The sequence below is a fragment of the Ananas comosus genome, linkage group 2 (genome assembly GCF_001540865.1).
Source record: "Ananas comosus cultivar F153 linkage group 2, ASM154086v1, whole genome shotgun sequence".
Classification (NCBI taxonomy): domain Eukaryota; kingdom Viridiplantae; phylum Streptophyta; class Magnoliopsida; order Poales; family Bromeliaceae; genus Ananas; species Ananas comosus.
Window position 1 is genome coordinate 2,908,736 of NC_033622.1, and position 72,089 is coordinate 2,980,824.

The window sequence follows — 72,089 nt, forward strand, 5'->3', positions numbered from 1 at the left end:
AACAGCTCTCAAGTACGTCATACACAACATGCCGCGACCACAATTTACAGGTCACCAACAACATATTCATGGCATGATTACTGTTACCGCATTTAGTAATAGGCAATACAAAATTGAAATTATACCACTTCTTCAGAATAAAAAAGTTGAATAGAGTGACAAATTAAAAAAGCTAACTCACTGTCTCTGCGCTTCTTCGATCTTTTCCACATACTGATTTGTCCCAATAATATCCTCCAGATATTCTAAAAAGCCCTCATCATGGGCCCCTTGAACCTTGGGTTTCATTAGGGAAATCTGCTCGACCTCACCCTGCACAGAAACCATATAAGGACCCTAGACAGCTAAAGTTTGTCATCATAGTTCATTAGTAAAATCAAAATTTGTCCGGTTGCATCTAACATCTTCAAAACTTTTAAACAACACGATCACACGGTACACACCCACACAGCTTTTGAGTTGCTCGGCGGTGTGTTTTTTTATAATTATAGTACTAAATAACTTGCCAAGCTTTAATTTGAGAAAGTCTCAGAATGTTCATTTTTGACCTGTAGAATTAGAAAGCGGTTGTTGTCCAGGTCCACCCCTTTCCCTTTAAGCATTTTGGTGACTTCGGTGAAATTACTTGCACGCTCGTTAATGTAGTATCTAGAAGAGTTGTCCCTAAAAGCAATCCTTGTAACGACAAAGTCACTGCCCTCGACAGCCTCGTTGGTTCCGTCAGCCTGGTATAACCGCGCAAATGAAGTTCTTTTTTTTATGATGATAATAGATAATCGATGTCGGCTTAACAGAAGCATACCAGATCGACAATTTCTTGGAAGTGGACGGAAACTGCAGCACTGTCCAGGTTTTGATGGTCGCTAGAATTGTGTATCAGCTCCGATACCTTATTCAGACGCATCTAGGGTGAAGAAGAAAGGCAAATGTTTTAATTTTCCTTTTTATTGTAATTCATGCGCGGTCCAAACCAACACGCACGACATCGCGCTCAATTGGAGGAGGAGGAGGAGAAGAAGCGAGGAGAGAGGTTTACCTGCTTCGCCCGCTTCCCAAACACGAAGAGCATCGCGTCTATGACGTTGCTTTTCCCGCTGCCATTAGGGCCCACAACTGCCGAGAAGCTCTGCTCAAAATAGGTAAAATAAGAAAGAAAACAAAAACAAAAGAAATGCTGAAGCTAGGGTTTTGCCGAGGAGGAGGAGGAGGAGGAGGAGGAGGACGATGAAAAGGGTGAAGAGAATTAGGGAAAGGGGAGGGTGGGGGACCTTGTGGAAGGGGCCGATGCGCTGCTCGCCGGCGTAGGATTTGAAATTGCGGAGCACCATCTCCTTGATGAAGAGCCGCGGCCTGCTCTTTGGAGGCGCCGAAGGAGAGTGGCCGCCGCCGCCGCCGCCGGACGCCGCCGCGGTCGGACTGGTCGACTCTTCCGGCATGGGAGCGGAGGGAGGGGGAGCGGGGAAGGAGGGTTCGAAAAAGGAGCGTTGTGGTTTGGGAGGGAAAACAAAATTCTTCCGGAGGGAAAAAAAACGAAAAGGAATAGTACTCTCTAGTCTCTACTCTCTACTGAAACGCCACGAGTAGATCCGGCAATCTCTTTCGTACCCGCGGGTACCCACAAATTACATATTATATTGGATATTGGACTAGTTTTATAAAAGTTCATATCTAAGTAGGGGTGTAAAACGGGCCGGGCGGCCCATGGACGGTCCGGCCCGGCAGACTGCAGGCCGGACCGTGGCCCGGCACGACTACTGTAGCAGCCGTGCCCGGCCGAAGGGTCGGCCTGCAGCCCGGCACGGAACGGCCCGGATACATTTATTGGCCTGGCTAGGCTTTAGCTAGGCTTATAAAAGGCTAGGCCTGCCTTTAGCCTTTATTAGAGTTTGTAGCCCTCTACCAAAGTCCCACTGTCCAACAGTCCAAGTGTAGCCAGGCCTTTTTCTTTTCTTTTTTCTGAAAAAATATTTTTTTATTTATTATTTTTTAAAAAATGGGTTAAAAAATTTAAAAAAGATTTTTTTTGATCAAAATGACCACAATGCCCTCACTAACATTCAAAAATTTGACTGTTAGAGAGGGCATTTTGGTCAAAAACTAAAAAAATATTTTTATATTTTTTAAAAAATATTTTTTATATCTATAAATATTACTAAAAACAGCCAAATTCACCACAACAAACTATTAGTCATTGCGCCTCTTCTTTTTTATTTAGTACCACTCTTTAGTAGGTGTAATGAAGTAAAAAATTATGTTTGATTTTTTTTCTTTATTGTTTGCTAGTTGGTTGTATAAACAATATTATTTTATTTTAAATATATTTTAAATTTTTAAAAATTTTGTACTTTTCTCTAATGTAATTATATAATAAGATTAATTCAAATTTTAAATATTTTTTTGTATATTTTTTCGAATATCAATTTCTCTTCAAATAATAAAAAATTATAAAAAAAAAACTAATATTAATTTTATATTAGAAAGTTAAATTTATTGTGATTTTTTAAAATTTATAAAAGTTTTAAAAAGGTTGGGTATAATTATGTAAATTAAAAATTATAAGTCAAAAGGCTATAATTTAAACTCTTTTTTAAAAAAGAAATTTTAAAAAATACAAACTTTATGTAATATGATTAATACAAACTTTATATATTTTTTGTAATTATTGTTTTAAATATCAATTTCTCTTCAAATAATAAAAAATTATTAAAAATATTTAATAAAAGAGTTTTCAAAAAGTTTGGTGTAATTGTATAAAGTAAAAGCCATAAGTTTATAATTTAAAAAGAAATTATCTCTTTTTCTGAAAAAAAAAATTTCTGAAAAAAAAAACTAGGAAAAGAAATTATTTTAAAAAATTTGGACTGGCACGAAGCCTGGCCCGGCCCGACACGGCCCGTATTAGGCGGGCCAGGGGGCCGGGCCGAGCCTACTACTCTAGCTAAAAGGACCGGCACCGCCAGACCCGAATTAATAACCGGGTCGGGCCGGGCCGACCCTTGGCCCGAAATGGCCCAAAAAATGTGGGTCGTGCCAACCCAGCACGGCCCACATTACATCCCTATATGTAAGTATAGTAAATTATAAATATATTTTTTAAAAAATTTAATTTTTATATATTGTTTCTACGAAAAATCTAATATTTTTAAATATGTCTTTCTAGTTTACTAGCGTTAAAATACTGTCTATTTATAAATAAAATGCCTTTTTGCCATCATAAATATGTCCCTCTAAAAGTCCGAACTGTTAATTGAATACGGTAGAAAGATCAATTCACCTCGTTAACTAACTAGGGTTAAGTATTTAACTTATAATTAACTAAATTTTTCTAATGGAGGGACACATTTGAAAACATCAGAATTTTCATAGGAACAATATATGAAAGTTGAACTTGATATTGATATATTTGTAATTCACTATATTTGTAGGATCTTTTTGAAATTAATCCTATTAAATTTATAATTGCGGATCATAAATACTCGTTGAGATGTGAGTATTTTGAGTAATCCATGGACACCCACAAATATATATATATTTCGAAATTTATTTTCTAAAAGTTTTCTATAATCTAGATCATATTTAACGGAGTGGATCGTTGATTCGGAAGCTCCATCATTGAAAACAACTTATGAGTACGAGGGCTCCAATACTCATAATAGTATAGTAGCCATGGCCTATATATATATATATAGTTCGGCTGGAATACTATCGATAGCACCAAGAATTTGGTGCTATCGAATTTTTCATCGTTAGATTTAACCATTTGATTATTTTTACCCGTTAGATTATACTATTCAACAAACCACTCACTCAATCTTAGGGGACCCACATGATTCTAACCACACATTTCTCAATTCAAGGGTTAAAAAACTAATAGCACCAATAACTTTGTACTATTAATAGTGTTCCAGTCTAGTTCTATATATATATATATATATATATATATATAGAGAGAGAGAGAGAGAGAGAGAGAGAGAGAGAGAGAGAGAGAGGAGCTAGAATACTATCAATAGTAAATGGGCTCCGTTGCCATCTATTTGTTTTCGATGATAGAGCCTCCAAATCGATGATCGGTACCGTTGAATATGATCTATACCCCTTGAAGTGTTTAGAAATAAAAGCTCAAATCATTTCGACATCATTTGCCTAATGATCAATGAGTTTCAAAATTTTTAATTTTAATGGTCGATATGAGGCGTTTTCTTGTTTAACGGCGTAAAGATATTCAAATCAATTGAATTTTTGTTAGAAAAAATTTTAAACTATTTAAAACAAGATCTATATTCTTCATCTTGATTACAAGACTCCTATTATCATTTTTTAAAGAATATTCATTTTCAGCCCTTTATTTTTGTGTCCACTCGATGGATAAGAAACAATATCGAAACTATATGAAATTTGATTTCTAAACACTTCAGGTAGTATAGATTATGTTCAATAGTGCCGATAGTTAATTTGGAAGCTCCATCATCGAAAACAAATGGATGGCAACGGAGCCCGTTTGCTATCGATAGTATTCTAGCTCAACTATATATATATAGTCCGCTACTCTTATGAGTACGATCGCCTTTGTACTCATAAGTCGTTTTCGATGATATAGCTTCCGAATCGACGATCCATACCGTTAAATATTTTCTAGAGCATTTAAAACTTCTAGAAATCAAATTTCATAATTTGTCGACATCATTTACCTTACGACCAAAAGCTCACAAAATTGACAATTTTTAACGACCGGTATGGAATACTTACTAGTTTAACGGTGCAAAAGAATCAGAATAGGTTGAATTTTTGATAGAAAATTCTATTCGCTACCTAAATAAAGATCACTAACTCCGATCTTAAATTGAAGGATCCGATCATCCATTTTTAAGACGTCGTTCGATTTTGACCGTTCATTTTATGCCCGCTTAATGGACTTTATTATGATTTCGAAAAATTACGAAATTTATTTGCTAGAAGTTTCAAATACTCTAGATCATATTTAATGGAGTAGATCGTCGATTCGGAAGCTCCATCATCGAAAACAACTTATAAGTACGAAGGGTCCAATACTCATAAGAGTATAGTAGCTCTACTATATATATATATATATATATATATATATATATATATATAGATTATATATCTATAATATATAGTTATATAATTGAGTTCTCTGTACTTTTAAAAAGTACCAAATCACTTGGTGGCTAGTAAGTTTTTTGGCCCCTTGGAATTAAAGATATGGCGATTAGATGATGTGGGCCCCGCTAGGGTTGATTGGGTGGTGTGGCTTGAATAGTACTATCTAACGAATAAAACATGATCAAAGGCATAAATCTAACACGTAAAAAAATTCTAACAAGCACAATGTGCTTTGGTGCTTGTACAAGCCACCTATAGCGGATATATATATATATATATATTATGATAGTATATATATAATATCATATATATATATATATATATGAATTAGGTGCTGGCAAACCTATTAATAGTAAAACGCCTTGTTGCTATCAAGTTTTTAACCCGTCGGATTGAAAAATTGTAGGGTCTGGATGAGTATTAGTCGATTAGAGTTGCAAGTGGTCCCCTAGTGGTTAAGTGGTCCCCACTGGGTTATAGTATTTAATCCAATGCGTTAGAAAAATGGAAAGAGTGATCAAGGTTTAAAAAACCTGTCAGCACAATGAGTATTTTCCTACAATAGTTAGCCCAGTCCAACTCTCTTCTCTCTCTCTCTCTTCTCTCTTCTCTCTCTCTCTCTCTCTCTCTTCTCTAATATATATATTAGTATATATATAATGAGGCTACTGTGCCTTCCTGAAAACACGGAAGAGCTTCCATGCTTCCAAGTCGTTTTCATATGTTGCGCTTTATTGAATCGTCGATCGGCTCCGTTAAACTTGATCTAGAGTATTTGAAGTACCTAAAAAATAAATTATGCGATTTTTTGATATTATTTGCCTAGTGAACGAAGAGGCTCAAAATCAACGACTGAAAATAAAAATATTACAAAACGTGATAATATGACATTAAAACTTTAGATCAAAGATATTGATCTTGTTTTATATAGTATAAAGAATTTTCTATCAAAATTTCACGTGATTTGGATATTTCTACACCGTTAAACTTGCAAACGGCTCACTATGGCCATTAAAATTATTGATTTTGAGCCCCTTCGATCACTAGGCAAATGATATCGAAAAATCATAAAATTTATTTTCTAGGTACTTCAAATACTCTAGATCAAGTTTAACGGAGCCGATCGACGATTCGAAAGTCGCAACATCGAAAACGACTTGGAAACACGGAAGGCTCCGTGCTTCCAAAAGCATAGTAGCCTCACTCTATATATATACATATATATATATATATATATATATAGAGAGAGAGAGAGAGAGAGAGAGAGAGAGAGTAGGGCTACTATTCTCTTATGAGTATAGAGAAGTTCGTACTCATAAGTTGTTTTCGATGATGGAGCTTCCAAGTCGACGATCCGCTCCGTTAAATATGATCTAGAGTATTTGAAACTTCTAGAAAATAAATTTCGTAATTTTTCGAAATCATAATAAAGTCCATCAAGCGGGCATAAAATGAATAGTCAAAATCGAACGACGTCATAAAAATGGATGATTAGATCCTTCAATTTAAGATCAGAGTTATTGATCTTTATCTAGGTAGTGAATAGAATTTTCTATTAAAAATTCAATCGATTCTGATTTTTTTGCACCGTTAAACTAGCAAGTATCCCATACTGACCATTAAAAATTATCAATTTTGTGACATTTGATCGTAAGCTAAATGATGTCAAAAATTATAAAATTTAATTTCCAGAAGTTTAATAATATTTGACGGTATGGATCATCGATTCGGAAGTTTTATCATCAGAAACGACTTATGAGTACAAGAGTGATCGTACTCATAAGAGTATAGGAGCCGAACTATATATATATATATATATATCTATATAATATATATATATATATATATATATATATATATATATATATGGTGTTAAACGAGCCGAACACGGACGAGCTGGCGGTCGGCTCGTGTTCGGCTCGTTTATTGGCTCCGAGCTGGCCAATGAACAATAAATTAAAAATAATTAGATAAATATATATAAAAAATAAATTTATCAAATCTTATCTATATAGACTTTTGATCTAATAGTTGAATCTTACATATAAATGAGTCTTTTTATAATTAAGCTCGTATTTATATTTTATTTTGCTAAAAATAAATAATAAAAAATATATTATATATAATTATTTATTTATATATAAAAATAAATAATAAATTATATAAAATATAAAATATATGTATTCGAGCTGTTAGCGAAGCCGAACACGAGCTAGCTTACCCCAGCTCTAGTGTTCGGCTCGTTTATTAAACGAGCTGAAAAAATCCAGCTCGTGTTCGGCTCGTTTACTAAACGAGCGAGCCGATCTCGAGCTCATTGCGAGCCGAACACAAGCTGGCTCGCGAACAGCGAGCTGGATTGCCACCATATATATAGTATATATATATATATATATAGAGAGAGAGAGACGAGATCGACAGAGAGAGGAGAGAGAGAGAGAGAGAGAGAGAAGAGAGTTGAGCTAGAACTACTATCGATAGTAAACAGCCGTTTTACTACCGATGATAGAGCTTTCCAAATTGACGATCGGCTCTGTAATATGATCTAAACCATTTAAACTAGCTAGAAATCAAATTTCACGCATTTTCGATATTGTTCTTTTATCCATTAAGTGAACAAAAAAATAAATGGCTGAAAATAATATTCTTTAAAAATGATGATAGGCATGTGACGCCACCGACTTCCCAGGGGTCACCCATCTAGGACTACTCCCGTCCAGCAACGCTTAACTCTCTTAACTTCTTGGGTCTTGCCACCACCCAAAATGCTTAAGCCGGGTTAAGAGTTTAGCCCTATTATATATCTTATATATGACTATCTGGGGTCTCACAATCTCCCCTCCTTTAAGGCAGCTGAGTCCTCGTATCTCAGATATCACAAGTACCAGGCGATGTAGACTCATCTCGCTAGCCCCGTCATTCAGACCTGGCTCAGCGAGACTATCTCACACTTCCGGCTGGATATTGTCCGATACCATCTGTGACGCCCCGACTTCCCAGGGGCTCACCCATCTAGGACTACTCCCGTCCCAGCACGCTTAACTCTCTTAACCTCTGGGTCTTGCCACACACCAAAATGTTAAGCCGGAGTTAAGAGTTTAGCCCTATTATATCTTATATATAGGACTATCTGGCGGGTCTCACAATAGGAGTCTGTAATCAAGATCAGAGTATAGATCTTGTTTTAAATAGTTTAAGAATTTTCTAACAAAAATCAATTGATTTGGAATATTTTACGCGCCGTTAAACGGAAAAAACGCTTCTTGTCGACTATTAAAATTACAAATTTTGAACCCTTTGATCATTAGGCAAATGATGTCTAAAAGATTTGAAATTTGATTTCTAAACACTTTCATAGTGGTATAGATCATGTTCAACGGAGCGATCGTCAATTTGGAAAGCTCTATCATCAAAAATAGGTAGTAAAACGGCCGTTTACTATCGAAGATATTCTAGGCTCAACTTATATACATAATATTATCTATATTATATATATATATATAATATATATATATATATATATATATATATAGAACTAGGCTACTATTACTATCGTAGCACGGAGCGCTCGTGCTACAAGTTGTTTTCGATGATGCGGTTCCAAATCGACGACGGACTCCGTTAGACTATCTACACTATTGAAAGTATTTAGAAACTAATTTATAATTTTTCGATATCAGTTACCTATCAACACAGTAGTCTAAAATTGAACGCTGCAAAATAAAAATCCTTATAAAAATGATGTAAAAGATTTAAATCAAGATCAAATATACTGATCTTACTCTAAATAGTGAAAAAAATTTTCTATAAAATTTCATCGCATTGATTGTTTTACACCGTTAAACTCACAAACAAACCACATCGGCCCATTAAAATTGTCAATTTGAGATATTTTGATCACTAGTCAAATGATATCGGAAGAAATCTGAAATTTAGTTTCAAATACTTTCAATAGTGTAGATCAAGTTCTAACGGAGCTGATCGTCGATTGGAAGCCACATCATCGAAACAACTCTGTAGCACGGAGCGCTCCGTGCTACCATAGCATAGTAGCCGGACTCTATATATATATATTATAAGACGAGAGAGAGTTGGTCTGGGCTACTATTAGTAGTAAAATCCCATTGTCCGCTACCAGTTTTTAGCCTTTGGATAACTCTTTTCATTATTTCTAACCATTGGATTAAATACTATAGCCAGTGGGACCAACTCACCTAGGGGACCACTCAACTCTAGCCGACTAATATCATCCTGACCCTACAATTTCATACCAAGGGTTAAAAACTGATAGCAAAAGGAGCGTTTTTACTATTATAGTATTCCAGTCTATATATATAATATATATATAATATAATATATATTATATTATATAGATATATATATATATATATATATATATATATATAGTAGGGCTACTGTGCTATTAGGAGCACAACAGCCTTTATGCTCCTAACCTTCTAACCACCTATCAAGTTTGATGGGTTGTTTGAATGAGAGAGGAAAGAGATATTAGAGAGAAATTCAAGAATAAGAGAATTAAGACATCCAATTTCTCCCCAATATCTCTTCTCTTTCTCATTCTAAACACCCATCAAATTTGATGGGTGGTGCGAAAGTTAGGAGCACAAGGGTTGCTGTACTCCTAATGGTACAGTACCGTTGCTTTCTCTCTCTCTCTCTCTATATATATATAGAGTCCGGTTGGGATACTGTCGATAGCACGAAACATTTTGTACTATCAAGTTTTCTGCCATTAAATTTTCCTCTTTATCATTTTCATCCGTTTGATTATACTATTCGACTAACCACCCACTCAACTCTATGGGACCCACATCATTTTAACCACACATCTTTTAATCTAAGGGCAAAAAACTCAATAGCATCAAGTCATTGGTGGTATTAATAGTATTCCAGCCTAGTTTTATATATATATAGAGAGAGAGAGAGAAAGAGAGAAAGAGAGAGAGTAGGTCTTGTGTGCTATTAGGAGCACGGAGGCCCACGGAGGCCTTCGTGCTCCTAAGCCGTTTTCGATTATGGAGCTTGTGAATCAACGATCGACTCTGTTAGACTTGATCTAGCGTATTTGAAGTATTTAGAAAATAAATTTTGCGATTTTTCGATATTATTTACCTAGCGATCAGGAGGGCTCAAAATTAACAATTTTTAATGGTTGATATATATCGTTTGCAAGTTTAACGGTATAGAAGTATTCAAATGAGATGAAATTTTGATAGAAAATTCTTTGTACTATTTACTGTAAGATCAATATCTCTGATTGAAAATTTTAGTGCTATATCACCACTTTTTGTGAGATATTTATTTTCAGCCGTTGATTTTGAACACTTTCGATTGTTAGATAAATGATATCGAAAAATCGCAAAATTTATTTTCTAAATACTTCAAATACACTAGATCAAGTCTAACGGAGCCGATCGTCGATTCGCAAGCTCCATCGTCGAAAATGGCTTAGGAGCATGGAGGCCTCCATGCTCCTAATAGCACACAAGACCTACTATATATATATATTAGTTAAAAAATATATTTTTTATGATATTAATTTTATAGTTATAAAAATTTTATTAATTTTGTATCACAAAAATTTGAAATGACAAAATACTTTTATATAATATAAAATTTTATATTATTTATTATAATATTGTAATATTTTAAACAATAATTTATCTTATATTTCTGTAAATTATATAGGCTTTTTATATTTAGAAAGTATAGGAATAAAAATATATATCTTGCGGGTAACCTGCATACCTGCATGCCCATCTACGGAATGGTATGGATAAAAGTGTTGATTAGCCAAAATTTATATGATCCACTCGTGGGTTACCGAACTTGTCTGTTTGTCAGGTCTAATCACAAGGCTTCTACACTCTACACTCTAACCGCTATATTCTATCATTTATATCCAATTAATTATATTTAAAAAATAGTACAATCAAAATATTTTTTTAAAAATTAAAATAGAACAAGTGAATTCTAAAAAAATAATTTGATAGGTTGAAGATACCACATCACTCCAAGTGACCGACAAATTTTTGGACGGAAACTTGCGAAACTTGTGCACATGGATACAAACGGGGCAATCGAAATGGCTTGATTTTTTTTTTAAGATTAAGTTTTTAAAAAGAATACACTTTAACACTTATCTTACTTACCCCCTGTATAAAACACTGTATCAATTATTCTACTACACTTTGTTATTATCTCAAATAAGTCCAACTATTTGAGATAATTAATTGAATTATGCTATACAATTTGATAAAAATAAGTTTACGAATAAAGTTATCTATAAGTAATGCAAACGAATAATATAAATTAAATAAATTGCTCAATAAAATATCAATTTTAATAGTAGTAGCAAAGTAGAAGATTTTAATTATCTAAATTTTAATACAATTAGTTTTTTCAGTTGCAAATTAAATGTATGTTGAGATGTGAAACAATGGGTATGCCAACTCGTTTTAGTGATTACCGCCTAATTTGTCAATTTTGCAAATATTCAATTAAATAATAGTGCGAACGAAACATAGAAAATATATAATTTCGATAATATCATTTTTATGAATGAAATTTTCCTTAATCTATCAATACTTAGAAGCTATTTAGTTGCATGCATTTTACTGCAGTTCAAAATGCATGCAACCATAAATTTTTTATTTGGTTTGGTGTAATTAGGCCTAACAGTTGCAGTTCCATTCGTACGAAAAGGTTCAGTTATAGAAGTTAGAGCGGAGTCGGCTCACATGTTCAAAAAAAAAAAAACAACGCGTGATTTTTTTTTTCGTACCTTCACATTTTCTTTTTTTTCCCAAAAAAATCTCGTCACAGGATTTTATTTGCACCGTCCTCTGAAGTCTCTGTCATCTTCTGCCAAACAAGGATGGTGAGTTTATCTATTGTCAATTATAAATGTCCGATGAATTTTTTCCTTCGATGACGGTGTTGAAGTCGTGGCACAACTTGTGGTTGCAATAGCCTATACAGTTTTAATTTGGTACTCGCACGAGGCCCCCGCAAAATGCGGGGAGCTCGCCGCAGGGCGGGGGTTCGCTAAGGAGGCGACGCGTGGCATGTTGAGGGTTCGCCTTTTATTATATGTATTGATAGGTATCGTTTAAACATTATTAAGAAGCCCGTGACTAATTAAGGAGCCCGTGACTAATAAAAAATCTGAACGAAGTACTTAATTATACAGAGAAATTATTCTATGGAACCAATGTTGCATGTCTAAATATAGTTCGAATGAGGAGGGATCTCTTTTTTCGACTATTTCAAATATTTTTCGACATAATTTTAGGAACAAAATAGTTAGGCATAGTTCTATTTGTTTTGGTGAAACAGTTAGTTGATATTTTAATCAAATTTTACGTGCAACTGATGAGCTTCACAATGACGTAAAAAGACCACCAAGCACGATAGTGCATCAACTAATTGCATTGAACCGTAGGTTTATGCTTTTTTCAAGATAAAATTCTCTCCTATAATACAAAAGACTATGATTTTTTTGTATAGGTTCATGTCAAAGTTATTGTTAACATCACATGAATGATGTGCAAGCAAAATGCTTTGTGGCAAAGCCTTTGGAGTTGCACATGAAATGGATGCAACAATTTTGGGGAACTAGATTCTATTCTAACGAGGATGAGCCAAATCCTAAGATTCAAGAAAAAAGAAATTTTTTTATAGAAATAAAGCCCTTATGGTTATAACTTAATTAGTTTTTGTCATTTCAAAAAATTGTTGAATATTTTAGGAACTCTATTTTTGTCATTTTAAGTATTGTGGAACTTGACATGAGTTTATTCTATATTTTTATTTGTTAGCTCTATTGTGGATCAATTTACATTCAGTTTTATAGTTCAATAATATCTTACTTTTGTTAGAGCAAATCTATTATATGTTTGCATTTAAAATTCACTGAATTGTTTTTTTTTTTTTACATTTCATATATATTCATCTATAAATATATAATTTTATAATATTAATAATCATCTATAAATATATATTTTATAATATTAAAAATTATATATAAATATAAAGTTTTAATTAAAAAAATTTAAAAATCGCATGATTATTTTATATTAAGGGGGAGGTAATCTCACATCTTTATCTAAAAAATGGCAGAATTCACAAATACAAATTTCAACTTTAGCCTACAGAATAGAAGAAATGTAACTGCAACAGTTACAATTGCATAGAATCAAACATGCTAGGTTACGATTGCAGTATTTGCAACTGCATGTATTTTCAACTACATAATTATTGCAACTATATCCAATCAAACTGCCGCCCCTTAGTAATCTTATATAGCACGGCCCAAACAACCCCTTAGATTTATTTGAGATGGCGACAAAATATCGGGTTCTAATTAGCACAATTTTTAATGCAGGGGAGATTGAGATTGGCTCTAAAATGCAAGGAGGCTTTTGATAATTTAACATATTTTTACTTCTGTTTATTATTTTCCATGTGTTACTCAAGAGAAAACAAATTTTTAGCATATTTTTAACTGATGAGAAAATAAGGATCCCTCACCTTCTACTCTATTTTCATAACCGACCGAGACGGATTCAATACAATTTTTTTTTTTTTTGACTCCTACTTACCGCTCCATTTGGAATGGAGTCGTTACTTGAACTCATTATATGAGCAATGTGGTGCAATCGTTCCTGTGCCAAAGTGATAATGGGTCGGGTTGATCAGTGCGGGTTCGGGTATGGTTGGACTCCCGTTTCACTGGATTGAAGTACGGAGGAGTTCGATCACAGCAACCTCGGTTCAAATTATTTTGAATCGGAATCTTAAAATGAAAATTACAATAACAAAGGAACAAAAAATAGTTCATTTCTATATTTGGAAAAATATTTAAAATTAAATTACAAATTAAATTAATAATTACATTTATAATTCAAAACAAATTGAGACTTAAAAATTGAAAATTTAAGAACAAAATTTTAGCATGAGAAGTCATAATTTAAAATGATAATTTTTTGGGGAACGAAATTCAATGTTTAATGTATAGTCGGCAATTAAAATATAAAACTAATTTACTAGCTATTTGAATTCACATTCATGCAAACTTAGAGATTATAACTTGATTTCCAATTTTACTTTTCAACTTCAACTACAAATTCAAATTTAATATTTTGAGTATAAAATTTTATTTGAATCCAAATTAAATTCAGACAAAATATAATTTGCAACCTGCAATTAAAATTCAAAATAAAAATAAAAATCTAATTTGATAAAAGTTCCGTATAAAAATTGAAATCTAAAATATTTGATTTCTTAAAATTTTCACACTCTAAGCTACATATATTAGTTTTTTTATTTAATATTTTCGAGCCCTTTTTTTCACGACAAGAATGTTTCTTGATATTTCATAGTTCGAACTTATGTTTGGTACAGTTGGTTTTTTTTTTTTTATATAAAAAACTAATTCTATATAATTTGATGCGTTACATGCCAGAACTTTTTTTTTTATATTGTTATAGTTGGTTAATTTAAGTTACAATACATCAAAAAATTTGTTTAAAAAATTAATTTCAAGTTTTTCTTTTCTATTATTAAGTAAATGCTTTGTACGAAAATATTGCAAGCATTCTATTGTTCACTCCTATAATTTTCAATATATAAAATTGGGGCAATAATTATGTATATACCTTTTTATAAAAGTTTTTGATTTTCTTATTTACCTCTCTTAAAAGGTTAATATTAAAAATATTTTTTTAATGTTCCAAAGTCTTTCAAATATATCCGTAGAGTTAAATTTTTTTAGTAAACGGTTACGAACAACCTTTATATAAGTGAAATTACCATTTACATTTTCAAATATACTCTGCAACTGTCATCAACTTTTCTTATTTATTCTTAAGTTAGAGGCAAATAAGTATTTTGACTTTTTGCCATTTCAAATATATCTTTCTACCGATCACCAACTTTTCTTATTTGTCTTAAGTTAGGGACAAAATAAATATTTTAACTATTTTAATTGGATTAATTCAAATCTTAGAATGATATGACATTATTGTGACTGATAACATGACAGTAATTAAGATATCACATCACTTTCATATTAAATAGCTATATATTAATATTTAGTTACTTAAATAATAATTTATAAATTTGTGGTGATATATAAACTGACACCTTTTAGTTTAACTAATTTGTGACACGTTTCTCTTTCTGCCACAGTATGTGACCATATGGCTTGATAATAAAATAGATATTTAGTGGCGAAAGTACGTAGTTGAGGCCAACTCGTGTTACTTAATCTGTGACAAATTTTTTGGTTGCCACCATACGTAGCTGGGGGTGTCAACGAACTAAAGACGAGTGAGTTGAGGCCAACTCGTGTTTGACTCGTTTTATAAACAAGTCGAATTGGCTCGTTAAAATATCGAGCTGAAAAATTCAGTGTGTATTCAAGCTAACTCACAAACAACAAATTAAAAGGATTAGAAATAATATTTATAGAAAATAAATTTATGAGATTTTACCTATTAGATTTTGATCTAATGGTTGAAATTTTACATGTATATGTGTCTTTTTATAATTAAGTTGGGCTTTATATGTAGGTTAGGCTAAAAATCAAATAATATAAATTTGTATTATATATTATTTATTTATAAATATAAAATATAAAAATATATGTATTCGAGTTGTTATCGAACTGAACACGAGCGAGCTGATTCTATCTCATGTCTAGCTCGATTATTAATCGAGCTGAAAAATTCAGCTCGCGCTCGGTTTGTTTGCTGATTGAGCGATTTCGAGCTTATTTTGAGCCGAACACGAGCTGGCTCACAAACAACAAGCTAGATTCACTACAATAAAAACGGTCTATAGCGACACTCTTAAATGTAGGTACATGTCAAAAAAGTGCTGCTAGCTAAAATTACCGACACTTTTAAAAAGTGTTGCTATATGTGGGGTCGCTAGGTATATAGTAACAGTTAAAGAGTGTCGCTATAACATAAAAGAGTGCTGCTAATTTACCAACACTTATTTAAGCATTTAGCGACCGTCGAAACTCTATCTCGTTGGCTGCGGTGGCGGAGGAGGACGACAGTAAAGGCTCTTCGTCTAGAATTTCAGTAGATTGAGTGAAGAGAAAAGAAAAGTTGGTAATTGTTTTATCCTTTTTTTTCTGTTTATAATCGGGCCAAATGGACTGGGTGTGGTGGGTTGAGTAGAGCAATCTTTTATTTTTGGTTGGATTGTGCTTTATATTTAGGCATTAGTAGATATGTTTTTAAGTTTTAGCATAAATGGGACACTTACTCAAAAGTGTCCCAAATATGTGTCCCTATAACCTAATTCTGTTGTAGTGATTGCCACTCCTATACGAAACTATACAGTGGTCGCCACCTTATCTTTGGCACTGATAATCTATTTTCTTCTAATAAAAAAATGAAATAAAAAATTAAAATTTGATGTCTCTCTAGCCAAAAGTAAAATGCAATAGATTAAGCTTTCCCCATATTTACAAGTTAATTATTTACTCTAAAGGTGATAGATTCAAAGCAGAGTAGATGGCAAATCTAGATAGATATATATAGAAGGTCACATTTGTGTAGGGGTATATATGGAGGACCACAGTCCAGGCAATAATTAGGGAGTAGTGGTTACAACTTCTTGTTGGATTCTCTCCTAAGAATCTCAACCATGGTCCCTACTAGAGCAACTGCAGGGTTGGCAGCAACCTTGCTAAACCTCCTGCACACCTCCATGTGGGCCCTGAGCGCCTCCTCTTTCACAACATGCCGACGCAGCTCCTCCGCGACCGCCTCCGAGCAGAGGCCGCAGACCCACCGCCCGCAGAAGCCACTTCTCACCCGCGCCACGTACGACCGCGTGCACTCCTCGGCCAGGCCGCAGCACTCACAGTTCACCACCGTGGCCACTTCAGAAGCTGCAGAGCGGGAGGGGAGGCTCGAGTCCTTGTGCCTGAAGATCGAACGGGGTTCGACGGAGGCGTCGGAGGCCGTGGTCGTGTTCCTGATGAAGTCTAAGGACATCCTCCTAGAGCTTGTTCCTGGAGCCATTAGCTAGTAGCTAGTGCAGTTCTAGGAATAGCTAGGGTGGTGAAGTTAGGGCTTTTATAAGTTGAATACACATTATGAGCCACATATGATTGTAATGTAAAACTGCCCTTCTATGTTTATGGAATTACATGAGTGACATTTTTTTTTTTGTTGCAAAAAAACAGCTAAAACACATGCATGCTGCATACTAAGGGTCACATGTGTTGCATACATGCGTGGTACGTAGTTTTCAACTTTTCATCTTATATATGGTATGTACGTTACTTTCCCTAGTAAACAGGATCTTTAATTATTTGTGTTATTATTAATTAGTATACACATTAATAACTTTTTATATACAATTATGTTCAGTTTAATATAGAAAATATAAGTGGTGATCATCATTACAATCACAATCACCTTGCAAAAATCCATGCGTACGTATATATACATTACCTAAACTGATTGATTATACACACATACACGTAAGTAATTCACACAAAATAAATTTGTAATTGTGGTCAAATTAAAACCATGTCCATATATGCACCATTATTCCGGAACGAGCTATGAATAATATTTACTCAAAAGAAAACTAGAAACCAAGCAAGCCCACATGTACATGTGGGCAATATATATATAATATATCTATACGATCACTTATTGTTCTGCACATGTAGTTCAAATTGAAAACATCACTAGTTATTCATTTCTCTTAATTTACTGAGGCTCAAAACACATATATTACAATTTGCATGGAACTAGCTACAACTATGTTAATTAATGTATGTATGTGATGTAATTTATCCCAACACTGGGGCTCGAGGCATTGACATATGTGCTAGTTGAGATAAGTCACGAGTTGATATGCAGCCACCACAAAGACATGGACAACAGTTAGTGGCTAATAAGAGTTTCTGGGGAGTTTGGTGACCAGGGGCCTCCTCGGGGTCAGATCTTGTGGCTAGAGTTGAACCCGACAGATATTTACGAAATTATGCTAACAAGAAATTAAAGAATGAAAATGACATGAGTGTAAGTAAAGAGACGAAATTATGCTAAAAAGAAATTAAAGAATGAAAATGATATGAGTGTGAGTAAAGAGAGCTTGCTGTCACGGGCTTAAGCTAAATTGCTCGATTAGCCCGTGCGGCACTAGCCTTCCTTCGCGAAGTGAGCAAAGGAAAATCTTCTAGAAGACTTAGGCAAAATCTCCGACAAATATCTGCTTTGGAGTTTGGGTGATTGCAAAGGAAAATCTCAAAAAAAATTTCTAAGTCCTGATAACCTCCCCTACCTAATGCGCAGACGCCCTCGTCGCGTGCTGGTGTTGGCAGTCATCAATCAGTTTCTGATACTTCTAGAGAGTGTCAGCCTTCTCCCAGCTTGCTTCTCAATACGGGAGGTTCTTCCACTTGACAAGATACTTGATGGTCCGTGGGACGCCGCGACGCTGAATGGTGCGAGTGTCCAGCAGGGCTTCGACCTCCAATGGTCATAGTGGCGGAAGCATGCTGCGACACACCCCGGCTCAGGTCCTCAGCGTCTTTATGGTAGGGCCGTAGGCAACTAGTATAAAAGACAAGATGGATTTTCAGGTTGGCGGGGAGTTGCAGCTTGTAGGCTGACTTTCCTGCCCGTTTCACCACGGTGAAGAGCCCCTCATACTTCTGCAAAAGCTTATAATGCACCTTGTGGAAGGTCTTGAATTGTTGGGGTTGCAGCTTGACCAAGACTCGGTCCCTCTCGGCAAACTCCAAGGGTCGTCGCTTTGCATCGGCCCACTTCTTTATTCGACGGGCCATCTCCCGTCGCCTTCTCGAGATAGGCACTCGCAATGTCCCCCTTCTCCTGTAAGTGAGATGTGAATTGGAGGTCCATGGGGTTGCGGCCCTGCTCACCCGCAGCAGCAAAATGCGGAGTGAATGGCTGCCTCCCCGTCGCCAACTCGAACGGGCTAAGGTTTGTTGACTCGCTCTGCTGCAGATTGTAGGAGAATTAGGCCACGTCCAGGTGATGCACCCAGTTCTTTTGGTTGGCACTGACATAGTGCCACAAGCATTCCTCCAGCAAGGCATTCACCCGCTCCGTCTAACCATCCGTCTGCGGGTGGAAGCTAGTGGAGAAGAGCAACTCCGACCCTAAGATTCGAAATACCTTTGTCCAGAACTTGCCTGTGAACCTAGGGTTGCGGTCACTCACGATGATTTGAGGGATGCCCTAAAGATTCACCATATTGCTGACGAAGAGCTGCGCCGCTTTTTCCGCCGTGCAGTCTGTTGGTGCCACTATGAAGGTCCCATACTTGGAGAAACGGTCCACCACCATGAGAATGGACCCCAATGCCCCCACCTTGGGCAAGAAAGAGATGAAGTCCATAGAGACACTCTCCCACGGACGCGTCGATGTAGGCAAGGGCTCGAGGAGGCCCCCTAGTCTTTGGCGCTCCACCTTGTCTTATTGAAACACAAGACAGGTTCGCACGTATGCCTCCACGTCGTCGTGCATGCGAGGCCAATAGTAGACGGCCTCGAGTAGCGCCAGGGTCCGCTTCTGCTCCAGATGTCCAGCCCAATTGGAGTCATGATATTCCTTTATGAGCTCTCGACGAATATTGCCTCACCTGGGCACATAGACGTGACGCCCTTTGGTAAGGAGCAGCCCATCGCTAAGCCAGAATCGTTGCGCCTCACTCTCCTTGACGAGTCGCACGAGTCCTTGGGACAAAGGGTCTTCGCAAGTCCCTTCGCGGATTCACTTCCTGATCGCGCCTTGGAGCTGGCACACCGTTGCCAACTTCGCTTGCGGCTGAGTGCGTCAGCCACATGGTTCTCCTTCCCGGGTTTGTACACAAGCTCCATATCAAACTCCGCCGGGAAGTCTTGCTACCTTGCCTGCTTAGGTGACAGCTTTTTCTGAGTGAGGAAGTAGCTTGTTGCGACATTGTCCGTCAGCACAACTAACTTGCTTCCAAGGGGATAGTGTCGCCAAGTCCTGAGGTAGTGCACTATGGCGGTCATCTCCTTCTCTTGCACCGTGTATCGCTACTCAGTGTCGTTGAGCTTGCGGCTCTCATAGGCGATGGGGTGCCCGTCCTGCACGAGGACATCGCCGATAGCGAAGTCCGAGGCATCTGTATGCACCTTGAATAGGCGGTTGCAGTTACGAAGCCGCAGCACCAGGTCCTCTGTCGCCGCCCGTTTCAAGTCCTCGAATGCCTCTGCACACCGAGGGGTCCAGTCCCATGGCTGGGTCTTCTTCAGTAGATCCGTCAACGGGGCTGCTCGAGCGGAGTAGCCCGCGATGAAGTGGCGATAGTAATTGACGAGTTCAATGAAGGATCGCAGCTCGGACACCGTCGTAGGCGCCTCCCACTCGCAGATCGCCCGCACTTTCTATTGGTCCATGCCGAGTTGTCCTTGGCCTATCCAATGACCAAGGAAGTGCACCTCCTCCTTCGCAAATGAGCACTTCTCCCTTTTGACATAGGGTTGGTTTTCTCGCAGCACTTGGAAGACTGTCTGCAGGTGCTTGACGTGCTCCTCTAGAGTGCTACTGTACACGACAATGTCGTTAGGGTACACTATCATGAAGCAATTGAGGTAGGGATGGAATAGCTTGTTCATCAGAGTGCAGAAGGTCACTGGTGCATTCGTCAGGCCAAATGGCATAATGAGGAACTCGTAGGCTCCATACCTCGTCACGCATGTCGTCTTCTCCTCATCACCCTCCGCAATTCTGACTTGGTAGTACCCCGAGCAAAGGTCCAACTTGGTGAAGTACTTCGCTCCGCCAAGTTGATCGAACAAATCAACAACTAAGGGAATAGGGTACTTGTTCTTTACCATCACCTTATTGAGCTCCTTATAGTCAATATAGAGTCGTAGGCTTCCGTTGCTCTTCCTTTGGAACAAGACTGGTGCTTCGTAGGGTGCTTTCGACGGCCTGATAAAGCATGCATCGAGGAGATCCTTCAGTTGACGTTGCAATTCCTCAGGCTCTAGCGGGGCCATGCGATATGGTACCTTCACTGGCGGCTTGGCTCCTGGCTCGAGCTCGATCTCATGGTCCACCTCTCGCCTGGGTGAAAGTTTCTTGGGCAACTCCTGGGGCATAACGTCCTTGAACTCCCCTAGGACTGCATCGATCTCCGCTGGAGGGTCCTCTTCCTCGAGGTCCTCGCTGCTCACCTCGCAGATGCCTGTAAGGTAAGTAACTTTTCCGCACTTCACCCCCTTTCGCAATTGTAGAGTAGAGAGAGTGTGGGTTGCCACTGGCTCACCGTGGCTTACCAAGACCATGCACGGGGTTGCCTTCTCCATGATGCTCAGGCCCTCGAGATGCAGCATCGGAACCGCTTTTGATGAAGCGAGGAAGTCGATGCCAAGGATGACTTTGAAGTCGTCGACGGTCGCGACGGTGAAGTTCACTGTACTCGTCCAGGGTCCTACAGCGATCGTCACCCCTTTGGCTACTCCCGCAACAGGCTGTGCTACCGAGTTGACAGGCTTGATTTTGCTCGTGTCCTTCTTAAGGTTGAGGCCTAGCCGCTTGGCCTTAGCTTCAGAGATGAAGTTGTGGGTCGCTCCAGTGTCCACGAGCGCCCGAGTGGCCCTTCCGTTGAGGATCACGTCCATGAACAGAAACTCCTTCTTGAGCGGCTTGATGCTGCTCGCCTGTCCCTGGATCGCGTTGAGAAGTCGGAGCGCAGCGCACCCATCTTTGTCTCTGCTTGATCCTGGCCCTTTTGGTCTTGGATGGGATTGACGGTCTTCTTCTTTGAGCAATCCCTTGCCCAATGATCTCCTCCGCAGACGTAGTAAGAGATCTTCTTTTTTCTGTGGAGGGGCCTTTCGCTCATGGCCCTTGTGATCTCGCTGTTCGCCGCGATCTCCATTTCCTTTGGCCTTGCCTGCCTTGGGTGGTTTGCCATAAGTGGAGTTTGGCTTCTCATATTTCGGCGGCTTCCGCCAAGGCAATAGCAGAGCTCACGTCCTTGACTTCTCTTGCCACGAGCTCCTTGTTAGCCCATGGTTGGAGACCGTCGAGGAAGAAAAATAGTTTGTCCTCTTCAGCCATGCTAGTGATGGCAAGCATCAGCTTAGAGTACTCTTTGATGTACTCCTTGAGGGTTCCCGTGTGTTTGAGCCGTCGAAGTTGCCTTTGCTCCAAGTATTCAACGTGCTCTTGGTAGAATTGTGTCTTCAGCTCGCGCACGAAGTCTTCCCAAGTGTTGAGTTCGCATTGGCCCTTCGCGGCCTCTGCGGAATGCCGTCGCCACCACAACATCGTGTCATCTGCGAGGTATATGGAAGCGGTCTGGACCTTGTTATCCTCGTCCTCCAATCGCAGTGCCTTGAGATAGCGCTCCATGTGCCATAGGAAGTTGTCTATCTCTTTCTCATCGCGCCTGCCCTTAAAGCATTAGGGTTCAGGGATGCGGATCTTTGGGGTGCGTTCTTTCTGCGTCTCAACGCCTTGAGCCACCGCCTTCTCAAGAATGGTCACCCGCATCTTGAGGTCCTCAACCTCATCGACCCTGGTGACCAGGTCCTCCACCAGCACTTTCTGCTCGTCTTCGTGACGGGCGAGGTCTCAGCGGAACTCCTCGAGTTGTTGACGAAATGTTGCTATAGCAGCCGCAACATTGTCCTCCATGGCGTGTAGCCCGTACTCCATCATCCCCACATGTTGGGTTAGGACGGATTAGTGCTCCTCCGCTTTTGTAGCAGAGTCCTCCAACACGTTGATGCGATTCTTGAGCGAGATGGACTCTCTCGCCAGAGTCCGCGGCTTTTTGCTCTTGCCGCGCTTCGTCACCCTAGGCTCAGGCACAACGTCACCGACGGAAGCTTCCGACATCGACATGGATTCTCAACACAAACTTGCTCTTATACCAACTGTCACAGACTTAAGCTAAATCGCTCGATTAGCCCATGCAGCGCTCACCTTCCTTCTCAAAATGAGCAAGCCTACCTCTCTACTTGTTAAGTTAGGACCTACTCGCCCTAAACTAAGAACAAGAGAGAGAGAGAAGAAAGCTCTTCTATTACTCTTGAAGTGGAGAATTACAAATGAGAATTTTGAGTTAAGGGTGTAGAGGCCACAACCTTATATAGGCCACTCGCCGCCCATAAAACAAACAGAAGGATGCCAAGTGGCATGAAATTACAAACCAAAAGGGGAGGCTACGAGCTCCTAAGAATCCTAATAAATACATCTTCTAGAAACATAAAAACTCTAAAAGACTCCTCGGTTCCCGCGCCATCAATCCCGATATCCGCAAAGATGCTTCTAGAAGACTTAGGCAAAATCTCAAACAGATATTTGCTTTGGAGTTTGGGTGATGCAAAGGGAAATCTCAAAGAAATTTTCTAAGTCTTGACATTGCGCATATCTCACGTAGAGGGTCATGCAAACCATGAGACTTTTTGCCTTTTGTGGATAAATCCTATGCAACAAATTAAACTGGCTACTTGATGCATGTATGCCCTATATATACTGAGGCAATAAAAAACAAATTCAATGCACTAAAACAATTAAGCGTTATTTTGATAAATACTATTTCAGTGAATTGAAGGTATTGCATGCGACAGGAGCAGATAAAGAGTCAATTTAAAAATATACTCACACACTCGGAAGAATTCATAAGAATTTTGAGATTTCTTCATTGATCGGTCTAATTAATTATGCTTTGGATTGGCTTAAACCTCTTAACCTGATATTACAAGTACTAGCTTGATTCACACATTTCTTAATTCCGACCACCTTTTGTATCACCACATTTATCATACGTCAAGAGGACCATAAGCTTTGGATTAGCTAAGACTTTTACCGAAGAGAAAACTTTAGAGCCTTCTACCGCTGGCGAGGTGTTGGACAGCGGCAAGGGCGTCGTGAGTTAGTTAGATCGGTGAGAGTAGGTCTAGAGGGTACCATTTTATAAAAGCATAAACTATGTAACATTTTAGGGATTCAAAGTGTTGTAAACCTTAAAGAGGATACTTGTAATCATTTTAGTTTAATAGTTATATACTCTGATACTTGATGTACCCATATTATGTACCTATTGTACAAGTTAGTATATGTTGGCATCACAAAAATAATGCCACGTGGTAGACCATAATACATAGGCAAATGGCTTCATGAGGCCAATAGGAAATGGACACACGATACACCAAGAGTAGAATACAAGGAAATCTAAACAGAAAAACGGATAACAATTAAGCGGTTAAGGTTGGCCGATATTGACCCGCAAAATCAGGGAAGTGGCCGATGATGCTTCCAACTGAATCAGGCAGGACTATAAATAAATGAAAAGTATTTGATAGAAAGGTCTTTTCCCTGTGAACAGAAGACCACTTTCAATTCTATACATTTTACTCGTTTTTCTAGGAGTAGTCTACTTGTAAACTTTCTTTCTTCCCTGTATTTACTGTATTTCTTAGGAATAGTTTTCTAAGTTAGATTTCTTAAGTCTGTATGCTGTACCAGCATCCTCTTTTTGTACGTGTTCTAAGTTTAAAGTCAATATACAAAGGCATTCTACTTTTCAGCCGACCTAAGAAAACTATGTAATACCTTATTCGGCTCATTCAGCTGAACTGATTCTGTAGTTAAGAGTACGAACTTGGCTGATCCGATCCCTCATCAGCCGAATCTCTTGACCCGTCGAAGGGCGCAAACTTCGAGGGTCACCACGTGTAGCTATTTCGCATCCCTACGCGTTTCTCTAGGGAAATCTTTGACCAGGTCAAAGATAAGGGAATTCGGCTCCTAGCAATTTTTGGCACGCCCGGTGGAACCTTTTGTCCAAGTAAATTTGTATTTCCATCTATTACAAACTATGGCTGATGATAATGCCATGAATCTTCGCAATAAGTCGTTTCACAAAATTCTGAGAACGACCAAGCGAGTAATACCAAAAATGCTAACGAGCGTCATGTAGTCTTACCAGCGAAAGGTGAGACTAGCGGTCAATCAGACCAACAAGAATCAAGTCTAGCTCAAGCGCTCGGGCAAATGACACGAGTCTTATAAGTTTTAGACCAAAATAGTCACCGAAGCACTACTCGATTAGATGTTGTTTTAGCTGCGATCACGGCTTCTAACGAAAATATTGCCCGAATTGGGCAATTGTTAACATGAAATGAACAACCCATGATAGGTTTACAAGGACATGTGGGTACACCAGTATTACAAAACCCAGTGACACCGGTAAACACGCAGCCTCAGGTAGCACTCTTCCAAGCTGCCTATAGATCGGCAACTCTAAACACCAGTCAACAGCCCGAAGTGGCATAGGAATTACCTTCTCCGCCACCATTGCTGGCATATTAGCCCCAAAATATGGGGATTAGAGCTGGGGGGTAAGCCCCTAATGTTATGCAGGTCCTGCAGCACAAAATTATGGAATTCCTCAAGGGTCGAATTCGGTTCAACCTCAAGCCCATGCTCCTGCCATAGGGAATAATAATGAGTTATATGTTCAAATTGAAGATGCAATTCGCAATACTTTTGAAGTAGGAGCTAGGCCGACAATGCGGCCCGTATTTTGATCTCCTTAGTCTGCAAATATAAATATAGAACATCTCTATCCGGCAAACTGAAAAATGTCAAAATTCAATAAATTTTCAGGCGACGAAATCGAAAATAAGTTGAGCACGTTGCACGGTTTATGGCCCAATGTAGAGAGGCCGCCGCAGATCCTTTTCTAAAACTTAGACTATTTAATACTTCGTTAACCAAGACTGCATTTACTTGGTATATGAGTCTACCAGCTAATTCTGTCCGAGATTGGGACGAATTGGAAAGAAAATTCCATGAAAACTTCTACAGATCAGAACCTGAACTTTCGGTTACTGCTCTAGCTCAGTTTTGTCAAAAGTCAAGAGAATTGGTTGAAGAATATTTAAACCGATTTAAAATGGCAAGAAGCCGTTGCTTTGTTAGAATGTTAGAGTCAGAATTTACTAAAATGGCAGTTAATGGACTGCATTTTAAAATAAAAGATCATTTTGAAGATAAGTATTTTTCAAATTTATTTAATTTGGGCGTTCGGGTTGCTCAATATGAGCAATTCAGGAACAATGAAGATCGGCCTAGGTGGAGCCGAGTGGTCAAAGGGGTTGATCTAAGGGCCAAATAGTTGAAAGCATTAACTCCCTTATGCTTCCGAAAATATAGTAGCACTAGTTGTTGCTTTTTTTACTATAGCAGTATATATATATATACTATAACAAAAACGGTGTATAGTGACACTTTTAAATGTCGGTACAGATAAAAAAAAGTACTGTTGGCTAAATTACCGACACTTTTTAAAAGTGTTGCTATATGTAGGGTCGCTATATGTAGGGCTGCCTTGATGTTTGGCACCCACTCCTCCAGCGACCTATGGCGAAAGGACATGTGGTGATCATAGTCCTCTACAGTCCCTGCGAGATCCTCGCTGTTGAACTCCAGCCGCCGGAACCCTACCTCGTTTGTTGCGGTGGTGGAGGAGGAAAATGGGAGATGATGATTAATTTTTTTTCCCTTTTTTATTTGTAATCGGGCCGAGTGAGCTAGGTGGGGTTCGTTAAGTAAAATTTTTTTTTATTTTTGATTGGATTGAGCTTTATATTTAGGCCTTATTAGATTTTTTAAAAAAGTTTTAGCATAAATGGGACACTTTTGTTGGACACTTCTACAAAAGTGTCCCAAAAATATGTCCCTATAACCTAATTCTGTTGTAGTTATATATATAAATATATATATAGAGTAGGTCTCCCGTACTTTCGAAAGTACGGAGGCCTCCGTGCTTGTAAGTTGTTATCGATGATAGGACATCCGATTTGACGATCGGCTCCGTTAGGCATAATCTACGCTGTTGAAACTATCTAGAAACCAAATTTTATAATTTTTCGACTTCATTTACCAAGCGATCAAAGGGTCTCAAAATTGACTATTTGAACGGCCGATGTGGCACGTTTTTAAGTTCAACGGTGTAGAAGTATCCAAATTACATGAAACTTTAATAGAAAATTCTACTTAGCATCAAGAGCAAGAACAATACTTCCGATTTGAAATTTGAGTCCTTTATCGCTATTTTTTATGAGATTTTTATTTTCAGCCGTTCATTTTGAAGCTACTCGTTCACTAGGCAAACAAAGTCAAAAAATTATAAAATTTGGTTTCTTAATAGTTCCAATAGCGTAGATCATNTATATATATATATATATATATATATATATATATATATATAGCAGGGCTGCTGTGCTCTCAGGAGCATAGAGCCCTTCGTGCTCCTAAGCCGTTTTTGATGATGGGACTTCCAAATCAACAATCGGCTCCGCTAGACTTGATCTAGCATATTTGAAGTATATAGAAAATAAATTTTGCGATTTTTCAATATCGTTTACTTAGTGATTGAAAGGGTTCAAAATCAACGGCTGAAAATAAAAATCTTATAAAAAGTAGTGATATAGTATTAAAATTTTCGATCAGAGATATTGAACTTGTTGTAGATAGTATAAAAAATTTTCTATCAGAATTTCATCTGATTTAGATACTTCTACGCCGTTAAACTTGAAATGGTAGATATCGACCATTAAAAATTGTTCATTTTGAATCTTTTTGATCACTAAGTAAACGATATCGAAAAATCGCAAAATTTATTTTCTACATACTTCAAATATGTTAGATCAAGTTTAGCGAGCCGATCGTCGATTCGGGAATCCTATCATCAAAATCGACTCAGGAGCACGGAAGCACGGAGGGCTCTGTGCTCTTGAGAACACAAAAGACCTACTATATCTATACTATATATAAAAGCGTATAGGAATTCCGACAATGACAGACGGAATCCAAAAAGGAATAAAATAATATTCCCTATGAATGATTATGATTAATTTGTTAAAAATATCTCAAATAAAAATTAACGGTTATGATCAATCTATTAAATATAAAATAATATTCCCTACGAATGATTATGATTAATTTGTTAAAAATATGTCAAATAAAAACGAACGGTTATGATCAATCTATTAAATTTCTACTACATATAAAAATCTATTCCCTATAAATGGTTATGATCAATTTGTTAAAAAAATATCTCAAATAAGAACAGTTATAATCAATCTATTAAAAAATAGTATTCGCATCCATCTATAAATTCAATCCTATTATAATCAATTTGTTAAAAAATATCTCAAATTAAAACAAACGGTTATGATCAATTTGTTAAAAAATAGCATTTCTATTAATATATTTTACATTAAAATTAAAATTTGAGTTTAAATTATGAATTAAATTTAATTTTTTGATATCAAATTTGAATTAATAATTAATTTTTTTATTACCGTGGATCAAAATTAAATTTTAAATTTTAAATTAAATGTGAATTAAATCTTGATGCTTTTAGTTTAAAATACATATTTAAATTTGATTCATCAAAAATCAAAAAGCATATAAAAATATTCGATGTATATAAATAAAAGAACATGGTAGGATATTATAAATATTTTCTAATAAAATATAACACATTAATTTATAAATATAATTTTTTTTGTAAAATTTTGGATATATATAATGTACAAATTTATATTAATTTGAAATAAATTATAGTAATTGTTACGTGCATTTGCACGTACATTCAACTAGTATATATATATATATATATATTGTAGGGCTACTGTGCTATTAGGAGCACAAGAGTCCTTGTGCTTTTAAGTTCCTAACCATCCATCAATTTTGATGGGTGGTTAGGGTGGGAGAGAGAAGAGAAATTGAGAAGAAATTTAAAGAGGAGAAATTGAGGTGTTTAATTTCTCTCCAATTTATCTTCTCTCTCTCACCCTAATCACCCATCAAAATTGATGATGATTAGGAACTTAGGAGCACAAGGGCTTCTGTGCTCCTGATAGGACAGTAGCCCAGCTCTCTCCAGCATCCCTCTCCCCTACGCTCTCGCCCCCTCCCTCCCCCCTGCCCCGCCCCCCGCGCACGCCCCACCCCCTCTCTCTCTCCTCCTCTATATACTAGGTCACTACTACCTAATAACTTATATACCTATACGACTAGGCTGGAATACTATCAATAGCACCAAACTATTGGTGCTATTAGTTTTTAGCCCCTGGATTGAAAAATGTGCGGTTAGGATAATATGGGCCCCCTAGGGTTGAGTGGGTGGTTGGTTGAATAGTATAATCTAACGGATAAAAATAATCGAAGGTTAAATCTAACGGTGAAAAACTCGATAGCACCAAACCCTTGGTGCTATCGATAGTATCCCAGCCGGACTCTCTCTCTCTCTCTCGCTCTCTCTCTCTCTCTATATATATATTCACTTTATTTTCTACTGTTCATAAAATATGAACATTGTAAAGAGAGAGAGAGAGAGATAAGCAAAGAGAAAAGGAGAGAAGAAATTTTGTTTCAATTCTAATTTTATTTTATTCTATTTTATTTCTCTTGATCTCTTTATCGCTTGGTGTTGAAAGTATCTCCATAAACCTCTTCCATGTTCGTTCTCGTAAGAGGACTTCCGGTCATACCTTGGGATAGTGTTCTCGGTTAATTCGCATGAAAGGACGGGAATACGCCTTAGGGCCATGCTACGCACCCTTCCGGATCGATCTAATTTCTTCTTCCTTTTTTAATAATTTCTGAAATTTTTGTAGCATTTAACTATGAGTTTTGCTATTTTATTTAATCACAAATTGTTAGATAATTAATCACAATTGGATTCATTTTTTTAGTACAATATTCTCCAACAGGCGGTCCACTGTCTCCGTAGCGTCACCACAGAGGAGACATAGGGGGTTACCTGACCATCCTTTTTTCAGTAAATTATCGGTCGTAGGGATTTTCTTCTTGAGATCGAGATACCCATAAGAAGATCTTTACTTTTATAGGTATTTTCGGTTTCCAAATGTGAATTAGCATGGTATCTTAGATTCCTCCCCCTTGAGTCATAGTATAGATCGATTTAACAGGGAACCTGTTTCCTGCATTCTATCTCCACTGTAATTCATCATGTTTATTTGTCGTCCAAAAGGAAGCAAGCATATCCTTGAATTCCCTTAGTCTTACTAAGCCATCCCAAGCCTTGTTTCAACTCCTCTCAAAATTTTTCGCCATCTCCATCTGTTAGGCGAGAAACGTTCCTTTATATAAACTTGCTTTATAACAATCTTATCATATAGTCCTGGAAAATGCGTCTTCAAAAAAGTTTCGCCGCACCATTTGTCTGACAAATAGTCGATGAGCTCTCCATCCCTAAGCTTGTAGTACAATCCACATTTGAAAATCCCCCTTGTGGACAACACACTCTTGCACTGTTGGGAAGTAGGAACGATCTCCTTCTAAAATAATATAACGTTCTAAGTAAATTGGTCCATTGTAACTTCCACTCCGTAAGTAGTCGCTACAACCACTTAATAAGTAAAGCATCATTCATAGTTGCCAAGTCCTTAACCCCTATCCTTCCTTCCTTTATACTCCTACATACGGTACTCTGGGCAACCATATAGATGCTGCCCTTGTTGCCTCCGCATCCGTTCTCAAAAGAGATTTCTCCGTAATGCCTCTAACCGCTTAATTACCCATTTAGGTGCTCTGTAAATGGAAAAAAAGTAGGGTGGCAAATTACTAGGACCGAGTTCACTAGCGTAAGCTTGTCGCCTCTTGAAAGTAATTTAGCTTGTCAACCATCAATCGTTCTGTGCGTCTTCTCGACTAAGGGCATGCTTGTTTTATCGAAATTGGACTTGGGTTGAAGCGGACTTTGGATTAAAGTGAAGTTCGGTGAAAACTATTTCTTTCCCGCTATTTGTTTCGTAGTCGTGGAAGTGAAGTTTTATTAGTTCTGCTGTTTGTTTGGTAGAAAGTGTATGGCCTTAAACTATAATTTATGTATAAATAGTAAATAATTTAATAAATAAAAATAATATAATTATATTTTTATATAATTAAAATTTAATTTAAAATAATTAATTTTTTTTATATATAAATTATAGTAATACAACAATAAAATGATAAAGTAAAAAAAATTATTAATACTTAATTAATCAATTTCTATCATATTTTAATTATACAAACTAAATAAAAATATTAAAACTTACTTAATCAATTTTTATCATATTTTAAATATACCAACTGAAAAAAAGGTAATTAGTACTATAATTAAATATATTTAAATATAACTATTTTTATCTAGTATATTATTTTATTATTTTTTTTTCACCGCTCTTCACCGTAATTGACTTGGGCCCATGATAAACCGAAGTCAATTACATCGTTTCAGATTAATCCGAGTTTTGACCGTAACTTTTTTATAGCTAATCAAACAACGAAAGTGATCGTTTAAGACGAGAATGACTTTCCTCCTTTTCACTTCCGCCCCACTTTCCCACAAACAAACATGCCCTAAACCTCTCCAATACTCGGTCACACCCCAACTATGCTGGAGTGAGTTTGAATTTTTACAAGTTGAGACTTGAGCCGGGCTTGTTTGGCCTTCGAAAATTTGGCCCAAGGAATCCAGCCCACAGATCTGTAAAAACTGCAGATCTCCTCGTTCGTCCTCGCCAATTCTCTCTCCTGGAAAGCAGGCAGCAATGCTCTCCCTCCCTTCCTCCGCCCGTCTTCCTCTCCGCTCCTCCCTGACCTCCCTCTTCTTCTCCACCACCTCCTCCTCCTCCTCCTCATCAAGCCCTCCGCCGGCCCCCCTCGACCCGGACGCCGTCCTCGACACGCTGTCCAGCTACGCCAACGACTGGCAGCGCGCCCTCGAGTTCTTCCGCTGGGCCACCTCCGCCTCCTCGTCACCCCTGCCCCCCTCCGTCCTCGCCCGCATCGTCGACATCCTCGGCAAGCACTTCGAGTTCCCGCTCGCCCTCTCCCTCCTCCCCTCCTCCCCTCCCCCCGACACCAAGGTCTACAACCTCCTCCTCCGCGGCTGGCTCAAGGTCCGCCGATGGCGCCGCTGCCGCGAGCTCTGGCTCGACATGGACCGCAACCGCGTCCCCAAAGACCTCCACTCCTACTCCGTCTACATGGACGCCCTCTCCAAGTCCGGCAAGCCCTGGAACGCCGTCCGACTCTTCAAGGAGATGGCGCGCAAGTTCGCCCCCGACGCCGTCGCCTACAACACCGCCATCCACGCCCTCGGCCTCTCCCAGGGCGCCGACTCCTCCATCAGGCTCTACCGGGAGATGCTCGACGCCGGGTGCCCCCCCAACGCCGCCACCTACAACACCATCCTCAAGCTGCTCTGCAAGGAGGGCAGGTTCAGGGAGGCCTACTCGTTCGTCAGCCGGATGAAGAAGCACGGGTGCGAGCCGAATGCGCTCACCTACCATTGCTTCTTCCAGTATCTGAACCGGCCGCAGGAGGTTCTGGCGCTGTTCGAGCGGATGCTCGAGAGGGGGTGCCGGCCGAGGACGGACACGTACGTGATGCTGATCAAGCGGTTCGGGCGGTGGGGGTTTCTGCGGCCGGTGTTTGTCGTTTGGAAGAAGATGGAGGAGCACGGGTGTAGCCCCGATGCCTTCGCGTACAACACGCTGATTGACGCCCTGCTGCAGAGGGGGATGGTGGAGATGGCGAGGAAGTACGACGAGGAGATGCTCGCGAAGGGGCTCTCGCCCAAGCCGCGAAAAGAGCTGGGGTCTAAAAGGTCGGATGAAGACAATGTGCTAAGTGGAGTCTTTTGAGGGGTGTGGGTGTGAGTGAGGATTATCGTCTGATCTTCGCACTCTTTGGCGGAAGAATAGATGGGGATGCTGAATGAGGCTAACATAAACATTTATAGGTCGTAACTTCGGGAAACCGAGGGAGAAGTTAGTTTGCCTTGTGCATCCTTTATGTAACGGCGGCCGTTCTTGACCAGTCATTCTGAAGTTTTGTTTGCTGGCTGGCGGATACGGGGTTTTCCTGATATATTTGAAGAATTGAGCTTTCAGAGAAATTCTGTGGCAGAAGAGCAGAGGGCATATCACGTTGGAGAGGACGGAGTGATCGAGGCGTCTTATACGAGCGGAAACTAAGAATTAATGGCATGAAATAACGGTATGTTTGCTACATTTTCAAATTTATTCCATTTGAAATTTTTTACTTCACTCTTAACTAAGTTTTATTATATGTGTGTAGTATTAACAAATGCGTCAGCGTAAGTTAATGAAATGGAGTCATCTTTATTCAGCTTGTTGATCTGAGAATTATCTTTTAGTTTACTTAATGGACGATTAAGATAACATATGTGAGAATTATTCTCTTTTGTATGCATAACGCGAATGAAGGCTAGAGTGAAATTTAGGTTAATGAGCCATAACAATTTTGTAGTTCTGCTTAATGGAAGATTAAGTTATGTGAACTCTATATTTGTTTCTGCGTTATTTCATACAATGATTGCATCTTATCAATGCTCTTTGACTTCTGTTATATATATATATATATATATATATTATAATATATATGCATAATTTAAGTCCTAATATGTCATGCCCAGGATTACCACGTTTTTCGGGCACGCCAACAGACCCGCCGTATACTCAGGAATTTTTCGAGTATACGAAGCGATAGCTGTACCTATAAACAAATCATAGCTACAACCAGATGGTAAAGAGCTGCTAAACTGAAATATATAAATAACATAAAGGGGTTCCTGTACATACAAAAGTCCGCAACCCAACTCGCTTCAGCGAGTACAACGACAACATAACAATATGTACAAAGAAAGCCCCAAACTACCTCTGGATGGTACTCCTCTAGCACGGCGGCAAGACTGGTAGGGATCTAGCTCGCGACTTCCTTCCCACGGTCCGAATCCGCAACAGCAACATCCGCAGACGAAGGCTCTGCAAAAAAGGTTAACAACTGGGTGTGAGAACTACTGCAAAATAGAGTAGTCCTCAGTCGGTATCGCCACCGACCTCAACGGCTCACCCACTAAGTCTACAGAAATATGTGCAAAGGATAGTAAGAAAAGCTGGAAAGGAATCTACAGCTACATGCCCCTATACTATAGCTAACTAACACCGGCTATTTGTAGATATGAAAATATATCACACTGACCCAATCTCATTAGGGACTGCGATACGCCCGTCCCGCCTGTCTAAGCTACATCGTACACCACCCCGAGGGCGGCCGGTGGAGAGCAAGGTCCAAACCGGACCACTACGACATCAACGCAAAGCAAGGTAGCCAGACTCCGGAGTGGCACTCGTGGGCGCGACCCAACCGAGTATGTAAGCGTGTCTCTGCCGAGCTCAATCAGGCTCTCACAGGCTGTAGTCAATGCAAATGGGTCTAATTGGTCTAACAACCAAAGCTCACGTGCTCTTGGCGCAATTTAATGCAAATCTTGGCCTACCGTCAACCACGACGGCATCCGACAGTACGAAACAGTCTACACACAACTGTAAAACGAGCTCGGCCTCCTAGTACGAGCGTAAACTCATCCTACACTAATCTGGATATCCATTTCGCACTAATAGCGGTGATACAAATTAAAAATAGCTCCTAAAGCTAAATCTGGTAACTTTTCAGAAACTGACAGTGTAGGTTTACTGGTTTTCTCCTAAGTTAATTCCAAGTTCAACATGTAAAACGGCATGTAAAACGGTTCTGAAATTAAGGCTCCAAATTTAGATTCCATAAAAGCTATGCAAATCGATGAATTGAGCTACTAAACATGATACTACATATGAAACATACATGCTGATAAAACTCCAATTTACGAGGAAATCCGACGATTTCGGTAAATATCAACCCACCTCGAGCGCTCATCTAATGTCGGCTAGAAGTCGATAGGTGGAAACCCACGTGCTCGCCCGACCTCTAACGGTGCAACCGCAACACCCACGCGCCCGAACGGTCCACTCGAGCAACGTCGAAGCCGAACGAGCTCGATCCGCGACTCCCTGACGAAAGGCGAGTGGATAGATAAAACCTCTTTGTGTTTTCAGTATTGATAAAATAGTTGATATGATAAGCGAGTAAATTCTAGCCTTTCAAAGGCTACATGTAAGATTTAAACCTATAGGATAGATGTAGAAGTAGCATTGCTCTTTCCAAAATGCTATGATGCTTAATTGTGAAGAACAGAATCAATTTTGGAAAATGTTACGGGACTGTACGAAGTGTAAACTTGCAGAAGCATATGTTTGGCTCTCTCACATTATGCTATCAAGTACATGACAGGATAAAATAAACTAGTTAAGGGACCCGCGCGATGCTGCCGGTAGTTATTTTAAAATTTAATTTTAAAAATTAGTTATAAAAATCAATTTCAGAATTTAAATGGTGCAATAAGTACATCAAAAAATTTTAGTATGCATAGTAATCCCCCATTAGTTAGTGAAATAATTTTAGTAGTTATCGTAAGCCTCCAGTAGTTAGTGAATGAGAAGAGAAATCATTGTTCGTGATTCTCGCAATTAATTTTTGTCAAATATAAAATTAACTTAAGCTGCATCAATTTTATTTATTTTTTAATATACAATTTATATGTGAATGCTCAATATTATAAAATTAATATTTATATCTAATACCAGTAGTCTAAATTATTTAATATTTATTTATATATTGTACATTTTATAACAATAAATAATAAATTATGTAATAAATTATTATATAATAATATATCTATATATACAAATAAAATACGATATATAATAAATAAATATATATAATAAATAAATATATATTTATAAATAAAATTATATATATAATAAATAAATATATATTTNAGAGAGAGAGAGAGAGAGAGAGAGAGAGAGAGAGAGAGAATGAGAGGGAGGTCCATCGCCCTCTCACGTGGTCCACGAGGCCGAAATGGCCTCGTGGACCCCGATAAAATTCCCAAATGAACCCCGCTTTTTTCTGCTCCGGACAAACCCGCGCCGCGCCGCTCCCGCAACCAGAGCTGCGCCGCGTGCCCGCGCGCCTGCCACGGCGCACCCCATGCCGGCGCCCGCCTGCGCCTCGCGTCGGCTCGCGTCCATGGCAGCGCCGGAGCCGTCCCCGCGCCAGCGCCCGTCCCGCGTCGTGTCGGCTCGCGTCCACGCCAGCGCCGGAGCCGCCTCGGCGCCGCGCCAGCGCCCGCTCCCGCTCGCGGCGCTGCCCGCGCCAGCGCCGGCGGCAGCCCGCGGCCCTCGCCCGTGCCTCGCCAGTGCCCGCCTCGCGCCACGCCCGCGCCCGCGCACCGCGCCGCGCCCGCTCCCGCTCGCGGCTCTGCCCGAGCCAGCGCCCGCGGGCCCCCGCGCGCCGCGCCCTTCGCCTCCTTGCTACACGTGTGCAGTTATTGAGGAATAATATATAGTTATAGATTATAGATAGCACACAGAAGCCCTCAAGCAAGAGTTACAGCTATGCTACAAATATTCTGCAATAATTCCTCCGATACAATGTTAACAACATCAGTTCATAATCAGAATGGTTATTCATGTTACTGCAAGCTAAATCATGGTCAAACACTGGCATGCCATGTCTAGGCTCGTTTTATTTGTGTTAGTCGTGTTAATTAGTAGCTCAAACCTTTTACAATTGCTTTTATTTCACTAATAGCCCATATGTAACTTCAAGAGTCGATTAAAGGTTTTCTTGCTATACTAAATATCAGTCTTAACTTCCAGTCTTAACCTCCTAAATCAGGAGAGGGTCAGGGATTTGTTTGCTGGTGATAAGATGGGAAAGATTAGAGACCGAAGGCCTAGATTTGATTGGTACAAACAAATAAGCAAACAACAACCCATTTCCCAGAAGCTACTACCTTGGCCCGAATAAGAGTTTCATACACATGAAACTTATTTTATCTTTACTTCTAATCATCTAATCCAATTGAAAATATGAAAGTATGTTAAATTTATATAGTAAATCTAGATTGCAATAGCAATTGCAGAAGCAATAGATGGCAGAAGTAAAGATAACATTATAACAAGTTTCATACTAGGCTATTTATAAAAAGTTTCATACAGAAAATTCTCATTACAAGAAAGGATTACATTATAACATCATAAGCTGTTCTCTTTAAACTAGCATCATAACCCCAAAAACCACATTTTTCCAAGAAATAATGAAGATTAATAGAACAACAAAACCTATTTGAACAACAACTCCATTCAACATGAAAGCTAATAGAATAATAAAACCCACTTGGATAACAAACCCATTTAATATGAAAGCTTATAGAACAACAAAACTCATTTGAGCAACAAACCCATTTAACATGAAAACTAATACCACAGTAAAATCCATTTGAATAACAAAATCATTCAATATGGAAGATAATAGAACAATAAAGACATTTAAACAACAAATCCATCAAGAGTCTAAGCTAATTGACCTATAAACCCATCCAAAATCAAAGCTAATAGAACAATAAACTCATCTAAACAATAAATTCATTCAAAATCAAAGCTAATAGAGCAATAAACTTATTTAAACGCCATTCCACAACATTAATTCAAACTAGAAAGATTTAGCCCATGGTCCAACAATAAATTCATCCAAAATATTAAAAAAGGGTTTTGATCGGAGGTTGGGGAAAGAAGAGGGAGAAGAAACTACATCGCGAACCTTGCTAGAGAGCAAGGAGGCCTCAGAAATGGACAACGATGCCCCTGCCATCGATGGAGATGATCATCGTGTTGAGCCCTAGGTCAAGAGAAGATATCAGAAGAGGGTCTCTAATGGTGCAGGGAGAAAAATAACGGGTCGGGTTAGAAAACTTAAGATTACCCCAGGCCATTAGTATGAGGATATCGATCCTCTTCCAATGGAATAAGATAAGTAATTCAGGAAGAATCTCATTCCCTAGTGAATCTAGCATTACCGGCTAGATTACTTGGTTCATTTACTCAAACACCGTCTTATTATTATTATTATTTTTATTCCTGTTGGATTACTGGTATCTTAAAAAGATAGCGACCAAACACACCCTAAAAGTTACTGTCCACCTCTCTCCATTCATCTTATCTCATACTTTTTCATCAAACAAATGATCTCACTTCCATTCTATATCTCTTCATGTCATGGAATGTAGGTGAATTCTCATATTTGCTAGTTGAACCCCTTATTTTCTTGCTTATGTTTAGGATATCTCTCCAGCTTAAAGTTAAAATGGCAAATTGCTAAACTCCTTCGGGCCCTAAACATGGAAATTTAAAGGTCAAACCTCTGATACTTTCTATCTCATAGGATAACTCCGTTCCACGCTACTATCCAATTAGTAGGACTTAAAAACTTTATTGCATTGCCATCATAGTTACCTGTTAGGATGTACTATTAAAAATCATTGAATTAAGATCATGGCCATCATGTTAAAGCGATAATCAAGGATTTACTTGCTCACTTTATGTCTATTCTTATTCACAGCAGTTTTATTATGCCACGTCGTTGTCACATGCTCTTTTTTTTTTTTTTTTAATGGGCAGTCTGCAGTGCTAGCGGGCAACAAGAGCTCTTACTCTAGTGCGGTGAAGTGTTATAATGGCTGAACAATATGATATCAGGCAAATTGAGTTAACTCGCACATGGTGCATGTCGAAGAGTTTTTCACCTTACATCATGAGGTATGCAATTATAGTTGTCCTTTATTTTATTTATCATATTGGGCCCTGCTATAAAGAACCGGTGACCTCTCTGTTTTCCTGATCTGAAACCTTGTATGCTTCTGGCATATTGGGAAAATGAAAGAAAGATAGACATCAAAGGCCATAATGTTTAATTCCAGGTCTTATTTTTAATCTATATGTTCATTTCTTCATGAAAATAACAGTTTTCTGATAGACGAAAAGCAGTACCAGTGTACCTTACTCTTTTTGTATGGCGTCCTTTGATCTATGTGGCGCATTATGTCTCAGACATGTTGTAGTTTTCTTCAGTTGATTTTACATTCTTAAACTGTCAGATCCCCCATGCCTTCACATGTCAAAGGGTCGATGGCATCGTATGGAAACATTAGCAATAGAACAACTAATGTGCAGGTACAGACTCGGCAATTGATAATGTTGGAGACAATAGATTGAAGGTCTATACACTTTTCTCAGCTCATATGCAACTGTTAAGAAGAAATAAAATGTATCTAAACATATATATGCCTGCCAAGGTGAGGAAGAGAAGGAATGTTATCGTTCGCAGTTTTCTTCAAACTTGAAGAAAAGATCAAGTGGGCGTCGAGCATCCCCAACTATATATCAGGAAGTGAGTCCGCTCTGAGTGTTACAGTCGGTTGAATGCCTAATATTAGATGAATCAAAGATTAGTTTGTGCGAGGATTTGTGGTTTAATCCAAGCAAGCATTTGCTTGCATTAGAGTTTGAGTGGGTTTGTGATGTGTTGTTAAGCTTTACTGTGTTTTATTTGTGTTTTATTGTGTGTTTATGGGATGTATAAAGCACCATATTATAGAGAGTATCCCGAGTCATTGGATGAATATTCTCACGTAAAAACACTCGTGTTGTTATTTTCTGTCCTTGTTATTGTTTGGAGAAAGAAGTTCATAGTTTTTTCCCGTCGTTCGTAATGGACTATGTATAATGTGTAAACTTTCCTGCAGCGGAAGAATAGAACAGAAAAAGATTTACTTTCAAACTCTGGAAAAGAAAGTAGAAAAATAGAAGTAAAAGCTCTGCAAAATCAGACCATCCACTGCATCATCCTCCAAAAGAAATGATTGCTACAAATGTCAGCACGCATCTTAAACAAAATTACTAGCTAGTGGACGGCAGCACACCATGTTGGCAATCCTATTTTAGTTTGTATGTAAGCACGCACTGCAACCGGCGGCACCAGCAATCCTTGCATTGGATTTAAAATTAATGGTCAGCTAAGACAAAACAAGCATGACTACTACAGTAAACTTAACGAGAGAACAGAGACACCACAATGATGAAGAACTGCAACTGCTTAAAATTTCAGACCCACAATCTCAGACTCGCCAGTTCCCAAAATCAAACAGTTCGGATAACAGCATGGCGTAATCTATATCATTCTCTGTTCAAAAGCTCAGATAATTTCAGCCAACAAAATATCTCAAAAGCATAAAACAAATAAACCCTACAATAGCTGGCTCAGCAGCGTAAATTTTCTTCCAGCTCCAGCACTCTTAAAATCTTTTTCCTCAGGAAGCTAGCTGGCTACCTTAGGCTGCGGTAAAAGCCTTCTTACCACCGCCCGTCGATCCAGCCGGAATGACTTTCAACACGTTGAACCTCACGGTCTTAGACAGAGGCCTAGAAAAAACATAGATACCACTTTCTTTTAATTCGAAAAACCACGACATACAATTTGAGAACCTGAGTAAAACAACTGACAGAAGCAAACAATGCACTTCTTAAGAAACTCTTTTAAGCTCACCTGCATTGGCCGATAATAACATGATCTCCTTCCTTCACACGGAAGCAGGGCGATATGTGCGCAGGTATGTTCGAATGCCTCTTCTCGTATCTATAAATGCAGAAAACAAATTATTTCCTATTCACCAGACGAGTACTGGAATAGAAAACTAAGAAAAGATCAATTAAACTTGCCTCTGATACTTCTTAACATAGTGAAGGTAATTCCGACGGACAATGATGGTTCTGTTCATCTTAGCACTGTGGCATGTGCCTGCTAAGATGCGACCCCTGATCGACACAGTTCCGGTAAATGGGCATTTCTTATCAATATAGGTTCCTGCATAAGAAATTGACAGTGGAATCTCAGTGGTATGCTCATATATTCATTGACATTTTAAAATAATAGCTCAAAGAAGGTTTCCACATAGTCCGGCCCTTTTAGCATGCAATGATCCACAGAACAAGCAGTTTTGTGCTTGGTACAACTATGAAGCTAACAGTCTATGATTATTACCTAGACAACGTTCTGAATAGGCAAATGCAGTTTGCAGCGTGCCGGTCCACTGTATAGCGTAATAGTAGTATGCAAGCACATAAGCAGATGCATATGCAGTTTAGATAATTTTAAATATGAATATAGTGACTATAATAATAAGATTAGGGTGATAAGTATAAAGAAGATATACAAAAATGTAGAAGAAGAAGCAAATATATAACTTTAAACCTTACTTGAATATTCCTGAAGACATTGTGATTTTACATACATCGATAACCAAAGTAAATCAAGAAAATCTTGTATCACATTTGAGGTTTCAAGTGTTTGAGTAGCTAATGATAGATATACCATGCAGAATTCTGCATCAGATTACACTTTACAATAGTAAATTGCTTAATTATGTGCCTGTTATGCAATACCTAAGCTATATATGGATGCAACTTATGCTGCGTGGTCAGGTGACTATATGCCCTATCATCTGATAAATTTTCTTAAGGGTAAATAAACACAATAGGGTGATGCTATGTTTGGTGGCAATGACAACTTTGGCCTAAGGTCGCATTTGGTTGCAGAACAATTGTTACCATAAGGGCTTCTGAAACTGCATGGTTTCAGGATAATAGGAGTAGATTTCCATCAGCCACTAATCCATGCAAAAAATAGCCATGCCATTTATAGGTTCAATAGCTAAGCCTTTGTCTTCCATCTTTACGACATTTTGCTCTTTGCCCTCAGACAAGTAAAAAATCACTTTTGCTCATCTTTAGATATAAATGTTGATTGCAAATTTGTTTGCGCACTGGTTGGAAGTTGTTTATTAACTATAATAACTACGAGGATAAAGTTAGATCCTTTGGCTTTAAAGTGGGAAATGGAGGAGTGAGAAGAAAAGTAAATGCCAACATTTTCTAACAAGTGTAGTGTTTTAAGCCAATAATCTACCTTCTAAACGATTTGCAGGCTTTAATATGGGTTCATGCATTGTAGAATCAGGCAATCTGAGTTGTAAGGAAAAAGAAAGAAATTTGTCCATACATGGATTAAGTTGCCTAGGTTGATGCTCGCACTTCATTTTTTTTTTTTTTTGCAAGAAGTACTTCAAATTCAGTACAATTTACACCAAGAGCTTGCTAGTCATCGAGAAAGGGACTTGCTAAAATGCAAGATTGTCAAATAATGCCTGAAAACACCACTAATTTAAGTGAAAAAAATAATTAATGAATGTTAAACAGTGGTAAAGAAGTTAACCCAAACTACAAACTTAACTGCAGTATAGCGCCTAAACTACAACATCACTATATCAAGTGTCATGCAGGGCCTAAAACAAGATAAATCCAAAGATTACAAGGTTATCACACGAGCGCTAAAGCATGAAATATGCAACCGTAAGATAGCAATAGCAAATCCAAATGGTTCCACTTTGGCCTAAATTTTCCAACTAAAAGAGAAAAGAAGGAGAATGGATTGGCCCCACAATCCAGGAGAAAAGCACAACATCTCTGATTAAACATTGAAGCAGCATAGAAAGAATCAATTAATGAGACCAAACCTTCAATAGCTTCCCTGGGAGTCTTGAACCCAAGTCCGATGCTCTTCCAAAATCTGTTTCCACCCTTGCCAGGCCTCTTTCCCTTTCCAGATTTCTTTGAGCTGCATCAATCCCATCAAATCAACATCGATATCCCAGCTATCAATTAAAAAAGAAATACACTTGTAGTGATAAAAATTGCAGCCATACCATAAAAACACCTTAGGCTGCTTCAGGAACGCCTTCTCAGTCTGTCAGAAAAAAGGGACAGATTAGTTAAAAAAAACTCAATATTACCTATTTTTACATATGATCCAAAACAATACAAAAAATGAATATTGTTCATTAAAAACACGCCAGCCACATGATTTCAATGTCTAAATTAGCTATAATTTGTAAAAAATAAAAAAAGATAAAAATAGTACAGCCTTAGGCCTATTTTGGTCAGGCGGTGGCTAAAAACACTGTTTTTATGCTTTGGAAGACCCAAAAAATAAAAAAGCACCTCTAATCTTCCCCCCTCCAATACTATAAAATTGCTACAGTAACCACCACCATAGCAATTTTATAAAATTGTGGTGGCAACCACATTCCTCTCTAGTGGCGGTTGCCACTGCAATTTTACAGTATTTGATGAAGGAAGATTGGAGGTGCTTTTGGATTTTTTTTGGTTCTTTCCAAAGAATAAAAATGGTACTTTTAGGCACCGCATTACCAAACTAGGTCTTAAATTTAATTGCGATTACAATCTTCTACAAGTAAAACCATGCACAAATTAGGTAGGAAGTGCCATGATAAATGGTTTGGCCACATAATATGCAAGATTTGCGCGTACTATATTCTTGTTCACAAATCCTCTGTTGCCACTAGTAACTTTTATATACATGAACAATCTAACAACATCTTCAACATGCTATGTTCTCCTATACAAACAACAATTAAACTGAAAAAAAAGTAATTATATATATATATGTATAGCAAAGAGCTTAATTACTCATAATTAGCACAAACTCAGCAAGCAACGTCTCCATCACACAATAATTGACATAGAACAAGAAGATTTAAATCCTTCAGAGAACATATCGCAAATTATATATCCATTAGTCCTACGGATCTATGAAAATATCTATCAAATCGAACCTCTTGATCTATATTCCTCTCAGAATCCCAAAAGTGGCAAAAAACTAATCCGTTCGTTAACAAATTTAACCAAAAAGAAAAGAAAAGAAAAGAAAAGAAAAGAAACATCCACAAGAACAACGGTACAGATCCGAGATTACCTGCTCCGCCATGGTCGATCAGAGGGAGAGAGCGCAGAAACCCTAGGAGGGAGGTGGAGACGATACAAGCGCGGCGGAAGCAACGGCGTATCCGAAACCCTAGCCTCGGTTTATATACTTGGGACTTGGGAGTGGAGAACGAAAGATAGTGGATCCGTATACAAATTTATATGCGGGTTTAGACCCGATGTAGCATGTATGGGTCGGTCCGGTTTGTGTTAAATGCTCTAAACCCAAAAATTGGTGTATAACCAGTAAATGACACGCGCTTCGCGACGGATAATCAAATAATAGTTAGTGAATATAATGTTTTTTTAATAAATTAAAAGTTAAAAAAAATATAAGCAGAATTGATAAAATAGTTAGATAAGTGGATAACAAAGTGCATACAAAATAAAGATTAGAACTATATAAATAAATACTTCAAATAAAATGTGAGCAGAACTGATATTATTTATATTTAATTAAATGCGGGCATGTTTAAAATAGTTAGATTAGTGGACGTTGAGAGGTAGTAAGTATAGAAGTAAGAAAAAAAACAAACAAAGCTGTAGAAAAGATATTAAAACGTTGAGGGGTAGTAAGCATAGAAGTAGTGTTGTAAAAAAAATCTAAATAGTTACAGGGATGGCATTCTGAAACTGCACTATTTTTTTGAAAAAGAAAAAACTGCACCATATCAACAAAGAAAGTTAAGGAAAAGCGTTGAGCAATAGTAAACATAAAAATAGCATTCTGAAAACTTGAAAAAGTTACAGGAAAGATATTCTGAAAGTAAAAGCAACATGGATAGCTGGATACAAAGTAGGCAAAACCAACTAACTACATCACAGATTTGGAGGCATCTACATTTAGCCCAAAAATACTCCAAAATCTGAAGAGATTATAAGTAAACCATTCCTAAAGCCAAAACTACACAGGCAGATTACGTACAAAATAGACATAACAAAGACAGTATATCTTAATCTTTGAGACCCCAACATCTAATCCAAAAGAGTGGACACAGCGCCCGACGCAGCAGATTTTGCAATAGGATCAACTGGACCAAGGCGGTTTACCACTGTATAGCATTCCTGGATAGTGTGACATATCTTGACCCGATCATCAACATATTCATTCTTTTGTACTACGATAGAGACGCAGCAATCCTTTAGCAAATTATAATCTTGTATCAATTTATAATACTGTGCAATTATCACAGCGTGCTCTGTTGTCAGGTGATCGTACATATCCTTATAGAATAGATAGTTATCATAGTTAACATCTTTAACTTGCAAATTTAATTCCTCAACCAGCCTTTTAATAGCTAAGCGAGCCACGTCTTATTAAGCCTCAGCAGACGTGGAAGATTGGGCACTCTAACATCGAGTAGATTCAACTATAGTTTCAGATCGATGGATTTGAATATCTACGTAAGCAGGAAATTTTTCCTTCGCATCTACTGTCACGACGAACTGCAGCATATCCACCTGTAGTTGCTCACATATCTCTCGAAGAAACCTAACGTAGGAAAGTTGCACATTTGACATACCGGCAGCTGTAGAAAAGCACAAAGGTGTAATAGGGGAAGAGCAAGACAGAAGAGTGGAGGGTAAAGAGAGAAAAAAACAGTCAACAAATATAGAAAATAATGTATGAAATGCAATATTGGAGTTGAAAAACTAAAAAATTTGTTTTTGTTGGTACCCACCGAAGCAGTGGTGAAAACTACAGTTTCTGTTAGATGAAACACTAAAGTTACTATTTATAAAACAACAAAGCTGCTATTTTTGTTTTTGTCATGCACTGACAGCACAGGAAAAATGAAGGAATAAAATTGGAAAACAAATAAATGCAGCCGGGGACAAAAAAAGAGAAAATTTTAAAGAAGACAAAAAAAGAGAAAATTGTAGTAGTTATATGTGTTAGCTGGTTACTATCTACCTTCTTTTCTTGTCTACATATATCTGAATAGACCTAGTGGGTGAATCGGCGAGGTTGACGGCCGAACCCACTGGAAACTTTTAGTAGTTCTCACACCACTAACCATATAGGTTTTAGTTCGTGCGGGGTGGCCGAGGATCATGACAGGGATAGCTCGCAATAGATAGCGACATCCATTGAGTATAGTTATACCTTGTATATTTTATTTGTTATAGTTGATAAAGGAAAATATAAATTATTTGTTTGAGAGATGGAAATGTAAATGTATGAATGTTATAACATGCAAGCTTTGTATTTGATTTAAAGTAATCAAGTTACAATGTATAAATGATTTGGTTAGTTTACTTCACTTGCTTGTGTTGCTTACCTTCGAGTAAGCCATGTATACTGAAAATTTTTCTGGGCATTTTATTATACATGTTTAGTTGTTGTGCTGAGCCTTAGACGAACAAAGGAGGTTCTGTTTGTTTGGCGTCTGTGTGCGGGCCCGACCCGACCAAATTGGCGGTCTCGGAACGTGACAGAATAGTCCACCCAAACTCTGAAAAAAAAAATCAACATGTGGGCAAGAATAGGTAGTACCATCAGAAAATAACTAAAACATGTAGTAAATGAATAGAAAGGAAATAATTCACTGCCTTACAACAAAACACATTAAAGAAAAGAGGAAGGAAAATAGGGAATACCTTGTGAATAGGCAAAAAAGGTGGAATTTTATAGGCACCTAAGAAACAACAGAATGTACAGAAGTACAATAGTAGTCAGAATAGCCATGCTGTGCAAAAAACCAACAGTGATTATAGTAATGAAATGCCAAATTTCTTCTTTTATGTTTCAAAAGTACATTTATGTTACCTTTATATTTGAGAACAGAAGTAAACTGTACTGTTCTGAAAAGTATAGACTATTAATAGAAAAGTTAGAGAGGGAAGAAGAGAACAGAAGAGAAAGTCTTAAAATATCTCCACCAGAGTTTGTAAAAATCTCATTAGATTCTAAAAAATTTGAAATAAAACATAGCTATCCTATCGTTGCTGTCGAATTAGTAGACTGACAAAGAGCAGCGAGGAAGACGGAGAAGAAAGAGAAAGTAGCAAAGAGCAGCACCGGCAACCGGGGGGAGAGGGATTTCAGCAATCCTACTTGTAGCATAGTTTAGATCCCTAGCATAGATTAGGTAACATGGGATCAAACTTAATGGCAATCGTTGGATCGGCGAGCGTCGCAACCGGGGCGATTGGATCGGCCAAGTAGGATAGGTGTAGGAGGCCCTAATCATGACGCCTAGCGATGGACATCGCAGGCATTAGAGGAGAGGATGGAGGTGAGAGAGGGAGGGGAAGAGAGAGTGAAAGCGAAGCTTTGGGTAGCGGAGGAGGCATGCGCGGGCAAGGAATGCGCGGAAGGGAGGGAAAGGAGTTGATTCCACCACAGCTATCTGATCAAAAAAATGAAGGATGAAGATTGAGCGTCTCTTGGGAAAGGGAAGTGGCATGTTTCGGAGTAGGAAGAAAGAGAGTTGGCTGTTCTACACCGTTGAATCTGTAATCAACAGGGGCAGTAGAGGGGGCAATGAGGACATGCCACATGGCTGAATAGGAGTGTCAAATAAATAGATTGTATAGACTAGCATAGATTAGGTAGCATGGGATCCAACTTAATGGCAACCGTTGGATCGGCGAGCGTCGCAATCGAGGCGATTGGATCAACCAAGGAGGGTAGGTGTAGGAGGCCTAATCATGATGCCTAAGGATGGACATTGCAGGCATTAGAGAAGAAGAGGAGGGAGGAGAGGATGGAGGTGAGAGAGGAAGAAAGAGAGAGGGAAAGAAAGAGAGAAAGCGGCGCTTTGGGCAGCGGAGGAGGCATGCGCTGGGCAAGGAACGCGCAGAGGGGAGGGGAAGGAGTTGATTCCACCACAGCCATCCGATCAAAAAAATGGAGTGTGAAGATTGAGCGTCTTTTGGGAAAGGGAAAAGGCATGTTTCGGAGTGGAAAGAAAGAGAGTTGGTTGATCTACACCGTTGAATCTGTAATCAAGAGGGGCAATAGAGGGGGCAATGAGAACATGTCACGTGGCTGAATAGGAGTTTCAAATAAGTAGTTTGTATAGATAATATATAATCTCTCATTTAAAAAAATAGGGCTTTTATTTGTTTATTGGCACAATTATTTAAAATTTTCAAATTTATTCTAAAATTATTAGAATATTCTTCTAAACCTTAAATCACATTAGCAAATCATTATGGTTTGAAATATTGGAAGAAACTTTTGAAAGTCAATAAAAACATTGTGATCAATCATGGATATATTAGATATATATTTAAAATTTTGAAGGACATATTAGATATTATTTCTGAAAAAAAATAAATAAAATAAGGATTCATTGTGGACTTTTGAATGAAGAGGTGTAAAATTTATACTCCTTTTTGAGTGCATAGGTAGCAGCGATCTAATTGAAAAGAAAAATGCTCTGTATACATTCATTTATACTGTATACATCTTACACTTTTTTCATCTAAGACTATAAAAAATCTCAAAGAACTTTTAGTACTTTGAAAAAATCTAATATAACAAGTGGAATTTATTCTTACTCTAGATTATAGATTGTATTCCAAAACTTTAAAAAATACAAATGTATTCTTATTATAGATTGACTATTGTTAGTTAATTGTTAATTTTTGCAGTTTGGAGTAGTATGCCCGATTAAATTTAGTTTTCGTGAACACTTCGTTTTGATTTATAATCGGGTTAGTTTCTTCAATACCCTCCTAAAATATTAATTTTATAAATATTGCTTCAAATTGTCAAATATTATTGGTGTCCTTAAAACTACTATTAATTTTCATGACCTTATACTGATATGGCCTAACCCTTTTAATTTTGAGGTGTGGAGTTAATCCCCCATGGCCTTATGCTCATGTGGCTAATCTCCTTAATTTCGGGGTGTGGGATTAATCCCCATGGCCTTACGTTGATATGACCTAACCCCCTTAATTTCGGAGTGAGTCCTACTAATTTTTATAATTATCTATCTATAAACTACTATTAATCCCCATGGCCTTATATTGATGTGGTCTAACATCCTTAATTTCGTGGTGTGGGTCCCACTAATTTTTTTATTATTAATCTATAAAGTACTATTAATTTTCATGGCCTTATGTTGATGTGGTCTAACCATCTTAATTTCGTGGTATGGGTCCCATTATTTTTTATAATTATTTAAAAAAAAAATCTATAAACTACTATTAATCCAAATGGCCTTATATTGATGTGGCCTAACCCCCTTAATTTCGTGGTGTGGGTCCCACTAATTTTTTTATTATTAATCTATAAAGTACTATTAATTTTCATGGCCTTATGTTGATGTGGTCTAACCCTCTTAATTTTCTGGTGTGGTCCCATTATTTTTTATAATTATTTTAAAAAAATTAAACTACTATTAATCCCAATCTATAATCTATTAATTACTATTAATCCTCATGGCTTTATGTTGATTTAGACTAGCTAACACCTTTAATTTCGAGATGTGGGTCCCACTAATTTTTATAATTATTTTTTTAAAAAAATTAAACTATTATTAATCCTCAGAGCCTTATACTTGAGTTTTTAGAAAAAAAGAAATACTCTGAAAACTCTTATATTGATTATAATATAAATCTACTTTATTCATAACAAATAATATATATTATTTCATCAATAATATATGTATATATAATCTATAATCTATCTATAAACTACTATTAATCTTCATGGCCTTATGTTGATGTGGCCTAAAACCCTTAATTTTGGGATGTGGGTCCCACTAATTTTTATAATTATTTTTTTAAAAAAATCAAACTACTATTAATTCCCATGGACTTATACTTGAGTTTTTAGAAAAAAAGAAATGCTCTGAAAACTCTTATATCTATAAATCTATAATCTATAAACTACTATTAATCCTCATGGCCTTATGTTGATGTGGCCTAACACCCTTAATTTTGGGATGTGGGTCCACTAATTATTATAATTATTTTTTAAAAAATTAAACTACTATTAATCCTTATGGACTTATACTTGAGTTTTTAGAAAAAAAGAAATACTCTGAAAACTCTTATATTGATAATAATATATAATATACTTTATTCACAATAAATAAGCTATATTATTTTATCAATAATATATAAAGTAATATTTTTCAAGTTGGGCTAGAATGCTATTTATAGTATTTGCCTCCTTTTGCTATCAAGTTTTTAGTCTTTGAATCAATCCCTTTCATCATTTTTAACCATCGAAAATATTATAACCTAGTGGAGACCACTCAACCCTGAGGGACTATAATATCATTCTAATCTTACAATTTTTCATCAAAGGATTAAAAACTTGATAGCAAAAGAGCCAAATAGTATCAATAGTATTCCAGCCCAACTCATATTTTTCACTGATCTTTTTAATTATTTTTTCTCAAATTGGCTGGTTTTTTTTTTTTTTTTCTTTTTTCTCCATTTTCTTTTCTGTTGATTAAAGATGGACCGTCATCGTGATGAATGGTGCCCTTTGTCCGATGCGTTGTCATTTCGCCATTTTTTCTACCAATGGATACTTCCCATGGTTTGAATATAGACTGAATTTATACATCAAGTAAAAATATTAATTTTTTTCTTACATTTTGTTTCCTGTTTGTTTAGTAGATTACGTAATTTCAGTTTTACAGTAACATCTATTTACTATAAAGTTCGTGTTACTGTACTATATCTACTAAAAGATTTGAAAATGATATGTCTCTAATCACTTATCATTTTTATAATATTATAGGACATTATTTCGAAGTCTCGCTTCATCAATATAACTCGCTGCAATATGCGGGCCACTACACTAGTATATATTAAAGGGTATAGGATTAGGCTTTGGGTTTGGGTTCCGGTTTGGGGTTTAGCGGAGCATTTGTGATAGATTTATGTATTTACAGTGACATGAATAATATTTTAAAGTTTTAAAAGGTTACGTTTGAAATTGTCTCCTTATAATTTATAGCTCATGGAGAACAATATGAAAGTTAGAATAAAAATATTAAAATTCATAAATATTATCAAACATAATTAAAAATATTTATTAAAGGTAAATGGTCATTTGGTTGAACGAAAGTGAATTCTAACCGGTCAATTAATGAAGAAAGATATATTGCAAGCCATGCAACTTCGGAGAGACATGTTGGATGACTAAATCTTCGTAGGCATACATAAATTTTTGTAGGGAATAAATTTGCAAACCGTATTATTTTTCAAGAATAAATAAGCAATTAATTTTATTTACATTTGGGCCGAAGCGGGTTGTGCTGAGATCGGCCCAAATAAGCTTTGTCATATGTTATGTGGTTTGATCTTAGAGTACCCGATCGTTTGCTAGGACCTAATTTGTAAATGCTCAGTCTATCGTAGATCGAATAAAACTAAGCCTGTACATTGCATGGGCTAGCGAGTCTCCTCGATTCTGATCAATCTGGTTGATGAGGATTCTGATCGATCATTCTCTAGTTGCGCTCAATTGTTGTCTTGTGCAGACGAAAAGTTTCACAGTTTTTCCTTGTAGAAATAACAACAACCAATTGAAGGTCTCAAAATTGCTCAAAATACAAGAACAATTATTTTCATACATCGTTTAAGGATGAAATCACCATATTGCTATATATATATATATATAGAGTTGGACTGGGCTACTATTAGTAACAAAATTCTATTGTTGCTACCGGTTTTTTAGTCTTTGAATCAACTCTTTTCATTATTTAATTAAATACTATAACCCAGTGGGGACCACTCAACCCTAGGGGGACTACTCAACTCTAACTAACTAATATCATCCAGACCCTACAATTTTTCATCCAAGGGTTAAAAACTTGATAGCAAAATTAGCATTTTACTATTAATAGTATCCTAGTCTAATTCTATATATATATATATATAGTTGAGTTAGAATACTCCCAAAAGTGCCAAGAGATTGATGCTTTGAGTTTTTAGCACTTGGATGAAGAGATGCAGGGTTGTGATGATGGTGGTAGGTGGAATAGTGTTTGATCCAAAAGCTAATAGTAATCAAAGAGTAAATCCAAGGGTTAGAAACTTAGAAGTACCAAGAGGTTGTGCTTCTAAAAGTATTTTAGCTCAATTTTATATATATATATATATATATATATAGAGGGTCCGACTACTATACTATTGTGAGTACGATCACTCTCGTACTCATAAATCGTTTTCGATGATAGAGCTTCTAAATTGACGATCCATACTATTAAACGTTATTTACAGCATTTAAAACTTCTAGAAATCAAATTTTATAATTTTTCGACATCATTTACCTTACGATCAAGAGGTTACAAATTTGACAATTTTTAATGGCCGATATGGAATACTTGTTAGTTTAACGGTGTAAAAAATCGGAATTTATTGAATTTTTGATAGAAAATTCTATTCACTACCTACATAAAGAACAATAACTCCGATTTTGAATTGAAGGATCCGATCATCCTTTTTTAGGATGTTATTCGATTTTGACCGTTCATTTTATGCCCGCTTGATAGACTTTATTATGATTTCGAAAATTTACGAAATTTATTTTCTAAAAGTTTCAAATACTCTAGATCATATTTAATGGAGTGGATCGTCGATTTGGAAGCTCCATCATCGAAAACAACTTATGAGTATGAGGGCTCCAATACTCATAATAATATAGTAGCCACGGCCTATATATATATATATATATATATATATATATATATATATATATATATATAGGGTCCGGCTACTATCCTATTAATAGGATTAGGACCCTTGTCCTATCAAGTCGATTTGAATGATCGGAACTTCAAATTGAAAATCGGCACCGTTGAAGTTGATCTACACAATTAGAAATGTTTAGAAACCAAGTTTTGTAATATTTAAAAATCATTATCAAGTTCATCTTAAGAGTTGAAAAATGAACGGTCATAAATGAATAACCTTCTTAAAATAGAGGATAGACTTTCTCAGTTCGTAATCAGAGTTATCAAACATTATCTAAATAGTATAAAGAATTTTCTATCAAAAATTCAAGCAATTTGGATTGCTCTACACGTAAAACTGCAAACGGCCATATTAGCGTAAAAAATTTGTCGATTTTACGACACTCTTTGAGTCAGCCTGTAAACCCATTATCAAAATTTATGAAATTTAGTTTCGTAGATATTTCAAATACTCCTAGATCAATTCAACGCTTCCGATCATCGATGTCGGGAATCTCGATCATCAAGAACAACTATAGAAAAGTGCTTCCTTACCTATTAATAGAATGAGAGCATTACTGTGATCAACCTTTTTCAGTTAGTTTCTACAATGATTATAATATTATAATTCCAGTGGGACCACTCAACCCCAGGGAACACAACTCAACCTAACCGACTAATATTATCTGACCCGTACAATTTTTCATCCAGGGGGTTTTAAAAACATTGATAGCAAAAGAGCGTTGTACTATGAAGTAGTATTCTACCTAAGTCTTATGATATGGGTATAGCTAGTATATATTAAAATAATATATAGGTATATACGCTATATATAATACTATATAGGTGGAGTATGATACTATAATAATAAGGCTACTGATATACTATAATACGGAGCTCCGGTACTATAGGTCTTGTTTCGATGCTTAGGTGTTCAAATTAACGATCCACACCGTTAAATATGGATATAGGGTATTATTGAAGTTTTTAGCGGAATAAAATTTTAGTTTTTTCGACATGCGTTCTACTAGTAGAATAAATAGTATGTGCAAAAGATGGACGGTTGGAAATTGAATTATTCCTTTAAAATTTGAGCATAGGACTTTTAAATTTAAAGATCAAGCACATGTTAACCTCAATCTAGATAGTTTAAAGTATGTTTCTATCAAAATTTGCAAGAAATTGTACATTCTATCTACACTGGTTAAACTCCAAACTCGCCGATTAGAGTGCATTGAAAATTAACAATTTTGAAATGGTTTGATCATAAAGAAAACGCTATGTCGAAAAAAAACATAAATTTTATTTTCTAAAAACTTTAAATACCTTAAAATCAATTTATAACGTGTGGATCATTGATTTGATACTCTAAATCGAAAACGGAGACTATAGTACCGAATCCCGGGTACATAGATAGTATTAGGAGACCTGAGCTAGATATAGTAGGATATATATAGAGGTATGCTACTGATACTATCAAATAGTTACCAACGGCCCCTTGGTACTATGGACGTTGCTTCGCCGTTTGGATAATAGATGTGCCGGTTGGTAGGATGGATAAGCGATCCCGGATTAAAGTTGACAGTTGGTTCTCTAGGCGTTGAGTGGATGGTTAGTTTAATATATAACTCTAACGGGTGGAAGATTGATCGAAGGGTAGATTATAGTAGAAAAACTCAATAGCTAACAAAGAGAGAAGAGAGACAAAAAAGATAAAGGTACTACGTATAGTATAGTAGCCTGGACTCTCTCTTCTCTCTCTCTCTCTCTCTCTCTCTCTCTCTCTCTCTCTCTCTCTCTCGCTAGTATATATATATATATATATTGTGTTGGAGTGTATAAGTAGCATTGCTTATGCTCCAAATAGGCTAATATTAATTTTTCAACGTCAATCCAACCCATTTGGTTGAAATAAAAAAATGCACTAATGCCCCGTACTCTATGTCAAGTTTTATTTTAGTTCTCAAATTTTGAAATTTGATATTAGAGATCCTAATCGTTTTAAAAAAGTTTCATTTTGCTGGTATACGTACTTAGTAATAGAGTGCAATGAAATTGCTACATATGCCGAATGCATCTGTACATTTATGTGTTATGCATTTATTGATCCTTTAGCCTTGGTTTGGTTGGGAATTAAGGGGTGGAATAACCCCTTAACCCTCATATTATCTTCAAACACCCCAAAAATGGGTGGGGTTAGTTAATCCCACCTCAAATGGGCTATCCGGATTAGCTAACCCACCTAATCCCACCAAATCCTAATCAAATACTATTTTCTATTCATAATAACCCACTATACTTATTATCCTACCTATTCCAACTAAATATTAATTTTTACTATCCTGAACTAACTCCAATCCCCAACAAAATACAAAAATACTCTAACCCCACTTTAATCCTGAACTTAATCATATTCCTGTAATAACTAGTTTTTCCTTAACTCCGAACCAAACGGTAGCTTATCGCATTTTACATTGAAATTTTTACACTCACTTGAGTTATAATCTTCTCTTTATTTAGAAATTGGACTGTGAAATTAAAGATATGAGATTGAAGGACAAAGATGGATGCAAGTAATTATTAGGCTTAATTACAGAAGTCTCCCTTGCACTTTAGGCCATGTCTCATTTGCCCCTTTGCATTAAAAATTGTGTGAATTATCAAATGAAAAAATTATTATCCTTTAAAAGTTTAAATTAGCAGAGAATGATATTTTATACTTTATATTTAACACTTTTTTTCACGTCCGGACTTAAAATTTTTTTGATAGGCCCAAAATGTGAACTTGAAATAAATGGAAGGAACTTAGTAATGCTTATAGTCTAGAGGACCTTCTGCTACTCAGAATCTCCTACTCTAATACCATATTAAATTATATAAAATAATCGTTTTTTTCCAAAAACTTTAGCTTATAGCGAATGACGTTTTTATATTTTTATATTTAACATGCTAATTAAAGCGGGTTTTAGTGCAGAAGGATAGTAGAGACAGGCACTGAAGTGCACGTAATTTAGCCCAAAACGCATCACTCCCAAAAAAGACCAAAAAGAAGAAAAATCTTATGTAGGAAAAATATGGAATCATCAGAAAGTTTGGTTTAATCTGTAGAATCATTTTACTCGGAATCTCCTAAAGAGCGCGAATGGTAGGGATACCAACAGGTCGGATTTGGGGCGGATTTTCAAAAATTCGAATTTGAACCTGACTACCAAACTCGAAATCCGAACCTGAATCTGAACCCAAATCCGACTGATTTTAAAAATCCATATCCAAACCTGAATTTGACCAAAAATGTGAAATCCAAACCCGAAAATCCGAACCTGAAATAATTATTTTTTTTTACAATATTTCAAAATATATTATATAAATTTTAAAAACACAAATTCAAATATAACATCAAATATTTCTATATATATTATAAAAATAATTTCAGATTTGGGTCGGGTACAATCGAAATCCATATCTGAATCTAAATTTATCGGGTTTTCATTTTTGATATCCATATTTGAAACTATATCCATTTAGCATCAGGTAAATCAACTCCGTTCGGATTCGGATTCAGCTAAAATTTTGGGTATCCGTATCCATGGACATCCCTAGCAAATAGTGCTGTTTCTTCTGGAGAGTTGCTTTCTTTAATATTGTTCATTAAGCTGACACAGAATATGTACAGAATCCTCAACATTGTGGCAATTAGAAAGCCCATTTGATGTAATTAGCTAGCTAGGTATAACTCTCATATTTTACTTTAGGGTTATCATTCTTCATACATGCTCCTTTTTTTTTCCTAATTTAGATATCTGTTTGCAAAAATTAAACTCATCGACAGAAACTTTAGTGTCGAAATGAAGAAATTAAAATAAGAACCCTCAAGCTGACGTGGGCTCATACTTTTTTAGTCGGCTCATGACGTGGGCTTGAATTAAATGGGAGAAAATTAATATGCTAGAAGCTTGGTGTGATTCAAACTCAATGCCTCATACTCTGATACCATGTGAAACAACCGTTGTATTCTAAAAGCTTAAGCTGTTAGAAAATAGTGTTTAAATATTTTTATATTTAATAAGAATCGATCTTACTTTTTTGATAAGACAGATTTCTTATTATTTCTATTCATTGGACGGCTAAAATTTGGCGTCAACAATACCTAATTTAATAAAAAATACTTTTCATTTCAAACTTAACTATCAATCTTTGTTACACTGCATGAGAATATATAATTTTTTGTTTACTTTTTGATGCTTCGTAAAATTGCTGAATGCATGTGCGCGTATTTGGACCGCCTTTCTCGCACTAAAAATTTAATTTAGAATCAGATATACAAAAGTGATCAGTAATTTTTCCTCAACACCCAAAAACACTTAAGTACTTTTTCTTTTTTTTTTTAGAAATAACATAAAACATAATATGGTTTTTTGATAAAAGCAAGAAAGTGACTACTCAAAATGGCTTCAAACAAACCACATAAACCACACATGTTTGTTGCTCACATTGGTAACATCTTCCACATGCATGGTTTTGTTGTCTCCTACATGCTCTGACTCAAATCCAACATATTCTTTATGCCTTCATCCTTTTCTAACTCCAACTCACTAACCACAAGTGCGACCGTCCCTAACGCAAGTGGCAAAGGGCTTGGTTGTTGGTACCCAAGGTCTCGAGTTTGAATCCTAGTTGATTCACATTTCTAGCTAAATTTATTTTTAAATAAAATAAACGAAACGGTGAATGTGCTACCTATCTCTAAAAAAAAAAACTCTCTAACCACAAGTACTTTAGTTGGAGATTCAACTCATTATATCACGGATGTAGCTATTAGTAGATACAAAGGGGCCATGACCCCCCTCAATTTTTTAATATTTACTTTAAAGTCCTTTGCTAATTTATAAATTTTTAGTTAATTTTTAAAATATACGGGCCTATCTTGTAAAAAGCTTTTAGTGCTGCTATAGAGCTCTCTCTTTTCTTATATATTTTATAGGTAAAAATACGCTAAGAACCTCTTCATTATAGTGCATTTTAAAATAAGTCCTTTCAACTTTAAATATTTTATTTATACATTCTTAACTTTCTAATTATTTTTGATGAGCTAATTTATTTAACAAAATAAAATAGTATGCTAAATTTAATAGTTCTGTTAGATATTAGTCAATGATTGTTATTATTTTATTAACAAAAATTTAAAAAAATTAAATTCTAACTAAATTACTATTAGATTTAGGAAAATTCTTAAGTTATGTGATTAGAATAATTTAAATAAAATAATTAGAAGTTAAGCAAGTGTAAATTTAAAAAATAAATTTAATATATTTTAACATTAATTATCTAATCACTAAATTTTTTTATTAAAAAATTTAGTAGTTAAAATCTTATTTAGCTGCTAAAATTTTTATTTGTACATATTTTGACCCCCCTCGTGATTGAAACCTGGCTTCGTCCCTACATTATATAATATAAAAACTTAATCTGTTAAATGTCAAAGATGAGAATGAATATAAAAGTTTTGAACTGACACTATTATCTATTACCCAAAAAATCAATCTAGTAGAAAATGGGCATAAAAATATATATTAATAATAAAAAGCAATATTTGATTAGTATAAAGAATTAAAATTTTAAAATAAATTTGCAAGATATTTTATATAAAAGAGATAAATAAATTATCCAAATATGTAAACTCTGAACGGGCCATGGCCCATGCAAGGCTCCCTCACAGGAATCATCCAAACTTCTACCCATTTGCAAATAGGAATCTAAATTTTTTAAATTTTATATTTATAGATGAGTCTTCTTAATGTCAAAAATAACTTTTTTAAGTACAATTGACCATAATTATCACATTTAATTTGTAAAATTAAATGCTAAAAATTAGTTTCTATACTATAAGATTGAAATCCCTTTTCTCTGGAAACTTAAGATTCCACTTAGAATTAAAGTTTTCTTCTGGCTTGTTGCAGGATATAGAATTCTCACCGCTGACCTTCTAACCAAGCGAGGTTGGTACGGTCCCTCAATCTGCGCCCTCTGCAGCTTTGACGCAGAGACCTTGGATCATATTCTCTTCCACTGCTCTTACGTAAGATCCCTTTAGACCTGGCTGCTTCAACACCCACGTTTCGCGTAGCAACTGACACCCTGCTCCTATGGGAAGCTAGTGGAGCATTGGACTAACACAAGGATGGCATTATCTAGACAAATTAGAACCAATTTTGACCTCTACTTCATTGCGGGTTGCTGGGAGCTATGGAATGAGCGGAATAGGAGAATTTTCAACAATCGTCTTTGCAAAAGTGAAGTCTTGGGAAGAAGCGTCCGTTGTACGGTGCGACTATGGAAATCGATGCTTGGGACGTGAGATTGCTGTTCCTTTTCTTGTCCATTTGATTTGTTTTGTCCTATTTTGTCCGCTGTTGTAGGCGGTTAGGAACTTTCTACCCGACGCCTATCGTGTTTTCTTGTTTCTCTTGTTTCTCTAAAATGGGGTATACCCCTGTTTAATAAAAAAAAAAAATTTTGATGGCACAAAGATCCCTCTATATTGCCGGCATGCATTATTTATTTATTTTTTGATTACAGTCACTTAAAAAATTTTGAAAGTTTAAATGGAAAATATAAAATTTCGAAAGTTTAAGTGACAATATGCAAACAGGCAAAAATTTGGATGGGTTTATTGCCTTCAATTCAATACTTTTAGCCCGTACTATATGAATCACAGCATCTGTCTCTAAAAAAGATATTGACTTGAATGAGACATGAGGAGTTAATAGAAAATAGAAATTTGTTGGTATTCCAACTCAGAACCTTAATTTATAGAAAGCTGTTGAAAATAGCTTTTATGGGAAAAAAAACATTTTTCATGATAAAGTGTTTGGTATAATTAAAAGGGTTAATTTTATACAGGTCCCTGCAAATATAATGAATGACAAATATATTTCTATAAAGTTCAACTTTTATATATTGTCCTTACAAAAGTCATGATATTTTCAAATATATTACTGCCGTTAGAATTCGTTAGAAAAATTTAGTTAACTATAGGTTAAATATTTAATCCTGATTAGTTTTTGATATTTTTACCCTTCTTATATTATACTGTTATGGTTTTTCGAGAGACATATTTGTGATGATAAAATTAAAAATATAAGCAGTTATCTAATGGTAACAAATCAGAGGGATATATTTGAAAATATCAGAACTTTTGTAGGGGTAACATATAAAAGTTGAACTTTGTAGAAATATATTTACTATTCACTATATTTATAGGAACCTGTATGAAATTAACTCTAATTAAAATATATAGTTTCTGAAACAAGCATATATAGGCAATTTCAATTTTCAGTTTGCAATTTCCACGGAAAAAGAATCTGAAAAGGAGAAATGGGTGTTTTTGATTTTTCTTAGATACGTATGATGCTCGACTAAAAGTATTTTAAATTAAAACAAGCACTTGAAAAATTCTTTGTTAGCCCTTTTTTAGCCCAAGAATTAATTTCAGTTCTATTTACATGCAACCAAACAGAGAGAGTACTACAATATATAGTCGAGTTGTGCGGAGACAAACTTAATCGGTGAACTTCGTTTTGTGATTATTAATTGTGATGGCATAGTTAAAGTCCAAATATCCTACAAATAAAATTGCGAATAAAAGAGATCTAAAATCAAAAGTAAACAGCAAAAGATTAGTGAAACAATAGATTCCAGTACTTAATTTGTTTTAAGAATTTATATAATTAGTTGGTCTTTCTCTCTATTGTAATAATTTTGAGCTAAGGATTTACTCGGGAGATCGATAGGGGCTTAATTAGTTTAAAGATTGATACAAATACAACTTTTCATGAGAGTTCTTAGATCAAAACCTAGTATTTTGTATCACTAGTAAAAAGAAAAAAAACACATTATGCACCTGTATTATAAGGGTGTGTTTGGTTTGAAGTCAAAATCGATATTAGAATCGGAATGAGAATAAGCTATAAACGGAATTAAAATGATTCATTATCTCATTCTATTTAATTCACCACTTGAATTGGAATCGGAATAAACCATATTTATTGTCGGTGTTTGGTTCAGATAGATATCAGAAACGTAATCAAATTAATATGTCAATTTTATCTTTATAATATATTAGTTTAAATTCAAAATAAAAATTAAATATTAAAAATTTACGTCAAAGTTTTAAAATGATATCACAATTTTAAATATATATTTTTTAAAAAAATTAAAATTTGAAATTGAACGGATAATTCAAAATATAAAACTAAATTTTGATTTATTGAAATTTAAACTTAAAATTATAATTTAAATTTTAACTTGAATCCATAAATTTAATTTAAATTTTAAACAAAATTTGAATAAAACTTTACATTTTAAATTAAATTTAAATTTAAATTCAAATTTATAAATTAGATTTGAAATACTTGATTGAATTTTAATTTTAAATTTAAGTTCAAATTTAAATTCAAATTTATAAATATAATTTTTAAATTTAAACTTATGTTTTAATTTTTTTTAATCTGGACCCCAAGGACGTGCGACAAATCAGTCACAAATATAGAAAATTTTCGAAATAAATTCACAGAGTTTTTCCTATATTTGCACGACGTAGCGCATATTACAATTTAATTAACAACCAGATCTCTATTTATACGCACAACAAAACGATGTACAAGAATCATCATATTACATCAAACATCTGGCCATCCTTAGTCACATTCATTCTACATTCATTCACATTTATTCTAGAAGTTGAAAATGTCTTCTACACGAAACTTTATTTGAAAACCTAAGTTCAACGAAAAATCACCGAAAACCATTTTGGAAACTGTCCCCCTACCCGGGGACCTTTATCTTGAAAAACGCTACCATGATGGTTAGAAAGTCCCAAGAAAATTATTTGAAAGTCATTTTCCACACGAAAACCTTTATTTTGAAAATATTACCACGAGAGGTAGAAAGCCATGTTTGAAAATCAAAACTGAAGCCACAAGATTTCAAAACTACAAGTATCCAAAATTCTCATATGTACATCATTCAAAAACTGTGAGACCCCAAATAGTCCTACATATAAGATATAATAGGACTAGAACTTTTAACCCGGCTTAACTATTTTGGGTGGTAGCTAGACCCAAAAGGTTAAGAGAGTTAAGCATGCTAGGACGGGAGTAGTCTTAGGATGGGTGATGTCACGCCCTGCGATCGCCAATTTGGTCGGATCCGGGCACGTCGAACAGACGCCGGACGGACAGCACCTCCCCTGTCCGCCCAAGGCTAAACAACAACAATATCATGTACAAGAGTTGCCCAGGAAAAACTCATTCAACATACATGATGCATGCAAGTGTAAGAAGCACCACAAGTGCGATACAATTAAGAGCAAGAATCACAAGTAACATATAAGTGAATAAAGAGAGATAGTTCTAGCTATTACATCACATTCAACATTTACATACTGATTTACATTTTGATTGCATTCTTTTCATAATACATACATCACTAGCAACCTCACCATCAAAGGTACATAAGTCACTCGAACCATAATATATAACCTCTCAAAATAGTACCCGACTCTAATGCACATAGGAGGTAACTAGCTAGCTAGGGCGCTATGCCCTTACCACGGTCCTCTCTAGGTACGCTCTCGCTAGGCCCTGCAACAAAGTGGGGTGAGAACTTTATAAATATAGTTTCCAGTGGGTTCAGCCGCCGACTCCGCCGATCTGTCCACTAGGTCTAAGCAGGCATAAGCAGATAGATAGATAGATATGAAATTGAAGTGCAACATAGTAAAGCAATCTGCAACATTCTACTACGCCTTCAATTATGCAAAGTATGAGCTACTACATAGTATGCAATCTACACATACTACTATGCCTCAACAATAAAAGAAATGAGCTACTACATAGTAATGTATTCTACAACATGCTACTATGCCTCAATAATCCAAAAGGAACGAGCTACTACATAGTATATGATCTACAACACTGATACTATGCCTCGATAATCAAATCTCATGACTAACCCGAAGGTTACTGCCCAAGGCCAACCCGAAGGTTGCTACCCTGACTCACATCTCAAATCTCGCTAGTGGGGAGACTCTGCGCTACACCCACCCTAGACCCGTCTGCGGGACAACTAAGTCTGCCCCAATGCGACTACTACTCCGGAGCTCACTACTTGGGTGGAGCGACCACGCCAAGGTTACACAGACTATGTGAGTATAATCTATCCTCCCACTTGAGGATATCCTGTCTACTAGGGCCACAATGCATCTATGCACTAAATCCAAATGCACAATGTCCACAACACGACAATCGAGAATTCTACTATCCCTAGGTTCAAATGCTATAGTGTTCCACTACACTAGATTTGATGCCACTCACTTATGTCATGATGTTGTAAGTATCTCAATACACTAAATTGACATGCCTCTCGTTCTTCTTATAGTGTCTCTATTACACTAGTCCAGATGGCACTCCTCTAGGCCATTTACATGTCCAAGTTCATCTCTTTATGCCACTATAGGATTCCATGTCACAAGACCCAATCCTCATGCATCCCTAGTCCATGTGTCAAGCCCACAATGCGACACTACTAAGAAACATGCAAGGAATTAGAAATGCAACCATCTACACATTCTATAATGCTATATATCAACGTATGAAAATATGATCAACAATTTAACTCGGATATAAAAGGAAGCCCGGTTGCTTCGGGATGGACACCCCCCACCTTTAGGTGATGCCGTGAGTCCACGAATCCGATCTCGTGATTTTTGGAAGCCTACGCCGCATGCTGCGGCAATCTATACGAAAACAGGCCTTTTCTTCAATATCTTCGCGTAGTCTCGACGGATTGCCGAACCGAGACTACCAACACGTTCGCATGCCTAGCAATTAGGTTAGAGAGAGATCAATTTAGCTCAAAACCCTTCATGAGCAAAACCCCTCTTTTTGGAGTCCTAGAACCTCACTATTGCAATAAGCCTCACCTAGCTCATTACTCATGCAATAAATGAGTTCAACTACATCTAGAGCTTCAACAAATTCCATTCCTAGAGCATATAATCCTATCCTTAGCAATCAACCATGAGAGGGCTCAAGAGCTTACCTCTATAAGCTATTCCTCCCAAGCTAAGGAAGAAGAAGGTGATAATGCTCCACCTCCAAGCTTTAATTTCCTCCTTCCTCCTTCCTCTTGCCTTCCTCCTTGAAGAGAGAGAGAGTGAAACACCTTAGAGAGAGAGAGGGAGAGTTTAGGGTTGAGGGAATGAGAGAAAATGAGAGAGACATCCCTCATATAACTCTCCATTATAGCCAAATTGCCAAAAACCCCCTAAATTATGCAAACTGCACTAAACTGGGCATTTTCGGGTCTCGGGGACCAGTCCTTGGCTTGAGGGACCGGACCCTGTAGGTCCAAAAATTATGCATTTCCAGACTTAGCCAAAATTTCAGCATTTTCGTCAATTTTGGACCGTTTTCGCTCGTTTTTGCTCTGTGGATCTCCGATTCGCCTCAAATCGTACCAAGACTCTCAAAACATGTTTTGGAGCATATTTAAATTCTCTTTTCTTTCACGCTAACGTCGGATTTAGTCATCGGTCCAACATAGCCTTTCGGGTTACGTTTTCGCGCCCAACGCGCCCTGAAAACACCAGAATGCTCCCGAACTTTACCGGAACCTTTTTAATGGCTTTCCAAACCAATATCAACCGAAACTTCATAACTTTAGAAGTTCAGCACCTTACAGGTGACCTCCTGGAAAGTTGGGGCATCACAGTTGGTATCAGAGCCAATTACCAGCCGAAAGTGTGAGATGAATCTCGGCTGAGCTAGGATTATACAGCGGGGAGAGCGAGGCTCTTATGCTGTTGGCTGTTGTGGGTGAAGTGCAGCTCACCACAAGGTCGGTTTAGGCTGGCGAGACGAGTCTCACATCGCCTGATACTTGTGAGTTTGAACCTGACGAGAAAGTCAGAGAGCTTAAGGGGGGAGAATGTGAGACGCCAGATAGTCCTACATATAAGATATAATAGGACTAGAACTCTTAACCCGGCTTAAGCATTTTGGGTGGTGGCTAGACTTAAGAGGTTAAGAGAGTTAAGCGTGCTAGGACGGGAGTAGTCCTAGTATGGGTGACCCTCTGGGAAGTTAGCGCGTCACAAAAACCTGCAAGTCGAGAATACCAACTGAACCACAAATAAAAGTCTACTGTTAGGTGTAGAGGTAAACTATGCTATCACATGTATGTCTATGTCAAATATGGAGTATAGTCAAAATGTATACCGAGATCAAGACTTCTAAGACCACCCACTAGCTATGGTCTCAGGCTGCGTCCCGACCAATTCCACTCGTGTCACCTGTGGATAGGGGTGTAATGTAGGCTGTGCTGAGCCGGTACGACCCACATTCACCTGGGCCAAATTGGGTCAGGGGTCGGCCCCGCCCGGTCTAAATAAAATCCGGGTCGGGTTATGCCGGGCCATATTTGATAGATGCCCGGCCCAGCATGATCCTTGGGCCCGGACGACACGTGCTGGGCCGGGCTCCGTGTCACACCCTAATAATCCCACATCGGATAGAAATGGGGATGTGATTGGGTATATAAAAGACTTAGACACTAGTAATAATAATTGGGCTTAAGCATTTTGGGCCGTGGTTGGGCCCAACGAGTTATTTTTGCTAGTGGGCTGGGTCATTACACTCCGTGCTGGCCTTTTAATTATTTTTAATTTTTTAAAAATATATAAAAATATTAAAATAATAAAAAAATAAAATAGTTCTCTTTCATATTTCCACTAATATGTTAGGTAAAGAAATAAAATTTATTAAAAAAATTATAAAGTAATAAAATTTGAAATAATTTTAAATTTTATGAAGTCTTGAAATATTTAAAGAAACTTTTTTTTTTTTTTTTCTAAAAGATCTGAAAATCCAATAAGAGATGGGTCCATTTCCCTATAAAGGCCTAGAGCCTAGGGCCTTAGGCCCCTCTTTTTGTCTCCCTTGGGAGTTGGGAGCCAACCTAGCTCTCCAACTCCCAAGGTGTTGCTTGCGGAGTTAGGGAGCCAACTCCCCAGAGACCCCAGGCTGGGCTGTGCTAGCCCAGCAGGCACGGCCCGCATGGGCCGTGCCTGCCGGGCCGCCGGCCGACTATTGGCCCAGCATGGCCCAAGGCTATAACAGGCCGTGCCGCGCCGGGCCGATAGGCCCTGCGGTAATGGCCCAGCATGGCCCATAATGCCGGAGCGGGCCGGTCTAGCACGGGTTTTACAGTATTCGTGTCGTGCTTTGGCCCGGCACGGAGCTGTGCCGGACTGGGCGGCCCCCGTTTTACATTCCTACCTGTGGAGAATATGGGGGTTAGAAACCAACAAGGGTCTCCTAGTGGGTAGCGCAAGCCAACGAAGGCAAGCGTACTTACCGGTAACCAGGTATAGGTAAAGAAAAGTCTACAGTAACAATGTAAGTATGAAGAGAGATGAACTGTAAGTAAGTATGTAACAATCACTATTGTAGCTATATGCGTTGACTGGACGGAAAGTCCAAATATACCCAATTTGTACCGACGTGTCGGTTTAAGGATCTCAGGCAAGGCACAACCGCTCTGTCTAGCATATAACCCTAGCAAATGTCCATTGGGCTCACGGGTTGGCAACCAATCACTTTTCTAGAAAAGAACACCCTCCTACGGTGGATTAGACCGCTGGTGTTCGTGAAATGCTCTCGAGCTGTGGCGATCAACGCGAATATGATCAATAGCGAACCGTCGACGAATAGCCTACAATCACCGCCCCTCAGGGCATACCAACCAATAGGTCATCGAAACAACATTGATATACGAGCACTGACCATTTAGGTCAACTAGGACAGACAAGGTCAACATCCTCATGAGTATGTAAATACCGATCGCTCAGGTCAACAAGAAAGTATGAAGTCAACAATGACAAGAGTATAAGGGAATCTAGGATGTATCCACGGGAACCAACCACTCTGGTCAACAATGATGTATACAATCATGTATAGGCAGTCTCTACTGCTCTATTTTTATGTCATGGCAAACAAGAGAGGAGTATGCTAAGTAGAGCAAGAGTCGAAGTAATATGGTGATGAGCTCATGTACAGGATATGTATAAATGTAGGTAGTAAAGGATAAGGATGAAGGGAACATCGTCGAGTGTGCACCACTTATCCGACTTTGGATCGAAGTACCCACCTATGTCGCAGTTGCACCTAGCTCCCACAGTGTGCAAAACCATCGACGAGACCTACGACAAGTCCACCAAGTCAGAAACCAAACTTATTGACTCAAAAGATATCGCTCACAAATCCAACATCACCTATGGGATCGGTTTCACAAAATAGATTCCCAAACTCGTCGGGAATCTCGAAAATGTATTGTGATGCTCGCGAGACCCACAAAATGTCCCGAAACACACCGACTCATGTCGTGAGTCACCTGCTACCCAAATACACATCCATTTGAGTGTGCAGGCAGCAAACACAAGTACCAAGGTCAACTCGGTCGTCGCCGGTCGACCATCTTGCTTTGGGCTTCCGGAAGTGTCCACTTTGGCACCAGAAGCCTCCGTGCTCCTTTGTTGCTTTGGGCTTCCGGAAGTGTCCACTAGGCAGCCCTGGCAGCTAGTCAACAAGGCTAGGTGATGATTTTTGGGGCAACCACGCACTCGGAAACTCATCGCGACGCGAAATTGCATTCTACAATTGATTTCATAAAAAAAGGCACCAAAACCTCTCGCTGCTCATCCACCGCCTTTGGATTTCGAAGGTGGTGGTAGCAATTAGCCAACTCTAGGGTATTCGAATGGCCAACGTGTGAAAACCGCAATAAAAACCCCATCTGATCAGCGAATTTCCGCCAAACGACACCATAGGGCACCCTTTCTACTCCGCGACGGCTCCCGGACCTTCGACGAACAGTTGAGAGGTTGCTAAAAGTGATTACATGCTGTCTGAGGCTATGCGTGGGGTCCCTATCGTGTAAAACTTGCAATCAGGCCAATATAGTATTAATTACTATTCAATTAGTACATAAACATGAGTTTCGAGCTCGTTACCCTGATTCGCGTCGTAGCGGATCCATCCAACCAGTCGATTTGATTCATCTCGACATGATGAATCTCGTGCTCACTGTCTAGAGCGTGATCGATGGTCAGACGGCTTCGAAATAGTGAAAAACCCCTCCAAAGGCTCGCTCCCTGAGGTTGTAGAGTCCCATGCGCACCCCGGAGCTTTATTGCTCTCAGCGAAGGTGAGCAAGGGACTCCCCGTGAGCCCACTAGTGCGGTGCTCATGTCTCGGGCGCTTGGCGATGTTCCCGTGGCTGGAAAACGAAGATCGCCCAAATCAGCCTCTGAAATCCACCCTGGCAGCATCCACACAGGGGTAGGGCAGCATGGAATCAGCGGCCGGCGGCGCGGCAGGGGGAGCTTCGGCTAGGGGAGGGTCGCTGCACTCAGGGGAGTCGGCAGGGACCCCTGGCCGGTGGTAGGAGGTAGTGGTGGCATGGCACGGCGGCAGCACTCCAAGGTGGATCCACGGCTAGGGCATCACAAATCCCTGCAGCGGCGGGTCGGGACGGCGAGGGGCGGTGCTGGTGGACTACCTAGGATCTTCGGCGTCGCCATGTGGCGGTGCGGCGCCGCGCGGCATGGTGGTGGCAGCCGAGTGTCTCCCCACGACTGCACAACTTTTACGGAGCCCTCTTTAGCCGCGGCGGCTCCCCAGGGCACGGCGGCGCTGAGAAAGTGTCGGGGACGGTCGCCTGGGGTCCGGGGTGACGCCAACGGCGGTCTAGGTTGGAGGCAGTGTAGTGGCAGGAGGCTTGAGTCACCTATCCCAGAGGAACAATAATGGAGAGAGATTAAGAGAAAGAAAGAGAGAGAGAGAGAAGGAGAGGAAGGAGCCTCCGCAGCCGGCCTGGCGATGGCGGCGGCGGAGCTCCTTAGGTGGACCAGAGGGGAAGGGGAAGAAAGGTGATCTAGGGTTTTGGGTTCCAAAATCCCCCAAATTCACCATAAAAACCTAAAACCTATTATTCTTGGAGAATAATCGCTCCAAAGTCCCCTAATTCTCGAAATTCACATTTTAGTCCCTCTCCAACATCTTTCTCTCGTAGAAAGACCCGCCCGCAGGTTTTCACGACAAACGGAGCACCGAACGCTCTCTAAAAAAAGAACAACGTGGAATAAATGTTGTCCCAGCTATAAAAGCTATTTTTCTCGAAAATCGTGCATCGAACATAAAATCCGTCATCTCCATTAGTTTTGGCACAGTTGGACCATCGAAAATGAGCTAATTGGATCACTCGAAACAGAGTCCGGTTCGCGTTCGAAGCCCACCTCTCTCCTCGGGCATCACTAGAAACGTGAGTTACTATTCACTTTAAGTGAAAAGTAATAATCGCGTAAAAAATTTATTTAAAAATTTTTTTTGCTGAAATTTGACGGCTAAGTTTAAAATTAAAATACACTCGATAATATTTAAAAATATGTCAAATTTACTTAGGAAAATTTTTTAGTTCTCACATTAAATTTAATCCGAACAAATCTATTCTGCCCGAATTCAATTTCCAATCCGGCATAGATTTGCCCGGATTCAATTTCCAATCCGGCCTCCTAGGTTGGATTGGAAAAAGGAGTAATTGGGAGATTCCCATTCATTCGGGAGTCAGAATCGGAATAAAAATTTTGCATACCAAATACTGACAAATGGATTCGTCCATTTCGATTCTGATTGCAGTGTGAAAAAGGGACGAACCAAACACGTCCTAATTGTAGATAATATGTCCAACATATTTTGATGGTTTCGAGTTATGTAGGTGAAAAAAAAATTGTTACCGTACGTACGCCTCCTCATCGAAGTTCAAGTTTAGTTATCTCCCTAAAATTATTGAGTATCAAATATAATAGTTTCACTGGTAAGTTTGACGCTTTAGTAAATTACATGATGATATACATTAAATTCGGTGCTAATATAGTCCTCAATTTTGTGGCAATTTTTAGGTTTACTTTGTAATATAATTAATTAGTTTTATATAGCTCTCAAATTTTACTTTCTCATGCTTCATACATGTTTTTTTTTCTTTCTAATTTTGATACCTAATTTAATTGAAAATGAAGGAACCAGCCTAGAGACTATTGAGCACACCTCAAACCGACACGAAACACAAGCGTAGTAGAAACCAGATCTCATATATAAAACAATATATGAGAACGAGCGAGAAAATAAGCGAGAGGATGAACAAAGTAATAAAAGAATAATAAAATACAAGAAATTTACGTACGTGGTTTGATCAATGGTTTGTCGACCTACGTCCACATGCAAGACCTTCTCAATGTGTTCTTCAATTAATCCATGAAATAATAAATGAAATGAGTAGATTGAATTATAAGAATGCCTCTGTAGGCTCTCTTCCACATTTCCCTTTCTCCCTTAGGATATAACAATGAAGCTCTATTTCAAAAATAAAAGGTTACAATTAAAGGTTTAAAATCATAAAATCTCAATTCTAGTTGGAAAACAATTTTTGTATTCATCCAAAATACCAATTCACTTCTAGCCTTTGATCTCCATTTAAAAAATCCTCTCCAAGATCTTTCTTGATCATCCCTAATTTTAAAATACAAGAATAAATCTTGTTGGAGTCAAATCCAACTTAAAAAATTCGTCATTGCCTTGGGTTTCAGAGTCAAAACAATGAGCTCTAGAACTAGAAGATTTTCCAAATGTCGGGCCACAGAGTCGAAAAATTTTTACTCTAGAGATTGCAAGCCCAGCCAAAAACACCTTCCGATTATGCGAAACTTCAGCATAGTGTCACGGACAAAATGTTTTCCGCTGACTTCTCCTTAATAGTGGCCCAATTTCGCTAGCGGAGCGGGTCGTTAAAGAGACACGAACCCAACCCGCTGTAGAGAGATGAAGGGTTTTGTAACTTTTCCCATCAATGATGGAAGCTCAAGGGTTATGAAACTTCCATGAGTTATGGGATGACTTTTGGGCTTATTGCTCATTATGAGGGTGAGTTAATGTGTCTTATAATGAGAGAGTTAGTGTGTGTCTAGGTTCATTGTATCTAGGAGCATATAAATAGTGGGGTTTGGCTAAGGTCAAAACACATAAGAGAGAGCGTGTATGTGAGTTGTAATTCTCATTTTCTAAATAGTGTAGTACTTAGCTTTTTGAGAGAACCTCTGCCTTTTTCTCTTGTGTCATTTCCTTTGCATACTTAGTCATAGGACGCGAAGGTCCGGACTAGCAACAGGGACGAAGGCTTGCTCATTTTCGAGCAGGAAGGCGGGCGCCGCACGGGCTTTACGAATAGAAACGCTAAGGCCGTGACAGTTGGTATCAGAGACGGTTCGAGGAGGAACCATGTCTTCGTCGGAAGCTACCGTCGTTGACGTTATGCCTGAACCCGGGACGACCAAGCGCGGCAAGAGTAAGGAGTCAGACTTTGGTGAGAGAGTCCGTCTTGCTTGACGACCGCGTAGGCATGCTGGAGGACTCTGCTACGAGAGCGGAGGAGCGCTACTCCGACCTATCCCAACATGTGGAGATGTTGGAGGAAGGGTTTCATTTGATGGAGAAGGATATTGTTGCAGCTATGGCAACATTCTGCCATCGTCTGGAGCAGTTCAAGCTGAATCTTGCCCGTCGCAACGACGAGCGAGATGTACGAGATGTGCTGCTTCAGGACATCGGTGCCCAGGTCAAGGAGGTCAAGGACCTCAAGACGAGGGAGGCACTACCTGAGCGAATCGAGGGTGATCGAGGTGAACCATCAAAGGCGAGCGAGGCCAAAGATGGGGGAGATCACCGCGATCCAGGGGACGCAAAAGGATGCAACGAGAGTTCAACTCTGACAGCCCTGCAGCTTTGCGAGGAAGTGAAGCGCGGGAAGGCTGGGGACCTCGAGGAGGAGGGCCTGAGCAGCGGCGAGACTATCGAGTCTCATGGAGCGCTGGAGCGGCCAGCGTCCGCAAAGTGCAAGTCATTCTGCCAAAGAGCCTGCGAGGACCAAAAGGCGTTCTGCAGCTTGGCAGAGTACGCGTGCGTGTCGCGGAGGACATGCACACTCGCGGCGTTTTGCAGCTTGGTAGAGTGCGCGTGCGTGTCGCGGAAGACATGTACATCCGGCGAACTCTTCGCACAGCAGGCTCACTGGTGCACTTGCTCAGAGGGGCAAGACACTAGGTGCTGGTGCGGGGACAGATGCGGACATTGGGAGCATGGCATGGGGCCGATCGCACGCGAAGGCACGATCGACCGTGCGGAAGGCTATGCGAACCAGGAGCGACTCGGCGTGCGACGAGGGCTCCTGCGTGTTAGGTGGGGGAGAATGTCACGGACAAAATATTTTTCGCTGACTTCTCCTTGACAGTGGCCCAATTTTGCTATCGGAGCGGGTCGTTAAAGAGATCCGAACCCAACCCGCTGTAGAGAGATGAAGGGTTTTGTAACTTTTTCCATCAATGATACAAGCTCAAGGGTTATGAAACTCCCATGAGTTATGGGGTGACTTTTGGTCTTATGGCTCATTGTGAGGGTGAGTTAATGTGTCTCATAATGAAAGAGTTAGTGTGTGCCTAGGTTCAATGTATCTAGGAGCATATAAATAGTGGG

At 37.9% G+C, this 72,089-nt stretch overlaps 4 protein-coding genes across 9 annotated transcripts in view; 1 reads left to right on the top strand and 3 right to left on the bottom strand.

Moving 5' to 3' along the window:
• LOC109724300 (structural maintenance of chromosomes protein 4) overlaps positions 1-1,561 on the bottom strand; it is an 11,698-nt gene extending 10,137 nt beyond the window's left edge. Inside the window, exons 1-5 of the mRNA XM_020253080.1 lie at positions 1,269-1,561; positions 1,037-1,126; positions 803-904; positions 549-725; positions 182-312 (exon numbers count right to left, since the gene is read on the bottom strand). Coding sequence (XP_020108669.1) covers positions 182-312; positions 549-725; positions 803-904; positions 1,037-1,126; positions 1,269-1,436 — 668 coding nt within the window. The 5' untranslated portion in view covers positions 1,437-1,561. The remainder of the gene's footprint in view (positions 1-181; positions 313-548; positions 726-802; positions 905-1,036; positions 1,127-1,268) is intronic.
• On the bottom strand, positions 16,624-17,287 carry LOC109706910. The gene has a single exon (XM_020227932.1). It carries the CDS (start codon positions 17,184-17,186, stop codon positions 16,767-16,769), a length of 420 nt encoding a protein of 139 aa, XP_020083521.1. The 5' UTR covers positions 17,187-17,287; the 3' UTR covers positions 16,624-16,766.
• LOC109704203 (pentatricopeptide repeat-containing protein At1g80550, mitochondrial-like) lies at positions 31,684-39,659 on the top strand. Of its 6 annotated transcripts, XM_020224997.1 has the most exons (4): positions 31,684-33,215; positions 38,582-38,719; positions 39,134-39,177; positions 39,256-39,659. In XM_020224997.1, the coding sequence occupies exon 1, from the start codon at positions 31,763-31,765 to the stop codon at positions 32,858-32,860; it is 1,098 nt and encodes a 365-aa protein (XP_020080586.1). In that variant the 5' UTR covers positions 31,684-31,762; the 3' UTR covers positions 32,861-33,215; positions 38,582-38,719; positions 39,134-39,177; positions 39,256-39,659. The 6 variants fall into 6 exon arrangements, with proteins under 6 accessions (XP_020080586.1, XP_020080577.1, XP_020080568.1 ...); XM_020224988.1 differs by having other exon boundaries at positions 38,582-39,177; XM_020224979.1 differs by having other exon boundaries at positions 39,058-39,659.
• Positions 40,035-43,933, bottom strand: LOC109704241 (40S ribosomal protein S11). The gene is made up of 6 exons (XM_020225005.1): positions 43,791-43,933; positions 42,721-42,761; positions 42,532-42,632; positions 40,679-40,823; positions 40,506-40,595; positions 40,035-40,381 (listed from the first exon to the last, which is right to left on the bottom strand). The coding sequence occupies exons 1-6, from the start codon at positions 43,800-43,802 to the stop codon at positions 40,291-40,293; spliced, it is 480 nt and encodes a 159-aa protein (XP_020080594.1). The 5' UTR covers positions 43,803-43,933; the 3' UTR covers positions 40,035-40,290.

Bases quoted from the DNA above. Each gene is read 5' to 3' on its own strand.
- LOC109704203 (XM_020224974.1), top strand. From the start codon at position 31,763: ATGCTCTCCCTCCCTTCCTCCGCCCGTCTTCCTCTCCGCTCCTCCCTG.
- LOC109706910 (XM_020227932.1), bottom strand. From the start codon at position 17,186: ATGGCTCCAGGAACAAGCTCTAGGAGGATGTCCTTAGACTTCATCAGG.
- LOC109704241 (XM_020225005.1), bottom strand. The intron at 42,633-42,720 runs GTATGGCTGCAA...GGATTGATGCAG, and splicing joins CAGCCTAAGGTGTTTTTATG to CTCAAAGAAATCTGGAAAGG. The intron at 40,596-40,678 runs GCAAGTTTAATT...CTGCATTTATAG, and splicing joins TATGTTAAGAAGTATCAGAG to ATACGAGAAGAGGCATTCGA.